Raw genomic sequence first — 58,400 nt, forward strand, 5'->3', positions numbered from 1 at the left:
CAGAGTCATCACTGCGTTTCTTGTCGGGATAATGCCACAAAAAGCAGGTATGTTTTACCAAGATATCCCTGCATTTCCTGCCAGGATAGTGTCGCAAAAAGCAGTTGTTTTTTACCGAGACATCACTACGTTTCCTGCTAGGATAGTGGCATGAAAAACGGTTGTTTTTTACCGAGACATCGCTGTATTTCTTGTTGGGATAATGCCATGAAAAATGTTTTTTATTTTTACTGAGACATCGCTGCGTTTCCTGCCAGGATAGTGTCACAAAAAGCAGTTGTTTTTTACAGAGACATCGGTGCAGTTCTTGTTGTATTTTCTTTTTACTGATACATCACTGCGTTTCTTGTTGGGATAGTGGCACGAAAAGCAGGTATGTTTTACCAAGATATCCCTGCATTTCCTGCCAGGATAGTGTCGCAAAAAGCAGTCATTTTTTACCGAGACATCACTACGTTTCCTGCCAGGATAGTGTCACAAAAAACAGCTGTTTTTACAAAGACATTGCTGCATTTCCAGCGGGGACTGTGCCCCCAAACGGTGAATTTTGATCCAAATCATAACTGTAGCCATGTGGGTTTGGTACCTAAACTTAACCATATTATAACAGTGTTTTTATTAATGTACAAATATATACAAGTAATGTATCTGTGATTTGCAGAAACATATGTACTTAATTATCAGTATGGATATGAAACTGTTTCACCCATAAAACTCTCTTAAAGTGAACATGAAAAAAATCTGTAAGATCACTCTTTCCCAGCAGATTCAGGGTCAAGTAAAAAGGTAACACTAAATACACCGACACGGCACATGTTTCATTCATCTTTAATGACACTGTCTTGATCCAACAGACGGTACAGTAGTTACCACTTGGACTGACTCCTTATTCATTAATACCACACATTGTAAAAATACAGTTTGCATGGGTTTAACTTTGGTTTACGCAGGTTTGAAAGGTTAAAATGTTTTAGCCTCAGTCTCATTTAGCTTCTTGTGTCACAGTTTTGGACTCCACAGGCTCAGAGTGTGCAGCCTTCACTTGATTTGCCTTTGTCCTATCCAAGAGAGCACCGAGAGCCGGAGTCAAATTCATATGAAAATGTCTAAAAAGAGTTAAACAGCATACATCTCCTGTCTCAAAGGACGACATCTAAACTAGTGGTAAATAGTCATAAATAGTGGTAACTAAAGAAAAAAAAAATCAGCAGCGAGTTTGGTAAGGTTTTGCATTTCATCCACTGATGAAAAGATGGTTCAAAAATCAAAATAAAAGCGTATTTGCATTAGAAAATGTAAGCCACACATCAAGTCATGTCCTCAAAATGTCCAGAAAAGAAAATGAAAAACTACTGTTCCCTTTGATAATCCTACAAGTCCAAGAAACTGTGATAGATTTTGATAACTCGAGGCAAAGCCTATTTGTATCTGTGGTGTTCTCCAGGGCTCTATTCTAGGACACCTGCGTTTTTCAATCAGCCACATTTTATGGAGCAATACCACCTGGTGTCACAGTGTTTGTTGTGTTACAACGTAAATGACAATACAATAAAATGCTTCATGCAAGGAACTGTGAGAAGTTCTTAAAAACTGTTGACAATACACAACATAAAACATTCTGACATTCGTACAATACGTCCATGACTTATTTCTCCTTTTTTAAAATCACCAATCAACACATTTTTTTATGTGTTCTGTTTCAGTTCAGGTTATAAATAATTCAGGAATAAGAAGTAAAAACAAAATTGATTAACGTATCCTCAAACAACTGTTCGTATGATCTCTTAAGAAAATGCACGTACAACAGTTTGTATAATATCTCAAGAATTAGTGTCCCACAAATTAGCACCCCTACCAGTGAGGTTAGGTTTAGGAAAAGAATCATGGCTAGGTAAAGTTATGTAGGTTAACGTACAGTTATATTGGTTAGGTTTAAGACAGTTAAGGTCTGAAGATTAGGTTTTGGAAAAGAACATAACGTAAAGTTATGTAGTTTATATTTAGTAAAGTAAAGTAACGTAGTTTCGGGTTGGAAAGTAAAGTTACAGAGTTTAGGTTTTGGAAAAGAAACATTGGGTGTCATAACATTGTGTACTTAAAAAAGTTATGTAGCTGTGGTTTAGGAAAGTTAATTTACGTAATTTAGGCTTAGGAAAGTAAAATTACATAGGCTAGGTGTTGGAAAAGAATCACAGTTAGGCATCGTCACATTAGGTACTTAACGTAAAGTTATGAAGTCTAGGTTTAGGAAAGTAAAGTTACATAGCTTAGGTTTAGGAAAGTAAGGTTATGTAGGTTACGTTTTGGAAAGAATCATAGTTAGGCGTCATCATGTGTACTAATGTAAAGTTACGTAGTTCAGGTTTTGGAAAAAAATCATGGTTAAGCGTCATCAGGTTGTGTACTTAACGTAAAGGTAGGTAGTTTATATTTAGGAACGTAAAGTTACGTAGGTAAGGTTTTGGAAAAGAGTTATGGTTGGGGGTCGTCTTGTTAGGTACTCAACGTAAGTTGTAGTTTAGTAAAGTAAAGTGGGTTAGCTCTTTCTTTATTGCTGTTAGCTCATTGGTCACATGATCTCAGCTTTGAAAATTACGTGGGTTATATACAAACTGTGGTGCACTCCTTTTCGTTGGTATACGTACGAACTGTTCATGAGAACAGCCTGAATTAATACATGTAATATTTACGTGTAAGATTTGACGAAAACACTTTTGGAAGTTTGTGCATCATTTACCGCAAAGTAGTCTGGGTACCTTTTATTTTTCAAATGTAAAGTTCTGTTTGCTTTGTGTGAACGTGTTCATGAGCTCACTGAAGAGTTTTACTGCCTGACACAAATCATTTTAACCACTGCTTTGTGTTTCAGTGCACGTTTCTAATCATGTCCCAATACAGTTTGGTGTGTGAGAAGACATTCAGTGACCATGTCTTTACCAGTTAGATCTATATTGAGGAGTTTGGGGCACAGACGGGGGGCGAATCTCTTTGTGGCATTAACCTCAAACCTTCTGAGTAAAGTTCTCAGGGAACACGCCTTTGGCTGAAATATTTTTGTTCTCCACCCAGTGAGACTCCTGCACACCCAAGAGCCAGCCATCGTCCTGCAGAGAGACAGAATGCAAGCAGAGTAAATAAGTAAATGAGGATTTAAATTCGAATATAACTTATATTAAATCCATGTGTCAGTCATAGTGAATGGAAGTGTGTGTCAGTGACCTGCTCGTCTGGATTGTCAAAGGCCAAAACCAGTACAGAGTCTCCGGTCTTCAGTTCCAGCTCATCACCGTCAGTGGCAGCGTAATCGTGTATCGCTTTTACCTGAAGGAGAAATACAGCAACAATAAAGGTTTAATAAAGTGCATGTCATTGACGGACTGTTGGTCATTTATGAGAGGAAAGGGGGTGGTGCAAAATAGGGGAGGCTTGTCAAATAGTTTGCCAAGCACTGAGGAGGGACATTCAACTTTAAACTTTGTTACGTACACACTGAGACGACCCCCAACCACGTTTCTTTTCCAAAACCTGCGCAACTTTGCTTTCCTAAATCTAACCTACGTAACTTTAAATTAAGTACACAACATGACGATGCCCAACCATGTTTCTTTTCCAAAACCACAGTAACTGTACTTTCTTAAATGTAACCTGAGCAAATTTATGTTAGATACGTAACGTGATGACCCCATACCATGATTCTTTTCCCAAACCTAACCTACGTGACTTTACGTCAAGCACATAACGAGACCTACATAACTTTACTTATCTAAACCTAACCTACATAACCTTGCTTTCCTAAACCACAACTCCATAACTTTACGTTAAGTACACAACATGACGATGCCTAACCACGTTTATTTTCCAAAACCTAAATTACATAACTTTACCTATCTAAACCTAACCTACGTAACTTGGCGTTAAGTACGTAACGTTATGAGGCCCAAACATGTTTCTTTTCCAAAACCTACGTAACTTTACTTTCCTGAATCTAACCTATGTAATTATGTTAAGTATGTAACGTGACAACGCCAAACCATGATTCTATTTTAGGGTGCTTTCAAACTAACCGCACCAGAGTTCATTTGTAGCTGTCCTGAGACCACCTCTTCAAGAAGGTCTTGGTCCAGTTGTTTTGGTGTGCGCCTGAGTGTGATTGCTGTGTTCACACCTGCTCAAATGAACCGCACTGAGGGGGCAACCAACCTGAGTTCGATTGATCCAAACCAAACAGGGCAGGTGTGAAAGCACCCTTAAATGACCTCTAAACCCGCAAACCCACTGGTGGATTTAAAGCTAAGGATGCATGACAGACAACCTGAAACATAATGCCTAAACATAAGGGTCATACATTTTCCCAATCAATCAGGGGGGCTAATGGAAAAATATTTGAGGCTCTGTGGTCAAGATAAAAAGATCCTTATTAAAAACCAGTGTATTTTAATCACAAGTTCATGAGGATGAGTGACCTTGTAGAGGAATCCTGGGGGGAGTTCGCCATCTGAGCCATTGGTCACCGCACTCTGCAGCATAGAATAAACAGAAAAGGTTTGCATGTATTATTAAAAAGACAAGACATGGTTATTGTCTAGAGTCTGAAGCATTACAAAGAAAAGAAAAGAAAAAGATACAAGAGGAAGGTTTGTGACGTTCACTAGAATTTGAGGGATCCTTGACTTCCAGGCTTTAACCTGCGACCCTTTCAAAACCCTGCTGAGGTTGCACCACCTCCCAATCCACCCAACTCTACCTGATCCTCTCCATCATCGCCCCAGCCACCCTGCTCCACTTGGGCGCTATCGTCGTCCCAGTTGGGCTGTGTGTACGACTGAGTGGCATAGACTTCACCACCTCCACCTCCATCGCTCCAGCTCTCCTGAGCTGTTTCTGCATCGTCCCAACCAGGCTGGGTGTAGCTCTGGGTGTTGCTGTCATCGTAATCCCAGCCACCTTGGGCCTCCTCTGGGTATTGGTCGTCATCATGCTGCGGCTCCTGCTGTGCGGCGGTCTGTTCTCGCTACAGGTTGTGGAGCGTTGTGGAGCAGGGTTTGGAAGCAAGAGGAAGGGCAGGTGGAAGGATGAGGGGGGTGGAGGCCAGAGGAGCAATTGGGTTGAAAGAGTAACAACCCGGGGTGGTGCAGGGTATCACGAAGGAAAGGAGGGAGGTTTTGGTGAAAAAAGATGTAGTGGGAGAGTTATCTTCCTCTGCTTTGCCTTAAACCCAATCTCCAGAAAGATGCTGGTGTTGTACGTTTCTGCAAACCGCCGATATGTTACATGTTGACAACTTTGCATTTCAACAACACTGTGGTTAACATGGGGCGACGTTCAACCTCCGGAGACCCTGTGTCCTCATATGTGGACGTCACATTTTGGGTTTACTTGACCTCATACTTCATCCTGCTGAACTCAGTAGTCCTTGTTCGTGGACACTTTTGTGCCATCTAGTGGCAGTGAGCGCACACTACACTAATCCATGTAAAAACAAGATGGCAGCCATCTCTGCCAAGTCTGTCTGCAGCCAATCCCGACACAAAACCTGATCACAGTTTATGGTTGGAACTTGTTTATTTGTGATAAATAATGTTTGTAATTTGATATGGCAACAAAGTTGACCAATTTTAGCAGCAGGAAAAAGCTAAGATACTGTTAATTAGAAAGTACTTGTTTGAGGACATCTCGATTGATGCAAGGTACCCTGGGTGTGTTGGTTGTTGACGTTCTGGGACACTGTGTCACGTCCTGCCTGCATGAATTGTCTTCTTTCAAGATACACTTCTGTTTTCACAGGAAGTTTAACGTTTACATACAGTCTCTTTCAAAATAAAAGCACTACGTCAGTACAACACTGCAGTTGAGTTTGTCTTTTCCTTCAGCAACAAACACGTGGTTACGTTTAGGAAAAAAGAACAGGGTTTGGCTTTACAATCTTACGGGACATGAACAACGCTCTCTCTGGTGAAAGTGGTCGTTTGTTGGACCCATCCACCACCCCTTCGACCCGACCCACTGGGACTTTTGCCACCTTAATTTTCATCTTTGTCTCACCGCGTTTCCCCCCAAAGACAACCAGCATTAAAGGACGCCTTTTTTCATTGGTTTCTGACGCGGCAAGTCGCTGCCAAAGTGCCGAATTTTGATGACTTCGGAGTGAGACCAGGCTCTTTGAGGACGTTGGGACTTTATCATCATTGACAATATTTAGGTTATATACGTATCAGGGCCTACTGATCCCAAACAGCTAGGAGAAATTAAAAATGCACATGAAACAAAAGTTCGGGTCTCAGGAGGTGAAGCACCCGTGGAAACACAGCGAAGGGTCACTCCAAAAAAACGTTTGGTGGCTGTGAAACGTGCGAATGTAACATAGTCTTGGTTTGCAGTAACCTACAATGTGAACATTTTCCTCTGGCGACTTATATAAAAGAGCATGTTTCTCCGTAAAGACCACAGGAACCCGTGCTTACCCATGACTCCCATGATGGCGCCTTCCGCGGGGCAGTAAGAGACAAAACAACCAGTGAGCTCAAAGTGTGCGAGACGCCTTCGTCAAAGTCTTTACTCACTCAGAAAACATGAACGTAGCACAAGTGCATCCAATGCTGCAAGAATTTTTTTGCAGCTTTTGCCTGAGATACAATTAAATTATTATCAAAACTACATTAAAGGCACTGAACAGCTGCACACTGCCTGGTTGAAAGTCTCCTTTTGAATATGCATTTGATCAGCTAGTAAGCATCAAACAAAACATTTACATGCAAAGTGAGGCTGAATTGACAAGCAGGCACAAAGTCATGCAGACACACACACTCAGTAAAATATCTCCTCAGCCCCGAACGACAGAAACTGTGTTTACATGCAGTCTGAAAGGAAAGAAAGGAATAACAGTGAACATTCAGGTGTCAAAGAGTCCAGAGTTACAGACCATTTACAACCAAGAATGGTTAAATTTAGAAACAGTATCGCTGTCAATTTCACTGCACTTTCTGGGGTCTCAAAACTCTCAAATTAAAGCCTGAAACACTGAGCATAAAGTCTTCAGTGGTAGCTTTGAAACACGTTGTTAACCCAGGATTTTCAAACTGCATGTAAACAGTCTTCAACCCTTCAGCTCCGCCCACCTCGGACCCTAACCAAGCACACCCACCTTGGGGGCTGGAAATGTGACGGGCTGTAAAACCTCCACATCCCAGTCCAGCAGGTTCACCCCCGACCAGGGCTCACACTGCTTCACACACACATACGTACACACACTGAGGTTAGGAGGGTTCACAATCTGGGGAAATGTGAAACTTTGAGGGCAGTTAAAATCCAATAAAACAGCCAGACGCCAGAAAAACTGTTGGCATTGTTCATTTCTGCAAACCACCAATATGTTAAATTTGTATGTTTCATACGTATCAATCAACGTTTCTGAAGTTGACATAGTATATGAACTGACTTTGTCATCTGGTAGCTGTTTTTCCTGCGGCTTTTTAGCCCTGAAACATCGGTGTTTGTGTCAAAAGGGTCACTGTTTTTCCAGCAGCCCTCAAATGTGGACCTTTTTATGGACCTGTTGCTGTTTTCCCGTGCCATCAAGGCCACATACATGAGCACTTTTTAGGAACCCGTGGCTGTTTCTCCAGTGTTTTTTTAGGCACCAAATGTGGGTGTTTTTAGGGACCTGTTGCTCTTTTTCCTGTGGCTTTTTCGCCCTCCAACATTGGTGTTTTTAGTGACCTGTAGTTGTTTTTCCTGCAACTTTTTAGTCCTCAAATGTTGGTGTTTTAAGGGACCTGTTGCTGTTTTTCCCACGTTTTTTTAGGCCCCAAACATGGGTGTGTTTTTTAGAAACTTTCACTGTTTTTTTCCAGCGGATTTTTAGCCCTCAAATGTGGGTGAATTTAGTGACCTGTTACTGTTATTCCAGCGGATTTCGAGGCACCAGATGTGGGTGATTTAAAAAAAAAAGTCACTGTTTTTCCTGCAACTTTTTAGTCCTCAAACGTTGGTGTTTTTAGTGACCTGTTGCTGTTTTTCCTGTGGCTTTGCCGCCCTCCAACGTTGGTGTTTTCAGCGACTTATAGTTGTTTTTCCTGCAGCTTTTTAAGAACAAAATATTGGTGTTTTATTTATGAACTGTCACTGTTTTTCCTGCAACTTTTTAGTCCTCAAACGTTGGTCTTTTTAGGGACCTGTTGCTGTTTTTCCTGCATTTTTTTAGGTCCCAAACATGGGTGTGTTTTTTAGGAACTTTCACTGTTGTTCCAGCGGATTTGTAGCCCTCAAATGTGGGTGATTTTCTAAAAAACATAGTCACTTTTTTTCGAAGCAGCTTTTTAGGCATAAAACGTGGGTGTTTTGCAGTGACCTGTAGTTGTTTTTCCTGCAGTTTTTTTTGGGTACAAAATGTTCCAGCAGCTTTTTAGCCCCTACCTGTCTCTGTTTTTCCTGGGGTATTTTAGCCCTCAAATGTGGGTGTTTTTAGGGATCTGTTGCTGTTTTTACAGTTCCTTGTTAGGCACCAAACACTTGGGTTTTTCAGAGACCCGTGACCATGCATCCTGTGGCTTTTTAGCCCTCAACCAAAGCTCTTTGGAGCTAGCCGTGGTTTTGTTTTTCCTCCCAAATGTTAGTATTTCTAAGGGACCCATCGCTGCAGCTTTTTAGGCCCCAAACCCAAGTGTTTTTAGGAACTCTGTGCTGCTTTTCCTGCAGCTTCTAAGGTGCCACATATGGGTATTTTGGAGCAACCTGTTGCTGTTTTTCCAGTGGGGATAGTGTCACGAAAGCAACTAAGCCAAATCACGACCGAGTGCTTTTTTGTGCTCAAATTTACCCATGTGCTGCTGAAAGATAAAGTTTCAACATAGAGTTTCGACGTATCCGTAATAACGTGCAAATGTAACATATCCTTGGTTTGCAGAAATGTACAATGCCAACATTTTTTTAGATATCAGCTGATGCTGTTTGTTTTTTTTTCAGTTAAAGTCGTAACTTCTATAAACACTCAACTGTATTAAAATATGTCTAATGGATAAGCTCTATTATCACAGATGACAGTAACAGTAAATATACAAGTACAGTGATTTGGGATAACAGTGGAGTTCCTCAAGGCTCCATCCTTGGGCCTCTGTTGTTTAAGATCCACATGCTCCTACTCGCTCAGATTATAGAAAACATTTAAATATCTTATCATAATTATATCAAATCACACAAATAATGACCAAACAGAAGTTCTTGTATTATTGTTCCTCTACAGACAATTTCAGGATCTTAACCAGGATGTAGAGGTAGAGTAATCAGTCTGACCTGCTGTGTCGTTGAGTCTGTGCTAGTGCCGGCCACCGAGGCCTCGCCCTCCATCGGGCTAACACACTGCTGTCTCAGGTCTGGAGACGGCGTCAGTCGGGGCGGAGGCCGGCTGGGTGGAGGACCGGGCCTCTGCACCACCAGGAGGGTTTAAGCAAAACCACACAACAAACATGCACACATGCAAAAGCAGGGAGGGAGACAAAGACACATTAGTACACACAAAGTGATGGTTTGAGTTTTTCATCGTTGGATGCTGCAACCACGAAACAGATGCTGTGAGACATCAGACGAGGAGTTCCTTTGAAGCATGCTGAGACCTTTCTTCCTGATTTATTTGGGTCCTTTTGCTGCTTTGTGAAGCTGAAGCTCTTTGTATCTTTATATATTTGTACTCATGATGTTTTAGTTGTGTAACTGAGAGTAAATGTGCTGTTTGGTGACTGTTGTTACCTTTGGTGGTGAGCTGGCTGATTCGCTGTGGTTGGCTTCCTCGCTGAGAGAAAGAGAAAGAAAAAGACAAGAGGTAGGAGAGAGGAAAAAGGGTGGATGTGAGCGTGAAACAAGGACAATGCAAGAGAAAGAAAAAACAGACGTAAAGAAGAGAAAAAAGCAGCAGAGGAGAGTAAAAGAGGATTTAGTATCTCACAATCATCATACATATAGTTCTCAGCTCCGTCCACAGGAGGGCGACACAGCTTCAAACAAACATCTACTGTATCTCAACAGGTTGACCTGCAGAGCAACATGGCAGGCAGCACATATCCAGAGCAAAACATGCACGACAACATCTACATGACGTTATAAACAAAACACAAGAGTTTTAGAAGCAAAACAGGTTACAGGTTTGAATCCCCAGATCTGTGGAGCTGCAGATAGAGAAATCATACGCTCTGCTTTTTCTCAACACCTGAAGCTGCTCAGGAGCAGGAAGATTTAGAGCCCCACGAGCTCGATCGAACACGTTGATGAACTCTTTTGTCCCTCAGTCTGTAAACCTATTAAATCAGTAGTATGGCCTCTAACTAGCCTCAGTGTACCTGGGTCAAACACTGAATGCAACAAATTCTTCCTGGAGTCCACACAAAACGCAAAAAGAAGACAAAATATTAAATTATGACAATGTAGACAATTTGAACGCCTTTGAACACCAAATTGTAATCAGTTCATCCTTGACTCAAAGTAGATCTTTGTGCCAAATTTGAAGACACTCCTTCAAGGTGTTCTTGAGATATTGTGTTTAGGGGAGACTGAGTTGAATGCAAGGTCACAGTGATCTTGACCTGTGAACACCAAACTTTAATCAGTTCATCACATGAACGTATGAACCAAATACCAAAAATTCACTCAATGCTTTCTTGAGATATTACCTTTATGAGAATGAGAAAAATGCAAGGTCACAGTGAACTTGACCATTGAACACCAAACTGTAATCAGTTTATCCTTGACTCAAAGTGGACGTTTGTGCCAAATTTGAAGAATCTTTCTCTCATGATATTGTGTTCATGAGAATAAGACGAATGCAAGGTCCCCATGATCTTGACCTCTGAACGCCAAAATCGAATCAGTTCATTGTTAAGTCCAAGTGGAAGTTTGTGCCAAATTTGAAGAAATTAATTTAAATGATTTTTGAGGATGTTCACAAGAATGAGATGGTTGCAAGGTCACAGTGATCTTGACCTTTGAACACCAAAACTGAGTCAACATGAATGTTTGTGCCCAATTTGACGAATTCTTTCAAAGCGTTCTTGAGATATCACCTTCACAAGAATGGGACGAGCGTATGGATAACCTGAGAACAAAACGCCTCCAGTTATAAAAGCAACCAAATGGATGAATCGCTCTTACAAAAATATTGTGACATTTTTGTCATAAAACTATGATTTTATTCTTGAAACACGACTTTATTTCTGCTTCTTTCTTCGTGTAACATTACCACTCATAACAACTTTATTATTCCTCGCAGTGGTCGAGAAACACAAACAAATCTGAGGTTGTAAAAACGTATTTTGTGCTAGCTTCAGATTTAAATGATTAGTGTTCCATTCCTTTGTAGCCAAAAGCAAACAGTTATCGTTCAGATAAAAACGAAGCAAAGCATCACATGCTCGTCTTGTGTGCGGCAGGTTTTACCTCTTGGCACCATCTTCTGTCTTTGCTGCTGCAGTACCACCTTTTCTGCAGTAACGGGCGGTGTGAGGGACATTACTCTCATTTCATGTCGTTAAACCTTTTTAAATCTAAAGCATTTGACTGAAAACTTGACTTACTTCAGCTCCCGCTGCTCTTCCAGTTTGGTCATGATGTCGTTCAGGTTTTGGCTGAGCTGAGGAGACACACGCAGGAGAGACAGACGATCAATACATCAACCGATCGTTGGTTTAATCCATCGCAGTTTGAGTGACAGTTTGACTCACCTTGCTCATTTCCCCGTGGAACTTCTCCTGATGACGTGCCATGCTCTGGAATGTGTTAACATAGACGCCAACACGACTGCGCACACACACACAAACGATTAAACCTTTAGACTGTACCATCATTAGAGATTTTATAGAAGAAGAGTAAAACAGGTCTCACTTGTCCCACAGTGTTGGAAGCTCGTCTTGTAGCTCCACGTTCAGCTCCTCAAAAATCTTCTGAGCTCGGCCCAGCTCCTCCTCCGCCTACGCACACACACAGTAAGAATACATCTGAGCTCTGTGTGTGTGTGTGTGTGTGTGTGATACAAACTGTTTAAGAAGACAGTTTTTCGTGAGCACACCTTCATGCACATACAACACATACAGGGTTTCATAACTATGCACAAGTCTGAACAATGATGGAAAGTAAATAACAGATGTTTCTGCGACACAAAAACAACGTAAACAATAGTTTGGATCGGGATCAAATTATCGTGAGGCTCTCTACACATGCTCATCATGACAGTAACACTGTTTTGGTTTTGGGGAGCCCGGCAGTCACTGTGTCAGATCAGGTGATTGTGGAGTCATAAAATGTTGCTATGAGTTGGCCGACAGACATGAAACACAAACCTGACGGACACTGTAAAGATGAGCAACTGGGGAGACAAGGAATTGCGCGCCCTCCCGTGAAGAACGGGCCGACTTACGAGAGAATCGCCGAAGGACTGACCAGCCGCGGCTTCCCTCCCACGTCACTGTTTACGTCACACGCTGAGCTACACGTTTTGTTACTTGCTCACGCCCCCCATTGCCCCGAAAAAGGCACATTCTGTATAAACAAAAGTAGGTAGGCGGCATTTTGCTGCACTCCCCGATTTTGTTTTTATACTGCCAATGCTGAAAAAAGACTGATTGGGCTTTCCTGCAAATTTGCACACTTCCTGTTTAAAAAGGGCTGTTGAATCATTCATTTTATTTCCAGCCTACGGCAGTGAGCGAGGGTTAGCTGTCAGTCAGTAAAAATATAGTTAATACATTAAACACATAAACACAACAGAAACAGACTCTGACCATGAAAAAATGCAGAACACCATAGAAACATTTAAAAACTTCTGCCAAAGTATAAATTTGAAAAGTCACGCTGCTCTTTGAAATACGGTTGAACGACACTTTTCAGAAGTGTTTAGCATCCAACCATAAATTAGCCTTAAGTGTGTTTGTGTCCCGCTCCATGAAGTGCGCTGAGCTCTGAAGCCAATTTGACATGGAACTGTGGAATTACAACTCCCAGGTCCGTCACATTATGCCATTGTGCCAAAAAGACTTTTTCCCATTGACTTACATTGTAAAAAAGCAATTTATATCAGTAAATATTTTTTTCAGCATTACAACTCCTGCAAAAGGACTTGTTTGACTATGAGCACTCAATCCATTTGGTCTGATAAGATTGTGAAAGTCTAGAGGAGCAATATTAAATAATTTTATCCCCATTGAAGTTAGCAGAGTGTTAAACTGGAAGTTTTATTAATATTTTCGGACACTGCATCAGTTTGTTTTTCCGACCTTTTATTGTTATTTTTTGGAACATACATCAATATTTTTTCAGACATTTCATTCAGTTTTTTGGCCATTTTATTATTATTTTTTCAGACATTTTATTCATACTTGTCGGACATTTTATGACTATTTTTGGGACACATTTAAAATATTTTTTTCGGACATTTTATTAATATTTTTCTGAAATTTTGTTTATATTTGTTGTAAATTTTATCAATATTTGTCAGACATTTAAAGAAAATATTTTCTGACATTTTCTTAATATTTTTTGGACATTTTAAAAATCTTTTTTCAGATATTTTATCAATTGGACATTTTATTGATATTTTCCAAACAGGAGTCCACAAAACAATGGGGGACATCATGGAATCTCAGTCCATTAGTCTACACAGTATGGTTTGGACCAATATAGTGGACGGACATTAAAATGCTGTTAGCATGGCAAATTAAAGGCAGCCATATTGGACGCAAAACTTTCCAATCTGGCAGCACTTACTAATGTAACCTGAAAACTCATTCGTCATCTCCTTCATCAGACAATAAACTCACAACGATGATCATGTGCAGAGAGCCTGTGGAGGACCGAACTAACAGATTTGGGGTGAGGAGGAGGAGGGGGGGGGTCAGTGATGAACCAGAGTTTCACCTGGTTGTAGGAGAGGTTAGTCTGAGCCACCTGGTGAGCTGATATCAAACCCTGAGCCCAGCTGGGAGCCGCCATCTCCAACAGGGCTGCTGGCTAACCAACACACACCATGCAAGAGAGAGGAGGAGGAGGAGGAGGGGAGAAAGATGGAGGAACAGAAGATAGAGAAAGAAGAAAAGCAAACAATTCAAGACAAACGCAAACATGTTAATTGGCATTCAGTAAATAAGAGCCAGTGTTAATGATACAACAACGGTTAATTAGCTCATGAATTAAAGTGGCACAGTAGATTTAAGGTGGTATGAGTCATCCCAGCAACGACTAACTCACACCACCTTAAGTCAAAACCTCTTACTTTAAACTTTAAGCAGCAGAACACGCTCAAACACACACACACACACACACTGCTGACACATACCATAATTCATCAGCCCTCACACACTGTTGGTTACCTTGGCGATCTTGGCTTCGTCCTTCTTCTTTCCTTTCTGTAAGGAGCTGAAGTGATGCCGGGCGCTGTCGAAGTCCACCATCTTCCTGTCGCGCTTCGCTATACGAGCCTGCGGGAGAGACGTGGTCGCATTATTGCTGTTATTTATTTAGAATCAGGAATTCTTTATTTTGAAACAGACTCCAAATCTCTGCCAGGGCATGCTCATCTTTAGAAAAGGCTTGTTGGTAGATTTTACGTGGACATTTCCTGCAAGTTTTGTGGTGATTGGCTCAATGGTTATGTAGTTAGGTCTATTTATGTGAAGCCCCTTTTGTTCTTCAAATGGTCAATATTTTCAAAACTCAATGAGATATCAACAAGCTTTTAATACATTTTGAAAAGCTTGGTCCAGTGTTGATCCACAGAAAATTTGGTACGAATCGCACCTAATGTTTAGGAGGAGATGTCTAAAATGTTGCTTTGTAGCACCCCCTATTGACAGATTTCAAAAGTATTTTAAATACTTGCTTCAGCACTATTATTTAACATATCTGACAAGTTTTGTAATGACTGGACAAACAATTTCCACTTGGAAAACAATTTTCATTTTGTTTATTTGCATTTGTGGCGCTCAATGATTATGGAGTTAGGTCTATTAGTCAGTTAAGCCACGCCCTCCCAACGTTCATTGGTTAATATATTCAAAAGACGACGAGATATTAACAAAGTTTTGATAGCTTTTGTTAAGCTTAGTCCAATGATGATGCACACGAAATTTGGTATGAATTAGACCTACAGTTTAAGATGAGATGCCAGACAATTTGGTTTTCGAGAAGTTCATAATGGCAGAAAATCTATCAGGCGACTTTGATGGATCTCGAGTGTTTTTTGTAGAGCACATTCAGCTGGACTTGTGTGTCAAATTTCGAACCAATCCAGCTTACGGTGTTGGAGTTATATCCGTTCAAAGCTGACCTTTAATGATAGCGTCCCCATCTGGGCTGATATTTCTTGGGCAGCATTTACACACAACTTTAAATTATTGGTAGAAATGTTATGTGTCTACGATAAACCGTCTCACAGGAATTTGCTGAAACGTGTCTGAAGACAAATAATAAATCCGCACAAAAGCAAAAGCTTATATATCTCATTTTGTTGTTAAAGGAGAAGACAGATATCTTATTATAATAAGAAACTGAGCAAATATTGTTTGTGTAAATGGAATCCAACAAAACAAACAAAACAAAAAACATACATACCTTGATATCAGGAAACTGAGCCAGGTACGAGTCCAGAGTGGTCAAAGATTTGTCTGTGAGGTTCTGGTGGTAGTCTAACCACAGAGTGTCTGTGTCCTGAAACACAAACACAGTTACATCATCATTAACTCTTCATAAAAATACAAATGTTCTCACTAAAATCAAAGATCTCTTTGTATTTTCAGTTTGTTTTCAATTTGATGGGTTTCAGCATTAAAAAAGAATAAACGTCCAGTGTGTAAGATTTAGAGGGATTTAGTGGCATCTAGTGGTGAGGACAGTAAATTGCAACCAGCTGAAACTTCTACCAGTTAGAAGAGGGGTATACAACTTTAAATGGCTGTATACTGTAACCGTAAAACATGTTTGTCTTAAAAAAAAAAAAAAAAAAAGCCAAAATGTCGTCATTTATCACAGCCAGAAACTGAAAAACAGAAATTATCGTTGGATTTTCAAATTTCCCACAGTCCTTGGACACATCATGTGTGACGTAAGCGTCCGTCAGAAAAAAATAAAACCAAATCTAAGCTTAAAATAGTGATAATTTACCAAAATCACTTTATTCTATGTCTCTTTTATAAGTTGACCAAAAAAATTTAAAATAATCTTGTTATTTGTCATGTTGCTGTAAATCAGTCGTAGACTACACCGTGTAAATTTGAGGCAAATCCAACGATAATTGTTGTTGACAAGTCTTACTTCCTGTTGCAAGTTGGTGGCGCAATCACCATGACATGTTATGTGTATGTAGTTGGCTTTGGGCCTCGAGCCTCATGAAACAAGTGAAATGTGGAGCAGATTGGAGCATGTATGATGGAGTTACAATCCACTTCCTGTTTGGTGGCGACACATGGAACTTTGACGGCTCGCCACGGTCACACCGTTAAACTTAAGCTTCTAAAGATGGTACAGGCAAAATTTTAATTTAATTGGAGTTTGTTAAAGTACAACCCCTGGAAATAGCAAAAAATGCACTGAAATTGCACAGTAATTTCAAAATGGCTGTCTCGCTGTTGGGTTTAGGGCATGGCTCCAAGAGACTTTTTTGTACGTCTTGGGGTGTTACATGTGCCCACCAAGTTTGGTACGTCTAGGTGAAAGCAGCGTTGGGGCCTGCTTCATAAAGTTTTTGTTGGTGCAACATGGTGATCTCCGTAGACGAGGACCTGCTCCCTTTGTGGATATAAACGTAACACACGTAATATTCTTTATAAACTAAAGAAAACAAACTTATTATATTATATTCAATTTCTGCCAATATAGCCCCCTAAATCCCTCACACTGGACCTTTAAAACAGATGTAGTGGAGTATAAAATATGATATTTGTATCTGAGATATAGTGGAATGGAGGGAGAAAGTATCATAAAATAGAAATACTCATGGAAATTATCTTGAAATTGTGCTCAATAATCAGCCGATCAATCAGTATAAAACAATCTAATATTACGTTTCTATAACACAAACATTCTAAATGGGTCCCCTCTTAGTTTTCTTGGTGGCTGACAGGAAGTAAACAGGGACCAAAGCTGTTACCATAACAAAGAAATGGTCCGCAGCCAACTGGTCTGGTCTAGAACCAGCCACTACTTCCTCTACCGCAGCCTCAAACCAGTGTTTCCCACATGAGGCCAGACTGGAAACCAGAATAACCGACGCCGTGGGAAACACTGGGCGCTGATCTGCCTTTTACCTCCAAGTTATTGTCCATCTCCTTCTCTATCATCTCCTTCAGGGCGAAAGGAGAGACGCATGCAGTTGAGAAAAAGAAAGTGTGTTAGCAGGTAGGAAAGGAAGGAAAGGACACAGAAAGAAGGAGGCAGGGAAGTGAATCATGGACTTTAAATTATTTTGGGTGAATTTGGCTGATGAATTCTGGGGAGGAACCTGACGTTTAAAGAAAAAAGGTATAAAAGTCCTCCTGACCCAAACTGGAGATATCTATATATCATGCTCATGTGACTGATGAGGTCACAGTGACCTTGACCTTTGACCACCAAATTCTAATTTATTCATCCTTGACTCCGCATGGAGGTTTGTGCCACATTTGAAGAAATTCCCTCAAGAATTCTTGAGTTACTGAGTTCACAAGAATGAGACAGATGCAAGATCACAGTGACCTTGACCTTGGATGTAAGAAGAAAAAAATGCGTTAATGTCAATGATCACTTCTTTTACAGTACCCAAGTGTTTGCTGGTCTCACCTCTGTCAACGAGTCCATCTCCTCTTTGCCAAACCACTCGGGTTCATACATGTCAGCGAGACAGTCCTGAAGCCGCCGAGACGCGTCGTGCATCGCTGAAACACAAACGCACCATTACATACGAGAGGATCAGCCACAGTCACATCTGCCTCCCTGTCCGGCCTCTTTGTGTCACAGTTAAAAGTACAGTAAAACAGAAACTGGTGCTGCTGTAATTTATTTATAATGTTCGATCATGGTCGGGTGTTGAAGCATCCAGTTACAATCACACTCACTTTTCACCGCTACCAGGTAGGCTTTCAGGTCTTTCTGCAGTTTGGTGCCTTCTGTCTGAAGAAACAAACACAGCCGGTAAGAAAACATGATGGAGCAGAAAACAAAGGGCTGAAAACTAGAACGTCATTTGAGCTGAGTCGAGTCTTAAAGGTCCAGTGTGTGATCTGGTCCATCCCAGCTGACCACCAATGTCTTTGAACGTTGATATTGGCTTAAATATAGGTTGTCAAGTCGGGTGAACAAAATTCAATGTCAGAATGACGTCGAATTTCAATTTGATGTAGAATACTGACAACAGATGACGTTCATATTTTGTTGGTTTAATGTTGTGTTGTAAAGAAACCAAAATCCAATGTCCTCCAAATGTCTCACGCCATCGTCAACTCAATTTTTATTCCAAATAAAATTTAACGCCTGTCAAACATAGGTCCAACGTCTTTCTAATGTAATGATGTCCAGTGCCAGCTGGTCTGGAGAGGAAGAGACCTCTGTGGATAATTCAGCTCCTGGTAAAAACCTCCTGAACACTGAGCAATGAAGGAATTCTAACCAGGAGCTGGTTGCAATCTGCAACTCTCACCACTGGATGCCGCTAAATCCCCGTAAATCGTACACACTGTTCCTTTAATTGTCTAGGGAAAGGTAGTTAAATACTACTTCTTTTTGATCAGCTCTCTAAAAAACCCCCCAGAAATTCCTTCGCATGTCAGGGGATTTCGTCATGTGCTTGGAGTAAAACTGGGCTTTAAAAGAATCAAATCATGATCACAAAGAGGAGGAAAATGTCTCCTCACCATCTGCTTGTTGAAGTTGGCCACCATCTCCTCAAAGGCGGCGTCTCGGGTCTCATCTGCTTTGCCGAGCTTCTGCAGGACCTGCAGAGGAGACGACACACAATCAGTGTATTAATCAATCAATATATTTGTCTGTGTAGCTTCATTTCATTCACGGTGCTTTATTCAGATCTATAACTGGAGGCATGTATCGGGCTATTTTCAGGCCGCCTGTCAAAGCCATGTGTCTCCGCCACGTCTACCAGCTGTGTGTGTGATTCAGAGCGGAGAAACACTGGTCCAGTCTGAGGCGTTCAGTTGTGTTCACAATCACCAGAGATACTTTTTTGTAAGGCACAAGAGAGGCATCTTGTCTTTAAAACTGGCATATGGAGGTCAAAGGTCAAAGCCTCAGTGACCTCATGACACATGTAAAATGATCTTACATGACAAGAGAAATATCACTACACCAACACAAAGATCAGCACTTGTTCCTTTGAGACAATCAACAGCATATAAATCCTGTTGACGAAAATGTTTCAGCTTCCAGATTTTTGGTTTTATTTGCATGTCCTAGGATGGTGAAGGCTTACCCTGACATGACTTATCTAAGCCTAACCAATCCAACCAACAAAGGCAACAAATACCAGCCAATCAGAGAGGGAGTAGGGCGGGTTAGTCTTTGCTGACAGCAAATTGCATCGTGCACAAGCGGCAACCTCTGGGGCTGAAAAATTAAATGTGCCAAAAAGCTGGTGTTCCTCTGATGACCAATTGAGGCTGGCTGCAAGAACGATTCAGTCCCATTAGACCCCCATGTTACAGTGTCCAACTTTACAGCTGAAATAAACATATTTACAGTCTGGTACAATGCCTTCGCTGACTGCAAATCACATCATGCACAAGTGACAACCTCCAAGGCTGAAAAATGCAGCCAACACGGAAGTGCCAAAAAGCTGGAGTTCCTCTGATGACCAGTTGAGGCTGGCTGCAAAAGCGAGTCAGTCCCCACAGACTCCCATGTTACAATGTCCAACTTTACAGCAGAAATAAACATGTTTACAGACATGACAATCAGTCCCAAGAAATTCTGTCAGTATAGGATGATTCTGCAGCTCAGATTCAAGGCTCCATTACCGACTGCAAGAAACTACAATAAAACTAATGAATGAAAACATCCTCTGCATCATAACAGGATCCAACATCATACCTGCTGCCTCACGTAGCACCTGAACTCCACATAACAGTATGCCATTCATGTTAAAGGTAATCTGTGGTGTCCTACAGCAGAACTAACTGCAGAGTTAGAGATCGAACACAGAGTGAAAGCGACCACACGGCCCTGAGGAGAAGAGGTCTCATCAGCTGAAATGATTAAAATCACCTGTGTGGTGTGTTCCTGATAATCAGTCCTGTTTTAAGCTTGATGAAGATGCATTTGATGATTAGCTAAAAATTTGATGTGACTGCAGTGACAGGAAGCTACTGATAAATTAAATATATAAATATATTAAATATTATATATATAAATATATTTTCAGTTTTTAACATTTTGCAGTTCAATGCATGTATTATTGTAATAATGTATTATTATTTTATTTTGTTTTATATTTTTATATGATTTATAATATACATTTTTCCACATTTGTCTCTTTTTTAAGATTATTTTATTATATTTACTTAACATTTCATATTTTTCTATATTTTAGATTATTTTATATTTATTTTTAAATATTTATTTTCAAATGTGTTTTCATTATATATATTTTATTTATATTTATTTTAATATGTTTTTATTTTAATTGGTTCTTATTATGTGTTTATTTATTATTATTTTATGTTTTACCTTTCCTTATTTTTCATATTTGTCTCTTTTTTCATATATATTATTATTTTTATTTTTCCATCATAAACCTGTCTATATTTTAGATTATCATAAATGTATTTTTAAATATTCATTTTTTAATATATTTTTGTTTTATTTTAATTTTTCATGTTTATATATTATTATTTTATGTAACTGTTTACTTTTTTAACCTTCCCTTTATTTTTTAGATTATTTTATCTGACATGTTTATATTGTTTTAATTTATTTATTTTTTAATTTATTTTCATATTTGTCTCTTTTTTAGATTATTTTATTATATTTATGTTTTACATCTTACACTTTTCTATGTTTTAAGATTATTTTAATTTTATTTAAAAAAAAATATTTTTTCAATGTTTTTCATTTACTTGTTTGTTATTAAATGTTTATTTATTTTTATTCTATGTATGTTTTCATTTTTAACTTTCCTTTGTCATTTCTTATTTTTTTCTTTTTTTATATTATTTCATTATATTCATTTTTACATGTTATATTTTCTATATTTTTAGATTATTTTATTTATATCTTTAAATATTTACTTTTAAATATGTTGTTTAAAAAACTTTATTAACTGTTCATTTTTTACATTCCCTTATTATTTTTCACATTTGTCTCTTTTGTAGATTATTTTATTATATTTAATTTTTTCTTATATATTATTATTATTATATCATTGTTTGATTTCAGCCTTTTATTTATTTATTTATTTTTTTTGGCAATTTCTTACTTTATTTAGATTTTCTAAGGAAAAGTTACATCAGATATTTCTTTTACTGGTCTGATAATTTCCTCAGTTGCATATTAAATAATAAAAAACAAAGTAATATTATAATATAAGACAGTAACAGTTTGTAGTAGTTCTGTTTTTGGCATCAGCTCCACATGATATTTTAACTATATGAATCATTATATATCTTTATTAACTGTGTCTGTATCTCTGTTCCCAGATAAATGTTAACCGGTGTTGGATGAGGTGAAGCAGGGATTAGAGAAAGACAAGAAATCAACACGTTTGTTTCTTGCTGTTCACTGGACAAGGTCACCGGCTAATCTGAGCCTCCACCATCAGCACCACCTGCTGCCCTAATCCTGTGACGGATACACAAACCATGATCAACACGGCGACAGGGACTTCCCCTCTGCTGCAACACACACCTGCTCACAGAGCGTCCACACACTCACACTTCATATCAACCAGAGCCTGTTTACACCGCCCAGTCCTTCATTACAAACAATATCAGCTAAATGTACTCAAAGTATTAAAAGTAAAGTATGTGTTGTGCAGTAAAATGTCTCCTGTGACTGATATCTGATTCTCAGTGACGCTTTTAGGTGTTTAATCCCGAAGCATCAGTGTTAGAGCAGCATGATACTGTTGCAGCTGTTCAAGGTGGAGCTAGTTACTTTATTTACAGTTAGCCAGTTTAGTCCAGTGGTTCCCAACCTCGGGGTCCGGCCCTTCCAAAGGGTCACCACATAAATCTGAGGGGTCATCACGTGATTAAAGGAAAAGACAGGTAAAAGACACCAAGACCTGATACACAATACAGTGTTTCCAAGTGGCATTGTTGTTAGCGTCTCTTTATTACTGTTTGTGTTGTTTTTTTCACGACTGCGTGTTTTGGACTGTGAAGCTGAGGCATACTTCTTGTGCAGCGGGATCCTCAGACCGCTGGGATCACTTTGAACAGGAGGAAGACACCGGCGGTGGGCCGGGGAGAGCAGAAGTCAAAGCTGAGGAAGCAAGCAGGGCTAAATGCTAAGCGAAAGGCTACGCCACACAAACAACTGCTCCTGACTATCCTTCTCGCAAACGTACGATCCCTTTCCAACAAGATGGATGAGCTGATACTGAGAGTAGCATCGCAGCAAGCCACAAAGAACAGTTTCATCCTGATTCTAACTGAGCTAAGCTAAGCTAAAGGCTATGTCAAGCTAAAAGCTAAGCTAAAGGATATGCTGCTCAAACTGAAGCTCCCACAATTCTTCTCGCTAACGTACGAACCCTTTACAGCGAGACAGATGAGCTACTACTGATGGTAACATTGCAGCAAGGCACAAAGAACTGTTGCATCCTGATCCTGAAACACAGCTGGACAGCATCACTCCTGACAAGCTTGCTAAAGGCTATGCCAAGTTTAAAGCTAAGCTAAAGGCTATGCCACAAAAACTACAGCTCCCAACCATCCTCCTTGCAAACGTATGATCCCTTTACAACAGGATGGACGAGATTTACAAAGGGTAACATCGCAGCGAGGCACAAAGAGCTGTTTCATCCTGATTCTGACTGAGATGTAGCTGAACCAAGCTAAAAGCTAAGCTAAAGGCTACATTACACAAACTACCACTCCCAACCATCCTTCTCGCAAACATGGTATCCCTGTCCAATAAGACGGACAAGGTAGTAATGAGGGTGACGTCGCTTGATTCTGACTGAGGCATAGCTGAACCGCAACATTCCTGAACGACTAAGCTGAAGGCTAAGATGAGCTAAAAGCTAAGCTAAAGGCTACGCCACACCAACTACAGTTACCGACCATCATTCATGCAAACCTACAAACCCTTTCCAACAAGGTGGACGAGCTTTACTGAGGGTAACATCGCAGTGAAGCACAAAGAACTGTTGCATCCTAATCCTGAGACATGCAAGCTAGGCTAAAGGCTACGCTGAGCTTAAAGCTAAGCTAAAGGCTGTGTCACGCAAACTACAGCTCCTTTTCCTCCCTTTCCAACAAGAGAGCTAGTACTAAGGGTAACAGCATAGTAAGGTAAAAAAAACCAAAACAATTCCATCCTGATTTTGACTGAGATGTGACTGAACCAAGCTAAAAACTAAGCTAAAGGCTACGCCACACAAACTGCCACTCCCAACAATCACTTGCAAATGTACGCACCCTTTTCAAGAAGATGGACGAACTAGTAATGAGGTTAACATTGCAGTGAGACACAAAGAACGGCTATGTCTTGATTCTGCTGAACCGCTACATTCCTGATCGACTGAGCTAAAGGCTACATGCAGAGAGACATGCAGGCTAAGCTAAAAGCTACGTCAAGCTAAAAGCTAAGCCAAAGGCTACGTCACACAAACTACAGCTCCCAACCATCCTTCTCACAAACGTATGAACCCTCTCCAACAAGATTTACAAGAACTACTTTGTAAAACAAAAATAAAAGGTAATTATTTTGTTAATCATTTTATTTCTATCATTTATTGAGTTTAAATAGAAAATTCAAATCTTTTGTTAAAGATATTTTAATCAGTGGAATCTATTAAAATCCCAACCTATATTTGGACGACACAACTGGTGGATCCTTTCAGGCCTCGGTGTCTGTCGGCTCATCGTGCACCATTATAATGCATCATGGTGCATTCAGGTGATTCCCATAAAGTTTGGAAAGATCATGTGACCACACAGCGATTCCCTGTGTATCCAGGTATCACTTACAGTGTAGGTGAAATGGGACATTCACCACTGTAATTGTGTGTGTGTGTGTGTGTGTGTGTGTGTGTGTGTGTTCACTGCTGTTCGCCACCCGTCGGTGTTCAGTTTCAACCCCCAAAAATAAACCCGCAGCTCACACACAGGCAGTTTGTGGGGTATTAAGAGTGATGAGGAGGAGACGCGGCAGGGCTATACATAGATACAACCCCCTGCACACACACACACACACACACACACACACACACACACATACAGATCCCCGCCCACAGCTGTGAGGCATGCTGGGAGTCCTCGGGGGGGGGGGGGGGCAGGTGTGCAGGCTAACAATGAGGTTTGATGACTTTAGATTCAAATTACTGATCGCAGAAAGAACTTTATTTCTCAGTGTTTATTCAGTCATCACGGCCGACTGCTTCACTCTTTATAATCCTTTATCTAGAAGATCAAATAATAAAAATAATTTTGTGTAGAAAAACATTTTGACGTAGCATTTACAGGCAGTGGATTAATTAATACAATGTCTATTTTTGTTTTACAATATATTTTCATATTACATGTTTTTACGTCATAATTTCATGTTTTTATGACATATTTTCATATTCTTACAAGTTTTTTAATGTCTTTACAACATGTTTTCATGTTTTCACGTCATAATTTCATGTTTTACAACATAATTTCATGTTTTTATGACATATTTTCATATTCTTACAAGTTTTTTAATGTCTTTACAACATGTTTTCATGTTTTCATGTCATAATTTCATGTTTTACTAAATAATTTCATGTTTTTACAACATGTTTTCATGTTTTTACGTCATAATTTCATGTTTTACGACAATTTCATGTTTTTACAACATGTTTTCATGTTTTACGTCATAATTTCATGTTTTTATAACATGTTTTCATGGTTTTACGTCATAATTTTATGTTTTTATGACATATTTTCATATTCTTACAAGTTTTTTAATGTTTTTACATGTTTTCATGTTTTTACGTCATAATTTCATGTTTTATGAAATAATTTCATGTTTTTACAACATATTTTCATGTTTTTACGACACGTTTTCATGGTTTTACGTCATAATTTCATGTTTTTATGACATATTTTCATATTCTTACAAGTTTTTAATGTTTTTACAACATGTTTTCATGTTTTTACGTCATAATTTCATGTTTTTATAAAAATTTTTCATGTTTTTACAACATGTTTTCATGTTTTTACGTCATAATTTCATGTTTTTATAAAAAATTTTCATGTTTTTACATGTTTTCATGTTTTACGTTATAATTTCGTGTTTTTATGGCATATTTTTGTTTTTATAAGTTTTTTTTTACTGTTTTTACAACATAATTTCATGTTTTTACAACATGTTTTCATGTTTTTACGTCATAAGTTCATGTTTTACGACAATTTCATGTTTTTACAACATGTTTTCATGTTTTTACGTCATAATTTTGTGTTTTTATGGCATATTTTTGTTTTTATAAGTTTTTTTACTGTTTTTACAACATAATTTCATGTTTTTATGACATATTTTCATATTCTTACAAGTTTTTTAATGTCTTTACAACATGTTTTCATGTTTTACATCATAATTTCATGTTTTTATGGCATATTTTCATGTTTTTACAACATTTTCATGCTTTTACGACATATTTTCATGTTTTTACGACATATTTTTCATGTTATAACAAAGTTTTCTTGTACAAAAAAAGGTAAACACTTTTCTTATGAAAAACAAGAAACTTCTTGTTATAACAGTACACTTATTTATCTTGTTATAACGTGAAACCTTTAATGAATAAATGAAACTTTTCCTGTTATTACAATATGCACTCCAAATAATAATCCACTGGTTCAACTTTAATAAATTAGGATAACAATTTCCATCTTATTTAGTAGTTCCAACTCCGCCCATTATTGAGTCTTGAGTCTTTCATATTCTGACGAACTCCATAAGTTGAGTACAACCAACATGATCTGCTTTGACCACTAGTTGAACCAACTTAATATCTATTCAGAAATTGTGGTGATATTTGGTGGTCAAATTATTTTGTTTAAGGTATTCCAACTTATCCAATTTAATTGAGCCTAGTCTCACTTCGAAGTCGTTGAAATCCAGCACGTGGACAGTGACTTGCGGCGTCAGGAACCAACGAAAAAATGCATCCTTTAATGTCGGCATGATACGTGGTCTGTTGGCATTATAATTTAACAGTGCCCGGTGGCGTCAGGGAGAAACACGGCGGGACAAGGATGAAGGTTGGCGTGAGGGGTGGTGGATGGGTCCAACAAACACTGACTTTGACGCAGTGTGCAGGGATGATTTGGGAAAGAAACGTGGTCTCAGGAGATGAGTTCAGGCTCCCTTGGGTGTCGAGAGGGGAGGTTGGTGTCGTGGGGTCATCGCTCTCTGACTCCCAGCACCACTCCGGGTGTCCGGCTGCTCTCTAAAGGGCACCACCTCCCCCCTCCTCACCTCCCCCCTCCGTCACCGCACTCATCCGGATTCCACAGAGGGGAATTCTCCCAGCATGCCCTGTGGCACAGCTGAGTAGTTCATGAGCGGGTGACATTACATCACTATGACAACCATGGTGTCAGCTGGTCTGAATCAGATTATTACTTACAGTGAAATACGAGAAGTCGTTGTACTAAGAACCTCTCATGGAACAGAAATATGGAAGTTTCATTTATGCTTCAGACTTCACGCCAGCTTCACAGCGTCAACGTCTCTCACGAGCTCTTTTTCTTTCTTTACTCAACGACAGGTTTTTTGTTGGGACTCAAACATGCACTTCAGAACAGCTAAAAACATTTTGGCATTTAGATGTGTTTGGCTAAAACTGCAAACCCCTCGTCATAACAGTAATCTCTTTATTTTAGAAAAATGAGAATTTGAGATTATTGTAACATTAATTAATTTAGGAAAACAAGAGCTTGTTACAAACAAACTGAAAACAAGAATTTACATGATTATTATGTCATGAAAAACATGAGTATTCTGATATTATAATCTCTGTGATTTAGAAAAAAGAGAATTTACAAGATTATTATTAATTTAGGAAGACAAGAGCAGATTTTTTTTCATGATGACTTTTCTAAAAAAAAAAACATTTCTCATAATTGTCACAAATTAATCTCATTAGTCCAGAAAAATAAGAATTTACGAATTCTGAGACAACAATCTCATTAATTCAGAAAAAACGGGCACATTTTTTTTTATAAAAACCTTTCTCAGAATTCCGAGGTAATCTTGTTAAACAAAAAAAAAAAAAAGAAAGAAGAATTTCAAAATTATTATCTTGTTAACTCGGAGAAAAAAGGGGGATATTTTTTTGGTGAAAACTCTTCTTATAATTCTGCGATAACATTCCCGTGATTTAGAAAAATGAGAATTTATGAAATTAGTATCTCATTAATTTAAGAAAACAAGTGCAACATTTTTTACAATAACAAGATTATTATCTTGTTAACTCAGCAGAAAACATCAGATTTTTTTCCATGGCAGCTTTTTTCATAATTCTGAGATAATCTGGAATTCGGAAAAAGGTGAGTAGATTTTTTTTCCAGGAAAACGTTCTTATAATTCAGAGATCGCTATCTCTAACTTTTCTCATAATTATGAGAGTAATCTTGGTAATTCAAAAAAATTACGTCATATGTAGACGTGGAAAGTCCATGACCAAGCATCAGTATGTGACGAGGTCAGAGTGAGAATGTGTTGGCCTGGAGGGAGGTAGAGGCGTTTCCCCCTGACGCTGCTGAGCGCCATTAAACTAGAACGCCAACCGGCCACATATCATGCCGTCACTAAAGGACACCTTTTTTGCATTGGTTTCTGCCAAGCGACGACTTCAGAGTGAGACCGGGCTCTCTTAAACCAACACTCAACCTGAAATAATGTTCATGTCTCCCACATCACATCTCTGATGATTAAATTAAAGAAAAATGCAGTTTGGTGCTGCGGTGTGTAAAGAGGGCAGAGGAGGAGAAGAGGAGCGCGTTGCTTTGTTATTTTACTTATTCAGACAACAGAGTTTTTCAGTCTTGTATTAAGTCGATTTAAATAACTCAGTCACGTTTTTAAGAAACATAATCTGAAGCTTAAATCAACTAATCTATCTTAATGTGTTTTATGTCTTTGTTGTGACTTCCAGGATTTTATAGCTGGAGAGTACAAAGACAAAGTAAGCCGGTGCAGTGTTGGACGAGGTGGAGGGCGGAGAGGGTGGAGGGTGGCATGCCAGCAGACAGACAGCTGAAGCCGACACTCCCCTCCTCCACCTCAGCCGGCCTTCAGAGGGAAGATGATACTCTGACCTTCCTCTTTACTCCCCGCTCTGCGACTCAGCGGCTCAGTATGGCCTGAGCGTCCGTCACACCCGCCTCTACATGCTGCTTTTGTGTCGGACTTAAAGACTGAAGAGTTAAATTTGTTCTTTGTTCCTTCGAGATAAACGTCCACGAAAGAGTTTATGATTCCCGGGGACACATTTTAGAGGTAACAAGTTCATACATCCAAATTCCTGCAGCAGAACCAAAGAAATGTTTGAGCATCCGTCAACCAAACTCTTTATGATTTTTAGTGTTTTTCAAAACATACAATAGAATATAAAGATTTTTCTTTTGCCTAAAACAGTCCAGTTGGGTCCAAAATACCCTCATGTCCAGTCCTAACCCTGCTCTCTCATGACCTTTGACCCCTCTCACCACAACCTCTGTGGCCTTTTTGAACCATCTATAACAGAAACGCATTCTTCTTCCCAGATTGGGAACTCTTACTGCTATCTTCTGTCAGAAAATTGGCATCTGGATTAACAAAAGCGGTGTGACATTTAAGGTGAATATGGTGCTGAGAGTTGTGCTGCTTATATTTTATAAAGAAGAAGAAGAAGTGGTATTAAACACTTCCTGTTGAGCTGAACAATGCTTTGATTAGTTTCAATAAGCAGATACTGGTTTTGTAAAAATGGATGATGCACATACGAACCATTGAAATCTTAACTGGTGTTTTTCAGCCCTCTTTTCCCACGTTTTTGTGTCGAAGTGATAATGGGCGGGAAGTGTTAAATACCACTTTGGTTCTTCTTCGTCATAAAACATGAGCAACATAACTCACCTTAAATGTAACACTGCTGTCGTTAATCCAGATGCCACTTTTCTGACCGAAAATAATAGCAGCAGCAGGACCCAATCTGGGAAGAAGAATGCGTAAATGAATATTCTGCACAGTTTAAGAGGTAAAATCCCCTTAAACTTAACAAAAAGTGTCAGTATTGTTTGAAAGGTAATATCCCTTTAAAATTGAAATTGACCTCAACCTCAAAACTGGGTTTAATGCTGAAACATTAAAAAAAGTCACTTCAAGTCAGGTTTTTTTTTAACCCTTAAAACCATGGAAAACCCATTAATAAGACAATATATACCTTAACACCTAAATAATTATTAAGGGATTAGCCAAATATTCTAAATTAATCTGTAACGAAAGTTTAACATTAGTTTTTAAGTCTTCAACTGTCATTATGAAACCAAACCCCTTAAATTTTACCTCACAAACCCTTACATTGACCCTTTAACAATTCCACTTTAACTGTGGAATATTCTCCACAGTTTAAGAAGTAAGATACCCTTAAAATTTGAATAGACCTGTAACATTGAACAAGTAAAAAAAAGTCACTTTAAATCAGGTATTTTTTTAACCCTTAAAACCATGGAAAACCCATTAATAAGACAATATACACCTTAACACTTAAATAATTATTAATGGATTTACCAAATATTTTAAATTAATCTGTAACGCAAGGTTAACATTTGTTTTTAAGTGTTCAACTGTCATTATGAAACCAAACCCCTTAAATTTTACCTTCCAAACCCTTACATTGACCCTTTAACAATTCAGATACTTGTATGGGTGCTCTGTGCACTTTAAGGGATTATAAAGTATTGTAATATGGCCTACACATGAATATTCTCCACAGTTTAAGAGGTAAGATGACCTTAAAATTTGAATAGACCTGTAACATTGAACAAGTAACAAAAGTCACTTTAAGTTAAGAGTGTTTATAAGTGTATAATGTGTTATTAATTGTTTAAAAAAAAAAAAAAAACTTGATTAAAAGTGACTTTTGATTGTTCAATGTTACTGTATTGAGCCCAGTTTGAGGTTGAGGTCATTTTAAGGGGATTTTACCACTCAAACTGTGCAGAATATCAGTTTATAGGCTGTATTATAATACCACATAACCCCTTAAACTGTGCAGAGAGCCCAATAAAAGTATCTTAATTGGTAAGAGGTCAATTTAAGGGTTTGTAAAATAAAAATATAAAGAGACGTTTACCTTTAGTTGAAGATTATTTTAAAATATTTGGTAAATCCCTTAATAATTATTAAAGTGTTTAAGTGTGTAATGTGTTATAAATACGTTTTAAGGGTTTAAAACAAACCGTTTGATTTAAAGAGGCTTTTGTTACTTGTTAAATGTTAGTCAATTTAAATTTTAAGGGGATTTTACCTCTTAACTATGCAGAATATGCATTTACGAGCCATATTACAATACAACATAACTTCTTAAACTGTACAGAGAACCCAATAAGAGTATCTTAATTGTTTCAGGGTCAATTTAAGGGTTTGTGAAGTAAAAATTAAAGGAGATGTTTACCTTTAGCTAAAGACTAACTTAAATTATTTGATAATCCCTCAGTAATTATTTAAGTGTTGAGGCATGTATGGTGTTCTTAATGGATTTACTGCATACTTTAAGGGTTTTTAAAACACCCTTTATTTAAAGTGACTTCTTTTTGATGTCAGAGTCATTTTAAACTTTAAGGGGATATTACCTTTCAAATAATACTGACAAAAATCTATCTCTGTACATTGATGTAGCATTTAAGTACAGGGCGGATGGATACGCTGTTGCTCAACAAAAAATAGTTCCCCTAAAACTTTTTTTTTTTAACATTTATATTACGGACGCTAAGCTACGCTCATCGCCTCCATACAGACATGAGAGAGACGTCGCACTTCTTTTCCAGCACTTGGAAGAAAGCAGATAATATTTCACTCTAATACTCAGCAGGTCCCTTAACCAAACCACACTGTGCCGTTTGACATTTTTAGAAAGTATGTCTTCCGTAACTGAACGACAGACTTTGAATAAGAGAAGAAGACTGTCTGAAGTGTGGATCTCTACTTCAGGAGGTTTAGAAATATGTGCAGCTGCCACGAGGAATGAGCAGATACTCATCAGAGGAGCGTTGAGGAAGGACGGGTTAGAGTTACAAACGTCCACCAAAAGCCATGAGTCTTTTTTGAGGGGGAGGTTTTAAACTGGAAACACAGGCAGCAGGAAGACGCATAAAGACAAACAAAGTGAGAATAATAAGAGGTTTACGTCTGTGTGACTGACTGACAACACTCCTGGTGTGGCACTGTGGTGATTAGAGGGTAAGACCTCAGCAGGCTTAAGCAACAAGAGTGATTAGGACAGACAATAATAACTTTGAGACAGAGAGCTCCACACAGACCATGGATCAGGTTTTATTCTGTCCTTAAGGCTGCATCTCAGTTTACATGATACGTTCCTCCTTATTTAATAAGTCCTCATTCTTTCTTACTGATCTAAACTCCTAACAGTCTCCACCCTGTGGTTGTATGACTCTGCCCACCAGTCCACCCTGAGGTTGTATGACTCCGCCCACCAGTCCACCCTGAGGTTGTATGACTCCGCCCACCAGTCCACCCTGAGGTTGTATGACTCCGCCCACCAGTCCACCCTGTGGTTGTTTGACTCTGCCCACCAGTCCACCCTGTGGTTGTATGACTCCGCCCACCAGTCCACCCTGTGGTTGTATGACTCCGCCCACCAGTCCAGTGTCTCTGACAGTCCCCATCCATGTCAGTGAAAACATGGATGCTTCACACACAGAAGATCTATACAATCAGCACAGTTTCAAGATTAGAGTCACCAATTCAGTATCTGACCCAATGTCTCCCCTTCTATTCCTGAGATATGATGTTAAAACATGATGATGTCACAGTCAAGCTGACCTTTGACCTTTTGACCTTCATTATTTTATCCTGTTAGACGCTTGTGTGACGTTTTGTCGTAATTAGCGCATGAATTCTTGGATTATGGCCAAAAACATCTTGTAAGGTCACTGTGACCTTTGACCACCAAATTTTAATCAGTTCATTGTTGAGTCCAAGTGAACATCTGTGCCCAATTTGAACAAATTCCTTCACTGTTTGAGATATTTCATTCACAAAAATGAGACTGTCAAGGTCACAGTGACCTTGACCTTTGACCACCAAAATCTAATCAGTTTATTATTGAGTCCAAGTTAGAGTTTGTGCCAAATTCCCTCAAGGGATTCTTGAGATATCGTATTCACATGAATAACACAGACAAGGTCACAGTGAACTTGACCTTTGACCTATGACCACCAAAATACAATTAGTTTGTCGTTGAGTCCAAGTGGACATTTGTGCCAAATTTTAAGAAATTCCCTCAATGTACTTCTGAGATATCGCGTTCACGACAATTAGATGGATGCAAGGTCACAGTGACTTTTGACCTTGGACTGCCAAAGTCTAATCAGTTCATCGTTAAGTACAAAATTCGAAAAACATCCTGCTTACACCTTCTTGAGATATCGTGTTCATGAGAATGCAACTGATGAGGTCACAGTGACCTTAACCTTTGACCACCCAATTCTAATCAGTTCATCCTTGAATCAAAGCAGATTTTTGTGCCAAATTTGAAGAAATTCTCTCAAGGTGTTGTTGGGGTATCACATTTACATAAGACAGATGCAAGGTCATGGCGATCTTGACTTTTGACCGCCAAATTGTAATTAGTTCATCCACAACTCCAAGTTGACATTTGTGCCAAATTTGAAGAAATTCCCTTAAGAAATCTTGAATTATTGAGTTCACAAGAATGAGACAAATGAGGTCACAATAACCTTGACCTTTGACCTATGACCCCCAAAATATTATCAGTCCATCATCGAACGTAGTAGTTCTAGCTACTTCTTGCTAATTGAGGGTCGGTGTGCTGATGAAATGCTCACGGACTAAGAAACAAGAATCCCTTAAAATACAATAACTTAATCCTAATACACACCCAAAAACACGATAGTTTATTATTGTAGTAAAACACCCTTTAATTTTAAAGTTAATCACAACCAAACCACCTTAATTTGTAAAGCCCAAGATGAACTTACTGATGCCCAAATTATCAATTTAAGGTGTTTACCTTAACTTTGCTTCAAATAAGAAGCAAATTCAGGTGTCTTTCTTGCTTGTTAAGGGGTTTATTTAATGCACTATTTACAGATTGCAATACATTTAGGGGATTAAATTGGGTTTATGTGTAGATTAAAGTGGGTTTAAGGGGTAGAAACCCCTTAAAAAATATCAAATTTTGTTAAAGCCATTCCTGATTTTCACCTAATTACATATTAAGCCTCCTTTAAGGCATGGGCCAAAGTGAATAGATGACTTTCATGTTATTTTGAAAATTTTAAGGGGATTTTACTCCCTAAACCCCTTCGACCTCAATAAATACATTAATCAATTCAAAAAACAGCATTAAAAGTGCATTAATTGTTGTTATAGAGTCAATTTGAGGGTTTGTAAGATCACAACTTTTCCCTTCAGATTCATTTAAAATATTTGGAAAATCCCTTAATCATTATCAAGGTGTATACTGTGCTATTAATAGTTTTTCTGCACAGTTTTAACAATTTTTAAAACACCCTTGACGTTAAGTGATATTTGTTACGTGTATGTCACAGAGTTAACCTTAGTTTTGAGGTTGAGGTCAATATAAATTTTAAGGGGATTTTACCTTTTAAACTGTCCACAATATTTACGTAAAGGCTATATGACAATACATTATAATCCCTTAAATCATGCAGATAACCCAATAATTGTACCTTTGACTTAAAGTTGCTCAGTGTTAATGGGTTGATGAGGTCAATTTCAGTTTTAAGAGGATATTACCCCTCAAACCGTGCTTGACATTTACCGTGGCTATATCACAATCCAGTATAAGCCCTTAAACCATGCACAGGACCCCCAAAAAGTACCTTAACACATCATATACAGGCTATAGTGTTAGTAAGGTGCAGATTCAGCGGTGGCTTGGTTAAATGTCACAGGGTTGACCCCGGGGCCAGGTTAGGTTCATTTAAAAACCCCTTAAACTTTTTAAATAACAAAGATATATAACAATCCATTGGTTTATACCGTCATTGCGTCGTTATGAGAGTAGTATTGGAAGGTAAAAAGTTAAGGGATTGGGTTTCACAGTGACAGGAGGACATGGTGTCCCGCTGCCGTCAGGGCTGAATGGAAGCTTTACCTTCTCCTGCGCTCTGGTGAGTCTCTTCTGGACGTTGATGGCCAGTTTCCCGGCGGTGACCCCTTTCCCTATCTCGGCCATGTCGCGTGGCGTGGAGGGCTCCCCGGCGGTGTCAGGACGAGCGAAGAAGAAGGAGAGAGACAGACGGAGAAATGTCGCTGAGGGAGAGACCCTGCTCTGGGAACCGACGGTGCGTAAAACCCCTCCGGAGGACGGCTTGGCTCGCTGCGCGTAACTCTAATCCTGGTGACAGCTTCTTAAAGGTGCAATGCGTAATTGAATCCGGTTTATGTGTGACAAAAGAAAAACAACAACAGAAAGCAGGTTTGGAGAGCAGAGCAGAGCAGAGGGACAGATTCAGATATCGCCCTGATGTGGGCTCTCACTGTTAATTGATGAAGACTCGATGTGGAGAGATATTAAGTTTCCTCCTCAGTCATCCTCTTAAAGGCGCAGCAGGTTGTTATTATTAGCCGACATCTGTTGCATACATGCAACTGGTGTGTTGCCGTCTTTACACACGGCCTTATTTCTGCACACACAGTCAGATGTGAGGGCTAAATCAGTCCTGATCCCCTCTGGAGACGCGCTTTCATCGGCTGCACACAGACGCTGACAGACATGCGGCAGAGCGCACCTGCTTCTTAATTACAAAGCCTGTAGATGTCAGTAGAGGTGCGTTCACGTGTCAGCAGGTGGTCATCCACGCCATCATGCAAATATGGACTGACCCAGGAGCGTTTCTAGAACCTCTGTCGGGGGCTCCTCCCCCAAGAAATTTATTTACCATAAGCTCTATTTTAATGCTTTTTTAATGCACTCTGGCATCTTATTCACCCTTAAACTGTTTATTCATTTTAATTTATTTTATTTTACAGATTATTGAAAAATACTGACAAAAACTAAAAATTATTATCGTCTCGTTTGAGGACAGTGGGACTTTATTATTGTCTCGTTTGAGGACATTGGGACTTTATAATCGTTTTGTCTGAGGACACTGGGTCTTTACTATCGTCTCGTTTGAGGACATTGGGACTTTATTATCGTCTGGTTTGAGGACATTGGGACTTTATTATCGTCTGGTTTGAGGACATTGGGACTTTATTATCATCTGGTTTGAGGACATTGGGACTTTACTATCGTCTGGTTTGAGGACATTGGGACTTTACTATCGTCTGGTTTGAGGACATTGGGACTTTATTATCATCTGGTTTGAGGACATTGGGACTTTATTATCATCTGGTTTGAGGACATTGGGAGTTTATTATCGTCTGGTTTGAGGACATTGGGACTTTATTATCATCTGGTTTGAGGACATTGGGAGTTTATTATCGTCTCGTTTGAGGACATTGGGACTTTACTATCGTCTGGTTTGAGGACATTGGGACTTTACTATCGTCTCGTTTGAGGACATTGGGACTTTACTATCGTCTGGTTTGAGGACATTGGGACTTTACTATCGTCTCGTTTGAGGACATTGGGACTTTATTGTCGTCTCGTTTGAGGACATTGGGTCTTTACTGTCGTCTCGTTTGAGGACATTGGGACTTTACTGTCGTCTCGTTTGAGGACACTGGGACTTTACTATCGTCTCGTTTGAGGACACTGGGACTTTACTATCGTCTCGTTTGAGGACGTTGGGACTTTACTATCATTTCGTTTGAGGACATTGGGACTTTATTAACGTTTCGTTTGAGGACATTGGGACTTTACTATCGTCTCGTTTGAGGACATTGGGACTTTATTATCGTCTCGTTTGAGGACATTGGGACTTTATTAATGTTTCGTTTGAGGACATTGGGACTTTATTAACGTTTCGTTTGAGGACATTGGGACTTTACTATCGTCTCGTTTGAGGACATTGGGACTTTATTAATGTTTCGTTTGAGGACATTGGGACTTTATTAATGTTTCGTTTGAGGACATTGGGACTTTACTATCGTCTCGTTTGAGGACATTGGGACTTTATTGTCGTCTCGTTTGAGGACATTGGGTCTTTATTGTCGTCTCGTTTGAGGACATTGGGACTTTACTGTCGTCTCGTTTGAGGACATTGGGACTTTACTATCGTCTCGTTTGAGGACACTGGGACTTTACTATCGTCTCGTTTGAGGACATTGGGACTTTACTATCATTTCGTTTGAGGACATTGGGACTTTATTAACGTTTCGTTTGAGGACATTGGGACTTTACTATCGTCTCGTTTGAGGACATTGGGACTTTATTATCGTCTCGTTTGAGGACATTGGGACTTTATTAATGTTTCGTTTGAGGACATTGGGACTTTATTAACGTTTCGTTTGAGGACATTGGGACTTTACTATCGTCTCGTTTGAGGACATTGGGACTTTACTATCATCTCGTTTGAGGACATTGGGACTTTATTAATGTTTCATTTGAGGACATTGGGACTTTATTATCGCCTCGTTTGAGGACATCGGGACTTTATTATCATCTCGTTTGAAGACACTGGGATGTTATTATCGTCTCGTTTGAGGACATTAGGACTTTACTATCTACTCGTTTGAAGACATTGGGACTTTATCATCGTCTCGTTTAAGGACATCGGCTACTCTGGGTTCCTCCTGGTGCAGAGGGCCCTGGGTTCCTCCTGGTGCAGTGGGCCCTGGGTTCCTCCTGGTGCAGCGGACCCCAGCTTGACGTCACACTGTTGCAGTAAATCCTTAACACACAACACGACAACTTCATTCACAAAAGGACAACGGACTGCTTTCTGAAATAGGGCCCTGATATGACGTTGATTCATTCCAGAAGTCTGGCTTGACCATTTTATTTTATTGGTTTTCACTCAAATGTGCATTTACTTTTTCTGATTCTATGGTTTATCTTTCATTTTATCTAATGTCAGTTTCACTTGTATGTTAACATCTTGTATTGGTCTATTTATTGTAAATTATTCTGTTTTTGGTTCTTTTATTTATTTCAATTAAATTTTCCTCTTATAATGGTCTACTTTTATTAACTTCATTATCTTTGTATCCTTTATTGGTTTATTCTTTAGGCTTTATTCTTAGTTTTAATGGATTTGACTCACTTTTATGATCAGTTCCTGGTTTTGTTCTGTGTCTGCAACTTCTACCTCGCATTAACACAAAGTGTTAATTAAATGTTCTGTGTAAAGTCTTGCTAGCTTGTTTGCATTTTATGTAAAAAAAGTCAGTAGCAATTTATAACGAAACATGCTATAAATATATATTCTACATAAACTATAGATAAACTTTAAAAAAAAACATTATTCAATTAAATTAATATTTCCTTATTCTATTTGGTATTATTTGTCATATACACATATGCAGTGATGGTAATAATGTTGTTTAATGTCAAGTCTCTATTTGATCATGTGACAAGACCATAAGATTATATGGTAGCTAGTTTGAACAGTTAAAAAGTCATAGTATAGCACGTTGAAAAAACAAATGAATGACTTATGCAACAGTCACGGTATGTTCTGTTTGGTCATAGGACCATAATTTCTGTTTATCAGCCATTACTTTAATTTCTGTTTACCTTATTTTACATTCAACATTTTAATTAAGTTGGCCTGAAATTATCTTAATTTCTGTTCGGTCTTATGACCTCTTATTTCAGTTTGGTCCTTGATGCAGAGGCTGAGGTTCAAGAAAGAAAGATGAACGAATAAAAACAGATAAACAAATGAATGACTGAGACTCGTGTTGTGTTTTCCCACATCCTTTATTTGTAGTAACTTCAATCTACCAACAGTCACCATTTCAATGTTCACATTCACATCAGGATTTTCCTTCAACTGGATCTTGAAACCTTCTTGCTTTCTTTCAGCTGAAACTTCTTTTTACTTCATGTCACTGAAACAGAAATTCTGTCTCTGCATTCATTTAAGCTGTGTACATTTAAAGTAGGCAGGTGAAATTAAAGAGGAAATTAAAAACATAATCCTAAATTTGGAATCTGCTGCCACAGAAGTTTCTGTCTGAGAGGACGACTCCATATGTTTGAATGCTCTTTGATGCTTTTAGGGTTTATAAAGTCCTCTTTACAAATAAATCCAGTTACACTGATGTGGTGTAATAAAAAAAAAACAATAAAACAGCCAAACTTTTCAACTGCAGTGTATATTTCAAAAGAACCCACAGGACCAGGAAGTAGTGCATGGACTCAATAAAACCCTTCATTGATTATTTTGTACTTCACTGGACTATACTTCAATTATTTCACCACAGATTATATATGCATGAATCAGTGGGTCGAATCAGCAGCCCACGGATTCTGGAGAGATAATAAACGCCATCTCAGGTGGATGAAACAAAGATTATCTGCCGACGCTGTTTCACAGCAACGATAACTTCTTGTTGGGATGAAGCTCAAATCAGGAATCACCTGAGAAGACAAAACTATGATGGGTCATGGTTTAGACTTATACTTGCTGATCACGTTCATGCTAATGAGAAGAAGAACCCTTTTTAAATTAATGACCCTATGACCTTTCCTCTAGCGCCACCCACAGGACAAACTCTACATCTTTAGCTCCAAGAATAGCAAATCAGCTCTGACTAATTAATTTCTCAAAGAACAAATTAAATTCAAACATACTGCGTTATCGAGGGGGAGCTGTCTTTAATTATTCCAGGACATAGAGATGAGGGCTGAGTTTCCACCTGCAAATTTAGACCTGAGAGATCTGCGCCTCCTTTTACTGCCACAGGCCTGTAAAGGAGGACAGAAAGGAGGGTCAGGTGTGTCGGCTTTGCCAAGGTCAGCACTTCAATATTTAGCTTTCTGTATCAAAATATAATATGGTGTCCTTTTAGTTCTACATTTATAAGCAGTGTAACATGTGCTGTAACCTGCATTATTCTTTATTTTAAGACACAGAAACACATTAAATATTTCTTATACTTTTTTTATTTCTCATACTTCAAATTGAAAACTGGCTAAAAAATTCTTCAATGTTGGATTTTTTTCAACCCAGTTAGCAAAAAAAATGTTGGCATGTAGATGTTATTTTGTAGCTGATGCATAGAGACTTTAAGTTTCAACAATGCAGTGTTTAACATGAGGTTATGTTTAGGCACAAAAACCACTTAGTCAGGAAAAAAATCCTATGACAGAAATCACAAAAAAAAAACGTCTTGGTATAGCATGTCATCAAAAACCATGAAAAAAAAGTCATAGTATAGTATGTTGTCAAAAACCACAAAAAAAAGTCATAGTATAGTATGTCGACAGAAATCACGAAAAAACGTCTTGGTATAATATGTCGTCAAAAACCATGAAAAAAACATCATAGCTTAGCATGTCGTCAGAAATCATGAAAAAACGTCTTGGTATAGTATGTCGTCAAAAACCACAACAAAAACGTTATAGTATAGTATGTCATCAAAAATCACGAAAAAACGATGTGATAAAGTTTGTCGTCAAAAACCATGAAAAAACGTCATCGCTTAGTATGTCGTCAAAAACCATGAAAAAAAGTCATAGTATAGCATGTGATCCAAAATCATGAAAAAAAGTCATAGTATAGTATGTCATCAGAAATCATGAAAAAATGTCTTGATATAATATGTCGTCAAAACCATTAAAAAAATTTAATGAGGTTTAGGTTCAAAATAGACAGTTTTCTTGGCAATATCCAAGCGGGAAAATTAGCTGCTACTATACTACGTCACTTTCGACATCACATTGATACGGATGAAATGTGTGAATGTGACGTCTTTGTGTTTTGTAGAAACGTACAGTGTTAATATTTTCTTCTGATGACCGGGGTGAGTTTGTTTGCGGGTTAAACTGTGCAACACTTTACACACGATTAATGTAAAGTACCAATGATAATTAATTCTGCATAATGAGTACTTTTACTTTTTGCACTTTAAGCACTTTGTGCTGCTCATACACAGTAATAAATTATTATTATTTCTTAAGTAAAGGGTTTGACGTCCATTACCATAGCTGTACTTAATAAAATAAAATTCGAACAATGTAAATTAACTGAAATGACCAATCAAACTACAGTAACACTGCACGAAATTTGTATTACATACTAGTATATCACAAATATAAACATACTGCACATAGATTTTGACTTAATGAGCTCCAGCATTAAAATTGAAGGTTATATACAATGTATTCAACCCCAAGTTACTCTGTTTCTGATTAGATTGTACTTTCTCTTGCCTGTAAGATTGGAAATAGTTTGAGCCTGAAACAACAGGGGGAAATCATTCGAAAGTGATCTGATACCATCTCATCGTATGAAAGAGAATGATGATCTTACAGCAGCCGACCATTGACCTCCAGTTCTGCAGAGTGATGGCTTTCTTCAGGCTGCAGGACTCAGCGTAAGCCTCAAAAAACTGGCATCTGAGACCGTCCACCTCTGGGTACCGGCACAAAACGTTAGTGCAGGCGTTGACGTAGGGCCTTGGGTCAATGGTGTTGTGGCAAGCAGTGAAGGGAGCCCTTCTCATGAGCTCACAGCTGTTCCGCGAGGAAGAATGAGAGTAAATCAGCAGTTTTCTGAACAGTTTTGTGTGTTTAGTTTTCAGAATCATCACTTGTCATGTGACGGTGATTAGGTTTTACATGCACAAAATATTCTAATTTTTGTCTTTATTCAAAAAAAGACAATATTCCTACTTTACATGGGGAATAAAAATGAGTATTCCACTGTTATTCCTGTTTACATGCAGCCATGCATACTCATTGCTGCTACTCTCTCTGCCTCAGGCTTTCCATGTATGCACATGGAAGGGCAGGGAGGTGTGTTCTCTCTGACTTAAAGGGCTGAACACATGCCATGATTTTTGCGCTCTCAAACCCATTGTTTTTAAATGTAAACAGGTGGCAGGTATGCTCAAACGCCAGAGCAATGCTGTCACAACGTGCATGCATGTCCAAGTGCTATTCTTTAATTCCACGACAGCTGGGCCCTGAGATAAAGAGAGTTCAGTTTTTGAAACGCGAATCACATATCATGTAACAAGAAACAACCAATCGCAGCTGGCAGATATCTTTCCCTTCTTCTGTAAATATCAGTCTGTGATAAATATGACGGAGAAGTTGATCATTTTCATTCAAGATGACCCAGAGCTTTAGCTCTCAATATTTTAGGCCCAATACACACTTACAAAACAGCACCTGGAAGAAAATCAGCTCTGCACTCAGGATTTTATGTAAGTAGGCTATGATGTGGTGCTTGTCATGGTTGCTTAGCAACTTTATACACAACCTGTCTCCATGCCCTTGAAAGTTCACATATGCACATGGAGGGGCATGGAGGTGCTCTCTCTCTGCCTTTGGCTTTCTGCGTATGCACATGGAAGAGCATGGGGTGTGCTGTCTCTGCCTCAGGCTTTCCACATATGCACATGGAAGGGCAGGGAGGTCCCAGAGCAGAGCCATATCGCCAAATATCTTACAAAGTAATAGTTGTCTTTGAGTTAAGTGGTCCTGATGGAGGAAAATCCTCATTTGGGTAGCTGTGTTCAATCTCTTACTCATTTGACGAAAAATGATTCTGAATGTGCACATGGCCAGAGAAGGCTCCTAAAACCCGAATAACACTGGCATATTCCATATATCTCCATTAGAAAATGCTACACTTAGAATAAGGCCTAATTTGAATATGAAAACGCTGTTTACATGCCCCATATCAAATTTGGAAAAGTGTCATACTGGGAATAATATGACAAAATTACATTCCTTGTAAACGCAGTAAGTGTCATAGCACCATAGAAGCGTGTGATAAAGATGAGTCCTATTTTTACGCAGTGTTTTGTGTGTTCTGGTGGGTCGGTTCTTACTGATCAGAGGAGCGGCTGCAGTTGATCGAAGTGTCGTTGGTGTCGCTGTGCTGAACATCACAGCTGGGGGGGGGGGGGGGGGGGGGAGGACAAACAGCATAGCACATTAAATGTGAAAGCTACACAACATTAATAAACAAGTTACTATCAGTCAGTGCATCAAGTGAAGACAAAGTCGTAGGGCTGAGCAATATATCAGTATTACATTTATCGTGATATGAGACGAGATATGGTCTTCGATTTTGGATATGGTAATATGGTAAGTATTCCTGGTTTTAAAGGCTGCATTACGCTTAAGTGATGTAATTTTCTTAACTTAACTGACTGTTTTACTGTTTGCCTTTACCCACTTGATCAGTCAAAAATCTCATGTGTAAACATTCTGTCAAAACACCAATGGTCTATCCTACAATATCTCAAAAATATCGGTATCAGGACATTTGTACAAAAAAATGATGGAAAATTGATTTTTCATTTTTGTCGTACCCAGCTCGACTGAAATTGGTGGTTTTCTCTGCGTTCAGGGATGTAGTGATGTTGGGATTATTGAGGTTGCCACACAAACCCACTACACGTTCTGTTTCAAGTCCTGTTGGATGTCAGGAGACAAATAAAGACAAATCAACCAATGTAAGAAGCACCACTGTCATTCTTACATTCATATATCACCTGTGAAAAAGGCGAGAAGTGATCAAATATTTTTTCCAGGTAGTTTTCTGTACCTCTCACATGTGCGGTGTTGCCATCAAAAAAGATTGTTATGGATGTGGACTGTATCTTGGCAGTAACTCCAGTATGGTCCTTGGAGAGCTCCACACCATGAATCACCTGAGTCGTTGCGTTGAGTATTACTGGTTGGTCACCAAACTACATCACAAGTGAAAGAGACACTTGCTCAAACATCTCAGATACATACATGCATGTGCTTTGCATGTTCCCCCTTGGACTGTGAATTCTGTGATGTTTATTGGTATCTTTCTTACTTTACTTTAATTCACACCCTGTACAGTTATCATGAATGGTAAAATTATATGGAGACAGATTTGTATCAATATTATTTGTGTGAGCAGTCTGATAATCTGTGCCTGAATGTGTAAATATAAAACAACTTCCACGAATACAAAATGTCACCAAAATATCTTGCAAATATAAAACAAACTCCAATAATAATAATAATAATAATAATAAAGACTCAGTGTGTGTAAAATGCAAATGTGCAAATACAGAATTGAGATTCACAAATATCTGTTTCAGAGTTGTGAATGTTAAAACTAGAAAAGTACTCGGAGAGCGCAAACCTCCGCCAAGCAGCTCGGATTTCCCTCCATTTTATTATTTTATCCACTTTGCTTCAACCGATCACCACCAAAATTTTATCATCTGTTCCTTGTCCCATTATCCACCTTTCCTGAAAATTTCTTAAAATCCGTTCAGAACTTTCTGAGTTATTTTGCAGACAAACAAACAAACAAACAAACAAATAGACAAACAGACCAATGCCGGCGAAAACATAACCTCCTTGGCGGAGGTAAAGATATTCACAAATGTTTCTCATTTATTTGTAATTGATGTGATGTATTCACAGACTTTTTAAAATTATTTGTAGAATTTTTTTTGTGTTTTTGCAGATCTGTTTTATGTTTACCTCCGCCAAGGAGGTTATGTTTTCGCCGGCGTTGGTCTGTTTGTTTGTTTGTTATAACTCAAAAAGCTATGAACGGATTTTAAGAAATTTTTAGGAAAGGTGGATAATGGGACAAGGAACAGATGATAGAATTTTGGTGGTGATCGGTTGAAGCAAAGTGGATAAAATAATAAATAAAGTCTATCGTCTGACAGCCTCAGCAGCAATTAAGACGGTGAAAATAGCGCCATCTGGTGGCCGAAAAGCACTTCTTGTTCTACTTGCTAAATATTGTTGTAATTCTAAAGTTGAAATTAATGTTCTGTGTTAGAAAAAAAATAATGTTAAAAATACAAAAAAACATTTTATATTCTGTGTTGGTACAAAATAAAAATGAAATAAATACACCACAGTGTCTCCATGGTGAAGGCATATATGACCTAATAATGACAGTGATGCAAATAACCTAATTGTGATGCAGGCTGCAAAATCTGATGCAGAGGGGGAGGGAATATCAGCTTTGTACCAGGCTGTAAAAATGTTTCTTTCTGCTGTAGAGTTCAGTATTTTAACATTGGTGTCTATGGGGACTGACTCGACATGCAGTCAGCCTCAAGTAGACATTAGAGGAACTCCTGCATTTTGGCACTGCTGCGTTGGCTCCATTTTTGCCACTTGTTTCTTCTCCTATATATCTCAGAGGGACAGGTGCAACCACACGTCTTAACTTCAAATACATCAACACAAAGTAACTCTTGGAATGTAATGACCAGTAGTGACTGATCAAACAAAGAAGATCTACTGTGGATTTCTGACACAACCCCATAAACACAGAGTGATTTGCTTTTAGATGGACTGTGGCAGCTCACCCGAACTCTTCCACCTTGTTCAAAAAACACTGATACACCCGGTGGAATCACCGTCAGTATCAAGCGGTCCAAAAATGCCACATCTTTGCGGCGGCGCTCCCGAAAAACTGCCAAGAGCTCAAAACTCGAGTTTTGTTCAGACTTAATAATTGTGTACGGACACCGATCTGGGATAGAGTAGTCCTTGTTGAAGAAATCGATGACAGTGGAGCCAGTCACAGTGCACACGACCTTGGGTATAGCGCATCTGATGGAGATGGAAAGAAACAGAAATTCTGTGACTTTTTATTTCTGAAGACAAAATCCAAAGAGCACAGAGACAGATGTTTAATCTCATAAAGTCATCTTCTCCTGTTCATATAAATTTTAAAGAAAATGAATCTGTACGTCATACTTAAAGGGGCACTCCACTAATTAGACACATAAATATCGGGACTCATAACAGCGAGTACCGTCCAGCCAGAGGAAAGACTTGTATAGTGTAATATCTCTCTAATAACTCTAACATCATACGCAAGTCCATATCAATACATATCTTGAGTTTGGCTTAAGCGTTCAAATATTAGTTATACATTGGGGCTGTGGGATGCTGTAGGGCTGCACAATGGGAAATGTAATGTTCAGTGTTTTCAAGCCTTTCACTTGCACAGAGCCGACACATTTGTGCAGTTTTGGCACAAACATCTACTTGGACTCAAGGATGAACTGATTAAAATTTGGTGGTCATGTGTCAAGGTCACTGTGACCTTGTGTCTCATTCTCATGAATGTGATATCTCAAGAAGGCCTTGAGGGAATTTCCACTTGAACTCAAGGATGAACTGATCAAAATTTGGTAGTCAGAGGTGGAGGTCAGTGTGACCTGATCCATCACATTCTTGCTGATGTGATATCACCTTGAGGGATTTTATTTTATTTTTTTTTTCCAAATTTACCACAAAACATCAACTTGTAGTCACTGATTAACTTATTTGAATTTGCTGGCCATAGGTCAAAGGTCAAGGTCACTGTGTACTTGCATCAATCTTATTCTTGTGAATGCAATATTTTAAAAAGGCTTTGAGGGAATTTCTTCAAATTAGGAACAAAATGTCCACTTGGACTCAAAGATTGTATTTTGGTCAGAGGTTACATTCACTCCGACGTGGTCTGTCTCATTCTCATGAGTCTCATTCTCTAGTCTAACCTTGACTTTACTGAGGAAAGTCAGGCTATCTTGGCCTTTGCTGCTCCGATTGAATCATTTCTTTATCTTTAATACTTCAGTATCGCTGGAGTCCTTTCATGATGACTTTAATATGTCTAAAATGGTGACAATACCTGAAAAGGACTATCTGTAGGTCAATGCTAAATCAGTGGAGTGATGATTTAAGTTTTATAGATAGAAAGATTTTTCAAGAATAGAAACCATTGATAAAGCCCGAATCTGAATAATATCAGAACTTCCTCATCAAGTGTTTGTTTTGTGACGTTCACAGGTGATGTTTGTTTGAATATGCATCGCCTTCATTCCACTTCATTTAAATCAGTCAGTCAAACCTTTATTTAAACTATACTCTAAATATAAAGCAAACATATTTACATGTTGTTGCCATGGCAAACCTCCCGGCCATGACATGCACTGGAAGGTCTGGGCACTGCAGATGGATCACAGAGCACGTTGGTGCAGGTGTCTGGTATCACTATCACTGAATTAGCTTGAATGGGGGTACCTGGGGGGAGATACAAGGTTTATGAAATTAATTAAAACTTCACCAACAGTGCAAAATGTAAGAAACAGAAATATCAGTCATTTTACATTATCACAGTATTGTTTTGAAGATCCCTGAAGAGTCCAAGTCTCTTCTTCGGGAACCACCAGATTTGCCTACCTAAGTGTCGGCATCCACTTGTCTCCAGGAAAACGATGTCAGACACTTCTTTTCCAGTGTATGTCCAGTTCCCTGCAACTGAGCCATTAACTGTTGTTGTTATGGTCTAGAAAAGGATTAGACAAAAATCAAGGTTACAACTTCTGAATGCACAGTGTCAGACTTGAATCCCATTTTTATATATAGATTACTCCAATTTTAGGACAGTTTGGTGGGACAGTGAGAACAGTGGTGACCTGAGCATCAGATGAATCAGTGGCTGTATGACCAGTCGGTTTAGTTCCCAGAATGGCAGGGCAAATTTGAGCAGCAATCCAAGAGCAGCACAGTTTTCACTTAAGCTCCACTTCCCCAAACCCCCAAATATGGAGACATAACACTTTTATTCAACTGAAACTGAGTGAAAAAGAAACTGTCCTGTAAAAATATATGCCTGATAAAGAACCTAGCACACAGTAAAAAGGTTTACATGCATCTATCGATATAAACCAATAAAAAAAGCTTCCATCTTCCCTCATTGCCATTCCATGGGTAAGTATATGGTCAGCTACAGTTGCATTAATCCCATCAGACACTGTCCTTCCTCTCGCTCTTCTTCTACTCTCCCGTGTCATCTGTCTCTACCTTAGTGTTTCTTAACAGGGGCGCTCAGAGAATGTCGAAGGGCTCTGGAACAAAGTTTTGAGGGAGGTATTGATGTGCTCTGCTTTTCAATGCCAGTTTATTCGGACATGCGCTTTTTCACATTTTTTGTTAGACTTGCTTCTACCACCATCAGCATCTGGGGCATTTTTCCAATGAGGCCTTCCCTGCGAAAGACGGGGCTTTCTTTTTTCTGAATCACTTGCGGCACACTCTCGTGCTTCGGACATGCTCCTCCATCAATTCTTTTAATGTGCATCAAAGTGGTATATGCCTCTGCTGTGGTGCTTTCTCTTTGCATAGGTACAGACATCCTTTTGTGGTTGTCAGGATGCTGGTGACTTGTTCACAGCTTAAGATGGTATTGATAACTGGGCATTGGCATTTCCACCTAGGGAAGTGTGAGCTGTGTGTGTTTTAGCTGTGATGACTTGAGTTAATGAAATTGAATGCCAGTGCTTTCTAAACGAGCACGTTACAGTGATGTACGAAGGGATCCGTGTGCAGAGTTTTTTACAAAAAGTTCAGCAAATCTGTGAGCAGATTTTTGCTGAAATTAAAGTCTTTGAAGTGAGACGCAACAAAAATCCGACACCTGATTAAGATCTAATTTAACATTTCTCAAAACAAACCACAACAAGTAAGATACTCCACTGCAGTGTTGACATATTTCAGGAAAAATAAGAAAGCATTTAGAGTTTTATTTAGAAATCTGCAAATTATCGCAGCATTTTGCTTAAATTTAAGCTTTCTGAAAGTGAAATGAAGTTCCCCCACTGTAGTGTCAATTTATTATAACAAAACTGCGAAAACATTTTGATTTTCATTGAGAAATTTCGGAAATTCTATGAGATTTTTGCTGAAATTTAAGTTTTTTCTGAAAAGGAGTGATGAGAAATGAGAAACATCCACCTGAATTGATTTTTTCTAATTTTTCACAAGATTTGTCAAAACTAGCCACAAAAATTAATAAATAAATAGTCTGGGCAAAAAGGGTCTGTCTATTAGTAGATTGCGTCATATTTTGGGTTGTTGACATAATAGGCCCACTTATGGTGTGTAAGCGCTCGGAAAAAAATCCTTGCCATACAGCAGATTGGTGTGGGGACCGAAGTTGCCATAATAACAGACTCTGGACCATCTTCAAAGTTTTGTCTCACATATACTTACAAAGTTAGCAGGAGAAAAATCTTGGTCTGCACTCATCTTCAAAGGTGATAGTCGACCAAAATCATAGATCTCCATAATCAACTGAAAGACATACGACAGAAAATATCAGGAAATGTTTTCCAAAATATTTTAGGAATAAACTTTGATTTGAAGTCTCTCATTCATGAAATATTAGTAAATCTGTGGGTAGATTTGCATGTAAAAAAACCTACGCGGGATTCATGAACCCCACCGGAAACTCTTTGATTGTAGGCACGTGTGTATGTTCATGAATGCCAATCGATTGTAAACTGACTGCGCATTCCCACTAGTCAGCAATTAGCATACATCCCCGCCCATGAATAGACAATGACCGCCATATAAGGAGATGGTCATTAGTATGGATAGGTGCATCCTGTTGCCATTTTGACAAAAACATTCTATTTTCTTCTGTTAGTAGTGGTGTGACAGGGGCAGGTACATCAGAGGTCTGAAAAGAGGTAACGGGCGACTTTGTGTCCTCTGTTAAAACAACTGTCCAAAAAGTTGAATGAAAATGGTTCAATATGACAGCTACAGGAGGCAGTCAAGAGCAAACTCAGAGGGTACCATGATGTATGTGTTATATTGAATGTTAAATTGCTGTACACATCACTGACACCATCACTGACAGCTCAGTGTCCGGTCAGTAACATGGGTCTCACCACTCAAACAGATACATTTGTGGAGTTCTCTCTCCTGACTGAAGCAAGTGAGAACGGGACGTCAGAAAATGTAGAAAACACACAATTTGAATAACTCCTTCACGTTCTTAAGAAACCTAATGTGAAACTAAAAAAAATCTGTTAACTGATAACTAATTTATCTAAATATGTTTTGCATCTGTGTAGTGTGAACATAACAGGGCATGACATGAATTAAAATTGTAATTTCTAATTATGACGAGCAGTTTATGTGCAACCCTTATTTACACAAGCACTACGAGCAGTCAGACGCAGGCGCTGATTTTGTGACTACCTACAAAGAGATCAGAGCTACGAGCACATTATTGAATCCAGAAATAAACGTAAATTTCCTTCCTTTGAACAGTTTACACACAAATCCTTTCCGCTAATGTTTCATGAATGAGACCCAATGTCGTTGAAAACCTCATGCACTCCACCCCATTTTGTAGCAAAAACACCTAAAATGACATACCCAAATTAAAATGACTGTAGCTTCTGAACTGCTCTGACTACATGCATGCATGAGGTCTTGCCAGAAAGAAAACTCCCTGAAGTTTCTTGTTAAAGTGTCAGAAACACTCTAGGTGATACAGAGACAGAGTAATGGGCCTCTGAAGTCAGTAAAAAGTTGAAGATTTTGCCTAAAATAAAATAAAAAATGGTTTCAGGATGAATAACTGTCTGTGGCTTCATTTGAGCAGGTAAATGACACTGTGGGGCTGTAGGCACACTATCAATGAACATTTGTTTCAAATTTGAAGAAGACTGCTCAAAGTATGACCATTCTACAGTGTTTTTACCATGAAAAGATCCAGGCGGAGCTCCAAATGACAAGTGGGTCACTCTGCTTCAAAACAGTCCTATCAGTGATCAAACAACACTCAGCCAGCTTCAAACATTGTACCTTATTGAAATCAGGTGTGATTATGATAGCTGATGTTGTTTATGACACAGAAACACCATAAAATATCACCAAATAAAGCCATATGAAACGTGAAAGTTATGATCCCACATTCTAGACGGTATATCTCAGCCAAAAATAGTGGTAGGAGTGAGACTCTTACCTTTTATAAAACAGCTAAGTCCCCGCTAACAGCTCCACATAAGATCACGAGTAATCCTTTAACGTTTCCCATCGAAAAACATCATGACATGACTTGTCACCACTCATCATGATTTTGGACTTTGTGTGTTTAGGCTGCTCTGGTGCGAAATACATAATAAATAAAAGAAAAACGATGTTATTTTTGAAAAGTCGAGAGCTTCCTGAATCTGTCAATACCAAACATCACATGGTTTGATGACGTAGTGCGCCTGGGAGATACCATTTAACAGAGGAGGAGGGGAGCGAGGACGTCCTGGCGGAGTTAGAGAGGTTAAAATATTCATTGCATATAAACAACTGGTTGGGCAGTCGTTAAATCTGAAAACATGAAACCAAAGATGACTCACCGTGAGGTTACTTCCCTCTTTGAATTCTACTTTAATAGAGCAGTTGGAAGTGGAGCCGCTGTATCGCAGATTTGTCACGATTATACTTCCAGGACCGTTGACTTTGTCGACTGCAGACACACGGACTCTGTCTGAATTCACTCCGTTGTCCACCGACAGACAGTCTAGAGCAGTGGCATTCTGGCTATCTTTGAAACAAATTGCAAGGCCTGAATTTATAAACGACACCTGCAGGGACACAGAGACATGAAGTAACAACGATATTAAGGCTTTTTACTAAGGACAGGGTTTGAATCAAAAACAGCATCATTTACAAACATACTTCATTTAATTTTTTTTTGTTTTACCCATACAAAAGCACAAATGGTGTCTAATGTTGCAGCTGGTAAAAGCTCTTGACCCTCATCCATTCATCCCTCGCCCTTTACATTCATCGCTTCATCCCTCAACCCTCACCATTAATTCCTTGACCCTCATCCATTCCAACATTTCAGTGGAATTTTCAATTCAGCATTTGTGCTTTAACAGAGTATGTTATGGGATGAGGGTGGAGAGATGAATGGATGAAAGGATTAGGGGTTGAATGGTGAAGTGTGAGGAATGAATGGTCGAGGGATGAGGTAAGAAGGCAATAGGGATGAAGGTATGAGGGAATGACAGGATGTAGGATGAAGGGGTGAGAGGATGAGGCTCAAAGGATGAGGGGTTGAGGGATGAAAGGATGAGGGTGGAGAGATGAAGGAATGAGGGGATGATAAGATGTAGGGTGAAGGGATGAGAGGATATAAGATGGGTATGGGTTGAGAATTGAAGGGATGAGGGAAGAGGGTTGAAGGTCAAAGGTAGAAGGGATGAAGGGATAAGGGTTGAGTGATGAATGGATGAAGGGTGAGGAATGAAAGGGTGAGGGTCAAGGGATGAAAGATTGAGGTCAGGAGGGTCAAGGGTAGAAGGGATGAAGGGCCGAGGGTCAAGAATGAGGGGTCAGTGATAAATGGATGAGGATCGAGGGATAAAGAGAGAGAGATGAAAGTGAAGCGTGAGGGATGAATGTGAAGGGTGCAGGATGAATGCGTAAGGATGAGAGCCGAAGGATAAATGGTGAGGAGTGAATGGGTGATGTTCGAGGGATGAGCTGATGAGGGTCAAGGGTTGAAGGATGAATAGATGAAGGGTGAGGGATGAAAGATTGAGGGTCAAGGATAGAAGGGATGAAGGGATGAGGGTTGAGCAATGAAAAGATGAAGGGTGTGGGATGAATGGATGAGGGTGAAGGTTTAAAGGGATGAGGGTTGAGGGATGAAGGGATGAATGTGAAGGGTGCGGGATGAATGGATGAGGGTCAAGGGTTAATGGGACGAGGGTCGAGGGATGAAGGGATGAATGTGAAGGGTGCGGGATGAATGGGTAAGGATGAGAGCCGAAGGATAAATGGTGAGGGGTGAATGGGTGATGTTCGAGGGATGAGCTGATGAGGGTCAAGGGCTGAAGGATGAATAGATGAAGGGTGAGGGATGAAAGATTGAGGGTCAAGGGTAGAAGGGATGAGGGTTGAGCGATGAAAGGATGAAGGGTGTGGGATGAGGGTGAAGGTTTAAAGGGACGAGGGTCGAGGGATGAAGGGATGAATGTGAAGGGTGCGGGATGAATGGGTAAGGATGAGAGCCGAAGGATAAATGGTGAGGGGTGAATGGGTGATGTTCGAGGGATGAGCTGATGAGGGTCAAGGGTTGACGGATGAATGGATGAAGGGTGAGGGATGAAAGATTGAGGGTCAAGGGTAGAAGGGATGAAGTGATGAGGGTTGAGCAATGAAAGGATGAAGGGTGTGGGATGAATGGATGAGGGTGAAGGTTTAAAGGGATGAGGGTTGAGGGATGAAGGGATGAATGTGAAGGGTGCGGGATGAATAGATGAGGGTCAAGGGTTAAAGGGACGAGGGTCGAGGGATGAAGAGATGAATGTGAAGGGTAAGGGGTTGAAGGGATGAGAGATAAAGGGTTAAGGTTCCAGAGGTTTTACCAGCTGCAACATGAAAGTGATGAACACATTAATGCATAAATAATTATAATCCAATAATATAACATACATTATTCTCCACACATGCTAATTTTACTCACTTGCACCCAGCTGTATGAATGTCCATAGAAGTTGATTGGACAAGCGGTGATGTTTGTCTCTAATAAACCAACCGTAAATGACGGATCACCGTTGGCCTGGCTGGCAGCAACTACAACGTGAATATAAAGGAAAAAGAAACATCATATATCAGTCTAATCAGGACCAACATTATAATTCACACCTCTGATTCATTTATGATTTAATAAATGAGCATTTAAAAATATATCACTCAAGAAATGTTTTCACTGTTTCCAATTGCTCACAGAAAGTTACAACATGTACCTGTAATATTTCACAGTAAATTACATTATTATCACCTTGAGGGCTGAACTGTGATATTTAACCATATTCTGAGTTTCACTGTGAAATTCATGCAGATGAATTTAATAATTTTTACAGAAGCACACGGCTGAATCACATACCATTATATCACAGTAATGCAATAGGCTTTAACTGTGAGGTCACAATTGAATATCCTCCTGAGACCCTGTGTCCTCATATGTGGACGTCACATTCTGGGTTTACTCGACCTCATACTTCATCCTGTTGTCCTCGTTCGTGGACACTTTTTTGTGCCATCCAGTGGTAGTAAGAGCACAATACACTAATCCATGTAAAAACAAGATGGCAGCCATCTCTGCCATCTTGTTTCAAGATTTATATAAAAAAAATGTTAAGATATTCACAAATGTTTTTCATTTATTTGGGAATAAATTACATTTACTCATGGATATTTTCAAACTGTATTTGTAGATCCGTTTTATATTTCCATAATAGTTTGAGGTTACAAATGTTCTATTTTTGTATAAGTTTTATATTTTATACTGTACATTACACATTGTATGTATATATGTATGTATGTTTTATTCAGTCATCATCATCACATACAACATAGGAACATACACAGATTTTCACAACAACAACAATAATAATCGTAAATATAAACATTCTAGGTAACACACAAAACAATGTTAATTAATATATGATGGTAATGACTGAAAAGGTATAGGCTGAAGCATAATGCTCATATTTGCCTACCCTACATAAATCCTAAATTAAGCAACCCATCAAACATCATTTATATGAAAAAAGAAAAAAAGAAAAAACTATTCCAATTTATAACTCTCAAAAAAAGCCTTAACAACCATTTGTTTAAAAATCAACAATGAGTTACACATTCGTAAATTTAAATCAGCATCATTCCAAAATCTAACCCCAACAACAGAAATACATCTTCTTTTAATTCCCTTCTTAGCTATTGGGACAGTAAACTTAGAAACATCTCTCAAACCATATTTCCCTTCCCGCACAGAAAAGAACCTTTGTACTGTATCCGGCAGTGACTTTGTTTTTACTCTGTACATTATTTGCATTATTTTAAAATAAACCAGATCACTGAATTTCAAAACATGTGACTTCATGAACAATGGATTTGTGTGATCATAATAACCAGCCTTACTGATAAGACGAATAGCTCGTTTTTGTAACACAATTATTGAGTTGATAGCTGTTTTAAAAGTTGATCCCCACAGTTCTACACAGTACGACATATATGGAAGTATAAGTGAACAATAAATAATATACAAGCATTTATAACACATTAACACACGGACTGTCAGTTTGTTCAAACAAATAACACTGAGACAAATGTATCTCCATAAAATTAACTAAAGAGACCAAAACTGTTCTATTTTTATTTTTATACCAGGCTGTAAACATGTTTCTTTCTGTTGTAAAGCCTCAAGTAGTCATTAGAGGAACTCCAGCATTTTGGCACATCTGCACTTGCTTCATTTTTCAGCCCTGTTTGTTACATCTTGTTTCTTCACCACTATATCTCAGAGGGAAAGGTGCAAACAAATGTAACTCCGTATATTTGGGCTTTCCTGAATAGCCGCATTCGTACTGTCGGGCCGTCTCACTTTTAAACCCGCCCAGCCATGCAGTCATTTTTGCAGAGAGGATTTGACTTTTAAATTACTTTTAGAAAGAAATGTGTAAAATCTGCTGAATATACACGAGTCATCACACACATTTAGAATAAATGTTATATTCAAGAGCACCAAAAAGGTTTTTGTTTTCAATGGCTGCTTACCAGCCAGCAGGAGGAGCAGTGCACCTGGCTTCACCATAATGTAGCCCCAGCAGTAAACTGTTGGAGAGCTGGGGGAGACACAGATCACATAGTAAGTGGAAAAACATGTTATTTAATCCCTTCAATAAATTCCATACCCCACACAAGTATTTTAATGCCTTTCTTGCTTACTGACCCCGACTGAACACCTTAAGCTGTACCTTATTCACCAATTTAGTTTTTACAGCAAACGGCTCCATGTGAACTCTTTCAGATGAGGCCCATACAGTCACAGTGAGCAAAAACTCAGTGATAGCATCATAAAAAAAAGCAGAATGATTTTGTAAGTGCATAAATATCGCTACATGAAGACAGACGCAGAGAGGAAGGGCGTGCAGCTCATCTCACCGTCGGGTGGAGCAGCAGGTAGATGAAGCGCTGCAGGTGGAAGTCGGTGTTGAACCACTCTGGGATGTTTCAGCTCTGTTGCAGATGTGCCTGCTGTGTGTCTTTCTCTGCCTCTTTTTATGCAGGTACACACACCCCTGAAAACTGACGTAAATTTTAGATTCTCTGAGTATTTTGACTCCCCAAACTGGCTTTTTGTGATCTTGTACAGTGACAGCATGTCAATGTTACTGTCATTACATAAGAGCTTTCACAATTGATGCGCAGTTCATGAGAAAATATTTTGAAAGTTTTTGACTCCCCAAACTGGCTTTATGTGACCATTAGCTTCCCATACCACTCAATGCTTTTAGCGACTATCACAATCTGTGAGAAGCCCACAAAGAAATATTTTCCTGTGTGGGCTGATTCACATGACCAAAGTAAACATTTCTCCATTAAATCTCTACAGGGTTTTGGTGGTTTTGTTTTAAGGTGAAAGTGTTTCAGGTAAATATGATTTATGTCTGGTAAACAAATATCCACTAATATTAAAAAATATTGCAAAATTCTCTGGTTTAGGCTGTAAATGCTGAGATCAGATGGGAACTGCCCATTGGTCCGACAGCCCATTGGTCCGACAGCCCATTGGTCCAACCATATTAAACTCATTGTTCCGAAGTCCGTCCCGAAATCATCATGATGCCCTGTGGTTAAGATCTGGTTAGGTTTAGGCACAAAAACCACTTGGTTAGGGTCAGGAAAAGATCATGGTGTGGGTTAAAATGAAAAAGAAAGTGATAAACACATAAGCCGTGAGCCTGCTCCGCCTCAAGCCTTTCCCAGCTGACCCAGAGCCGGTTGCGGCGCACCATCAAGGCAGAAATACGCCTGCCGGGAGCCGTTCAGCACCGCGGACAGTCGGAATAACGGGATGTCGAACTAATGGGCTGTCGGACCAATGACATGGACCCGATCAGATAACATGTGTGTACACTGGGAGTAGAGATGACGACACACATGGATGTTTTTAACTGAACACAAAATTACACGATGGAGACAAAAATCAACCACAAGGAGACACAAAATTACTCGATGGACACAAAAATCAACCACAAGGAGACACAAAATTACTCGATAGAGACAAAAATCAACCACAAGGAGACACAAAATTACTCGATGGACACAAAAATCAACCACAAGGAGACACAAAATTACACGATAGAGACAAAAATCAACCACAAGGAGACACAAAATTACTCAATAGAGACAAAAATCAACCACAAGGAGACACAAAATTACTCGATAGAGACAAAAATCAAACACAAGGAGACACAAAATTACTCGATAGAGACAAAAATCAAACACAAGGAGACACAAAATTACTCGATGGACACAAAAATCAACCACAAGGAGACACAAAATTACTCGATGGAGACAAAAATCAACCACAAGGAGACACAAAATTACACGATAGAGACAAAAATCAACCACAAGGAGACACAAAATTACTCGATGGACACAAAAATCAACCACAAGGAGACACAAAATTACACGATGGAGACAAATATCAACCACAAGGAGACACAAAATTACACGATGGAGACAAAAATCAAACACAAGGAGACACAAAATTACTCGATGGACACAAAAATCAAACACAAGGAGACACAAAATTACACGATGGAGACAAAAATCAACCACAAGGAGACACAAAATTACACGATGGACACAAAAATCAACCACAAGGAGACACAAAATTACACGATAGAGACAAAAATCAACCACAAGGAGACACAAAATTACTCGATGGACACAAAAATCAACCACAAGGAGACACAAAATTACACGATGGAGACAAAAATCAACCACAAGGAGACACAAAATTACACGATGGAGACAAAAATCAACCACAAGGAGACACAAAATTACTCGATGGACACAAAAATCAACCACAAGGAGACACAAAATTACTCGATGGAGACAAAAATCAACCACAAGGAGACACAAAATTACTCGATGGACACAAAAATCAAACACAAGGAGACACAAAATTACTCGTTAGAGACAAAAATCAACCACAAGGAGACACAAAATTACACGATGGAGACAAAAATCAAACACAAGGAGACACAAAATTACACGATGGAGACAAAAATCAAACACAAGGAGACACAAAATTACACGATGGAGACAAAAATCAACCACAAGGAGACACAAAATTACACGATGGAGACAAAAATCAACCACAAGGAGACACAAAACTACACGATGGAGACAAAAATCAAACACAAGGAGACACAAAATTACTCGATGGACACAAAAATCAACCACAAGGAGACACAAAATTACACGATGGAGACAAAAATCAACCACAAGGAAACACAAAATTACACGATGGAGACAAAAATCAACCACAAGGAGACACAAAATTACACGATGGACACAAAAATCAACCACAAAGAGACACAAAATTACACGATGGAGACAAAAATCAACCACAAGGAGACACAAAATTACACGATGGAGACAAAAATCAAACACAAGGAGACACAAAATTACTCGATGGACACAAAAATCAACCACAAGGAGACACAAAATTACACGATGGAGACAAAAATCAACCACAAGGAAACACAAAATTACACGATAGAGACAAAAATCAAACACAAGGAGACACAAAATTACACGATGGACACAAAAATCAACCACAAGGAGACACAAAATTACACGATGGAGACAAAAATCAACCACAAGGAGACACAAAATTACTTGATGGAGACAAAAATCAACCACAAGGAGACACAAAATTACACGATAGAGACAAAAATCAACCACAAGGAGACACAAAATTACACGATGGAGACAAAAATCAACCACAAGGAGACACAAAACTACACGATAGAGACAAAAATCAACCACAAGGAGACACAAAATTACTCGATAGAGACAAAAATCAAACACAAGGAGACACAAAATTACACGATAGAGACAAAAATCAACCACAAGGAGACACAAAATTACTCGATGGACACAAAAATCAACCACAAGGAGACACAAAATTACACGATAGAGACAAAAATCAACCACAAGGAGACACAAAATTACACGATGGAGACAAAAATCAACCACAAGGAGACACAAAATTACACGATGGAGACAAAAATCAACC

At 38.9% G+C, this 58,400-nt stretch overlaps 3 protein-coding genes across 5 annotated transcripts; all 3 read right to left on the reverse strand.

The window, feature by feature from the left end:
- Window positions 1-812: 812 nt before the first annotated feature.
- Window positions 813-35,076, reverse strand: bin1b (bridging integrator 1b). 3 transcript variants are annotated; one of them, XM_078165906.1, is made up of 15 exons: window positions 34,517-35,076; window positions 18,858-18,938; window positions 18,063-18,117; window positions 17,788-17,882; window positions 15,586-15,681; window positions 14,346-14,453; window positions 11,866-11,951; window positions 11,706-11,781; window positions 11,559-11,614; window positions 11,422-11,466; window positions 9,742-9,784; window positions 9,289-9,420; window positions 4,464-4,517; window positions 3,220-3,321; window positions 813-3,104 (listed from the first exon to the last, which is right to left on the reverse strand). In XM_078165906.1, exons 1-15 carry the CDS (start codon window positions 34,595-34,597, stop codon window positions 3,003-3,005), a joined length of 1,212 nt encoding a protein of 403 aa, XP_078022032.1. In that variant the 5' UTR covers window positions 34,598-35,076; the 3' UTR covers window positions 813-3,002. The 3 variants fall into 3 exon arrangements, with proteins under 3 accessions (XP_078022032.1, XP_078022030.1, XP_078022031.1); XM_078165904.1 differs by lacking the exon at window positions 9,289-9,420 and having other exon boundaries at window positions 34,517-35,061; XM_078165905.1 differs by lacking the exons at window positions 9,289-9,420; window positions 11,422-11,466 and having other exon boundaries at window positions 34,517-35,071.
- On the reverse strand, window positions 4,535-7,182 carry LOC144461952 (uncharacterized). Its single transcript, XM_078166006.1, has 3 exons — window positions 7,142-7,182; window positions 6,462-6,555; window positions 4,535-5,011 (listed from the first exon to the last, which is right to left on the reverse strand). Exons 1-3 carry the CDS (start codon window positions 7,180-7,182, stop codon window positions 4,697-4,699), a joined length of 450 nt encoding a protein of 149 aa, XP_078022132.1. The 3' UTR covers window positions 4,535-4,696.
- Window positions 35,077-38,211: 3,135 nt separating the features above from the next.
- On the reverse strand, window positions 38,212-55,441 carry LOC117250011 (alpha-tectorin-like). Its single transcript, XM_078165907.1, has 14 exons — window positions 55,250-55,441; window positions 54,863-54,930; window positions 52,767-52,876; window positions 50,647-50,874; window positions 48,491-48,571; window positions 46,679-46,784; window positions 46,390-46,519; window positions 44,809-45,055; window positions 43,038-43,182; window positions 42,802-42,904; window positions 42,316-42,378; window positions 40,788-40,990; window positions 39,107-39,220; window positions 38,212-38,893 (listed from the first exon to the last, which is right to left on the reverse strand). The coding sequence occupies exons 2-13, from the start codon at window positions 54,897-54,899 to the stop codon at window positions 39,207-39,209; spliced, it is 1,467 nt and encodes a 488-aa protein (XP_078022033.1). The 5' UTR covers window positions 54,900-54,930; window positions 55,250-55,441; the 3' UTR covers window positions 38,212-38,893; window positions 39,107-39,206.
- Between the last annotated feature and the right edge of the window lie 2,959 nt (window positions 55,442-58,400).

The sequence above is a fragment of the Epinephelus lanceolatus genome, chromosome 24 (genome assembly GCF_041903045.1).
Source record: "Epinephelus lanceolatus isolate andai-2023 chromosome 24, ASM4190304v1, whole genome shotgun sequence".
Taxonomy (NCBI): Eukaryota; Metazoa; Chordata; class Actinopteri; order Perciformes; family Serranidae; genus Epinephelus; species Epinephelus lanceolatus.

Coding starts and splice junctions, on each gene's coding strand:
- LOC144461952 (XM_078166006.1), bottom strand. CDS start 7,182: ATGTGGAGGTTTTACAGCCCGTCACATTTCCAGCCCCCAAG. Junction 6,556..7,141: donor TCACATTTCCAGCCCCCAAG/GTGGGTGTGCTT, acceptor TTTCTGAGTGAG/TAAAGACTTTGACGAAGGCG. Junction 5,012..6,461: donor CGCCATCATGGGAGTCATGG/GTAAGCACGGGT, acceptor CACAACCTGTAG/CGAGAACAGACCGCCGCACA.
- LOC117250011 (XM_078165907.1), bottom strand. CDS start 54,899: ATGGTGAAGCCAGGTGCACTGCTCCTCCTGCTGGCTG. Junction 48,572..50,646: donor AAGAGGGAAGTAACCTCACG/GTGAGTCATCTT, acceptor TATGTCTTTCAG/TTGATTATGGAGATCTATGA. Junction 40,991..42,315: donor TGCAGCCGCTCCTCTGATCA/GTAAGAACCGAC, acceptor CTCGCGGAACAG/CTGTGAGCTCATGAGAAGGG.
- bin1b (XM_078165906.1), bottom strand. CDS start 34,597: ATGGCCGAGATAGGGAAAGGGGTCACCGCCGGGAAACTGGCCATCAAC. Junction 11,467..11,558: donor GAAGAGCAGCGGGAGCTGAA/GTAAGTCAAGTT, acceptor CCGTTACTGCAG/AAAAGGTGGTACTGCAGCAG. Junction 9,421..9,741: donor CAGCCAGCTCACCACCAAAG/GTAACAACAGTC, acceptor CTGGTGGTGCAG/AGGCCCGGTCCTCCACCCAG.